Below are 71,397 nucleotides of genomic sequence, written 5' to 3'. Positions count from 1 at the left end.
ATGAAATGCCTGATGTTTGACTTCAGCGCTGGGTTAAAGGCACTCCACCGGTGGACTGAATGCACTGAAGGCATGAGCGTTTTCACAGGAAAATATAAACACCAAGAAAGCCTGAACCAGCTCACCATTGTCATTTTGTTATGTTTTTTTTCTTTTTTTCAGTCCTTAAAATGAAAAACCTGAGGCAGGTGGAATAGTTTGCATCTAAAGGGCTGTTTTTTGGTTTTAGCTGTAGTGGATCACAAATGTATAAATAAGAAAAACCGTTCCGAGAGACACGCGACTGACAAAACCAAAAACATTCATCTTCAGCTGGAGATCACTGACGAGAAGGAAAATAAAAAGCTAAGGAATTATTAAAATATTGCTACAATATATGATTATATTATGATTGCATATTTCGAAATAAAAGAGAGAAAAAAAAGGACAAAAACTAAATCTAGACTAACATTAAAGCGAAGCTGCTAAAACTCACTCAGTTCACATGTTTGGTACTACAGTTACCAACATTAGAAAACACTAACTTAAAGCACTGACAACACCAATAAAATACACAAAAAAAACAGGAATATATCTGTAATACATCTCAACAGTAAACCTTAATTAACTGTAAACCTGCTTTTGTCAATTCAGAGGCTTTGTTTTGTCTTTAGGTGGGAATAAGGCACAAGGATCTTTTTAAGGTCAAAGCAGACATCTCTAATGGATGCCAAAGTGAAATCTGAAAGTCAGAAGGTTGAGCTAAAACTTCCTAAAAATCTGAATTTCTTTATCAGGTGAAAACAAGAATCAGAGATTAAAGTGATCATTCTGAGAAAGTAAGTTTTTAACATTTCAGTCGGAGCCCATGGTCATTTTAAAGGCAGACTTTGATCCCTTGATCATTGGGCTAAAGTCAAAAGGCAAAAGAGGCTGAAAAAATGCCAACTTCCCCCAAAAAAAGGACATTAAATTCTGACTACAACAGGCAGTTCTGACCTTGTATCAAACAGTTCAAACTCAGAATACTGACTTTTCTCTGATTTTAGAGAACCAGTAAAGAACTTTAGAGGAGCTCTGAAGTGTCATATTTATGGACTCTTCCTACCCTTTGCTAAAGGTGAGTAGTCTAAAAGGTTAAAAATAACAAAATAATTTAACATCACAGCAGACTTCACGGTGGTTTCTGCAGATGTGCATTGGAATGATCGGAGTGTAGTGGACACCATCGGACAGGATCCAGCTCGCAGAGACGGAGGCTCAGATGGAGGACTTGGAGAAAGAGACCCGCAGGTGGTGGTTCTCTCCCAGGTCGTGGTTGTGGAATGCAATGAGACAGTCGATGGCTTCTTCCACTGAACCCATCTGGATCAGAGCCATCTTATGGTCCTTCCTGAGTAAGAAAAGAAATGTTTCAATTTATAGCAATGGAACAGGATCCATGATCAGGACTTCCATGACATGGCAGGACCTTGTTAGAATGATTAGATGCACTGAGGGAAATTCAAATATGGTGGACTTATGGGTTGGGGAAAAAAAGAAAAGCTACTCCAGAAAGAGGAGGTGTTAGGTCTAAAGGTGACTGCTAAACAAAACAACAGTACTTCAGGACTATTGTACCAATAATCTCACACCACTCTGGCATAATTGAGACTATTCCCCAAATCATGCTCCTCCTGGTATCAGTCGTTTCTCACATGGGCCTTGAAGTCCTCTTAAAGGGTACTGATCAGCAACCTCGACAGGGATGTTAATGAGACCGAGTCCTCTGTGCATCATGGTCCCTCTCATCCAATTCAATTCAATTCAGTTTATTTATATAGCGCCAATTCACAACACATGTCATCTCAAGGTACTTTACAGAGAAATTTCAACCAGATCATAAAGTCAAATTGATTAAAAGTTTTCCATCTTAGGAAAACCAGCTGATTGCTGTTGATCCACCAGGGAGAACCCTGATATGAGATGACCAAGTTGAACTACAAAGGAATTGGGTCTAAAACTTTGCATTGACAGCAGGACCTTAGGACGAGTCATGGTGAAAAAAAAAAAAAATAATAATAATAAAATGAAAGGAGGACAGTACTGCATCAAAGATGGTTACAAGGCAGGCCAAAGGAAACTTAAAGGTTAAGGACTTCAGCAATGTATTAAGAAAAATAAGGAATAAAGTCTTAAAACAACAAATACATAATAAAGAAGATCAAATCTTCAACAACAAAAAATAAAAATCTAGATAAGTAATTTTTTTCATAAAATAAGTGCATTTGTTCTTGGATTGAGGAGGTAAAAGAGACATTTTGCAAATGGAAAAAGACATTTTACATTTCAAATAAGAAAACACAATTGTATCGTCTTATTTCAAGTGCATTCTATCTAATTATCTTATTTTAAGAGTAAAATACTAATTTCATTGGCAAACCATCTCCCTTACCTTCTCATATTAACGTTAAAAAATACATAATTAATTTGATATTTTTTTACTTATTTCCAGATAGTTTTTCCAGTGTGATAATCAAACCTGAGGGATTTAAATTCCAGACACTCAGCTTTAAGGCAATAACTCACACATCAGTATCTTTTAGGAAGTAGTAGTAAAGTTAAAGTTAGAGGCAGTGACTTACTGGAAGAACTTGAAGGCATTGACAACAGCTCCAGAACTTGAGAACAGCATCTTTAGGTCATCTTCAACCACAGAAGGGCTAAAAACACAGACAAAACAGTTATATAGGAGCAATAAAGTTTTTCGGGTTTTTTTTTATATCATCTTACTTTTCCAGTTGTTTAAAAGTATAGTGGAGGAAGCTCTTTTTACAGGTAGATCATCAAAATAAGTGGTCCTCCTAATTGTCAATCATTCTGGTGATATGATTACGTAAGGCCGTCCTACGTGCTCATCCCCGTTTTCACTTACCGGCTGTGAGTTAGACATAGTAGGAAAAACTACAAATCTTTTGCAAAATAAGCTTGTATGAGTGATTCAAACAGCAGCGTTTAAATATAGCGTACACTAGGAGAATTGGGCTCGTGCATGCTCTCACACATGTTTAATATCTGTTCCCTTTAGGGAAGCGGGTACAGGGGTTGTAAGAGGAGAGGGCGGGTCTTTTCTAAATTTGCAAAAATCCTCCACTATACCTTTAAGGCTACATGAGGTGATTATGTTCATATTCAAGAGACGTACGGGATGTTGGAAAGGTGCAAAGTGGCAGAAGGTGGAAAGATGTTGGAATAGTTTTTAGACCCGGGCTTCTTGAAGCGGTGTAAGGAGGAGTTGCTGTAGTCTTTGGTAAGGCCCTGGTCCTCATGGCCTTCACGAGGAAGCTGGACACTGGTGTGTTTGGAAAGTGTAATCCGAAGAGGACTTCCGTGCAGCCTCTGGCCGTTCAGGTGGCTCATAGCTGCAAAGTAAAGGTTTTAGTCAACTCTTGAATGGATTCATTTCATGTTCTGCCCTTCTTCTTTTTTTATCTTCTTATCCAATAACAATAATAATAATAGCAACATCTACTTGTTGAATATCTGCTTTAGATAGAAAATCCTATTATAAATATTGCTTCAAAATCTCTAACCTTTAAAGATTATCCTGTGTAGTCTTCTCAACCACATTTTTATTATGAAGATCTGGTCAGGGGTGGTTTTACATATAAAGACACCACCGTGGACCACACTGAACATGGACAGAACGTTACCTAGCTGCGCCTGGGTACTGTCGCTCATCTGGACCAGAGCGTTTTCCTTCTTGTTGAAGAGGATCTTCACTCTCATCACATCGCCATAAACACCTTGACACACAGCACAATATAAAAATAATGTCATTAAGTGCTTTAATTTAAGTCCCACTATACAATTTTCTAAACATGGAGCAACACCCATAAACCCTAGAAGAAGTGTGTGTGAAGCAGATCTGCATGAAGCCTGCTAAGCCACTGCCCCTTCATATTACTGGTAGATACAACTTCTGGGAAGATTAAACGGGGGATGGGATTACTTTAACTAGGAAATGACATTAACTAGGAAGGAGGTCAGGAATAGTAGTCATTGCTGACATAATTAAATGGGAACACTTGCATATTGTAGGCAGGTATTCCTGAATGATTATTCACAGGAAATGCAAGTTAAGAAATTAAAGACAAGGGTCAGAGGGGGGAAATAATGGCAGATTACACCATTTAGATGCTGAATTATGGGGTTTGATGAAACAAAACCAAGCGCAGCTGCTTCAGCACTGAGGACATGCAAACTGAAAGAAAAACCCTGCATGCAAACTTAAACAGAGGCTCAGTGAACTGAAATAAAAACACACAATACGTGCAGCTCTTCAGAGTTTGCATAAGATCCAAACAGGTGGTTTGAAAACATGAGTATTTTCTTAATGTCGGATAGCAGCAGAAGCCCTTTCGGAAGGAAATCTAAATTTTTTTTTTTTTTTGGCACCATAAAATTTGCTGATCGGAAAACCAGAGTAGAAAATACATGAAACTATACATTATGTGTAGGTTCTAGTTCAGTAATTTTATTTAAACATTAGGTCACTCACTCACTGACATTTACTATCCAAAAGACTACAATAAAAAGGATGTAGAATAAAAAGACACAGTAAGTTTACGATGATTTCTATATATTCTTACTACTTTAATTATTCATATGTTTTTCCATTACATTTAATTAAATTAGTATTTTAACTACTACATTTTTATTATGATCAGACTTCATTATTTTTTTTTTTTTCTATAATGAGCTAAAATAACTTAAGTTTAGCAGGAGAGCAGACTTACAACTCAGTCATATGGGTGTTAGATTCTTACTAGAAATTTTTAGCTATCCCCCCAAAACCAGAATCAGTCAGTGAGATGGACTTAGAATAAAGTTTACTGATAGTAAACAAACATTTTAAACATCACATTCTTAAAACAGCCTCCAAAAGTAATTAAAATAACACGTTCAAAATAAAGCTCATATAGTTCTCAAAGTAAAAGCATTGCTAAGGTTAAGAGTTTGGGTTTGGTTAATGATGGTAACAGCTTATACATCGTTGGTAGAAATGAAGTTAGAAAGTTACCATATGCTACCGTTTCATTTATATTTAGCACAGCAAATGGTCGGTTTGCTGGCTTTTGATAGCCAACATGATAATATCAGCATCTTAGCTTATCAGGATATTCAATAAGCAAAGCATACAAACTGCTGCTGGAGCAGCAGTGTGTGGTGTTGCACAGCAAGGGAGGAATAAAGAAAAACTGCATAGAGGAATGATAATAATACCTAGCTTTTGTGCAGTAGATAATGTTTTTCCATCTGAAAGTTGGTTGGGTTTTTTTATTTAATGCTTTCATTGTTTCTAATGTTTTTCCAGACTTCTGCTAAACATTAAGGTCCAATGTTGATGGACATTACTGAGAGTTGGAGTTTTTTTGCTGTTTTTTTTTTTTTTTTTATATAAAATGTGCAAACCAAGGGATAAATGAGAACATTTTTATTGGCTATAACCTATTTATGGTAAGAGATATGAGTAAAACATCTCTAAATGAATGAATAAACCAGTGTTAAATGCAAAAAAGAGACAGGAGCACCAAAGTTTAAGTTTAAATTGCAGACAAATTTTTACAAATAATTAAAAATTCTCATCACTTCTCTATTCTGTCCATTTGTTTTTGTCTTTTTAATCAAGATGTTCTACTATGTTTTTGTAGTTTTTTTTAAATTTTGTAATGTTTTGTAAGGAAACATCAAATTTCACACCAAGCTCAAAGTAACAGTTTTGTGAGAATGTGTCATCTTTGAATTTTTTGATTAAGCAAACGTCTGAGACAAAGCTCCACGTATCGTAAATAAACTCAAATCAACACAAAAGATCGAACAAAACAAGCAGACACTCATTTATCACGAATCAAGAAAAAAGTAATAAAATCTCAAAAACAAAGAAAAAAAAATCCAGAACATCCCGGAGGTACTGATAATTCAAAATAAGAAGCTAGTGACAACATACCGAAGAGAATAAAGAGGCAGTGGGGCGTAACTCTCTTTAAAGACAGCAGAGAAGGCAGCGGAGGGACAGGACAGGTAAAGGTGGGAGGGCAGGACAGGTGGAGGGTCCGAGGCGTTTCCATGGCAACAAATTAAAAGGGGAAGAGAAAAAAAAAAAGACAGGTGAGGGGTCAATCAGAAGGATAAATTACCTTTGGAGAGGAGGGGTTAGATAATGTCAAAATAAGATCATTTTAAACATGACTGAACAGGTGTGCATTTTCTGCAGCTGTAGGGGGAAGAGGGGTATGGAGGATGATTTCATGATAGGAAGTCACATGGCGAAACAATAAAAACATCAGAGAGCAAAACCTTAGGGGAAATGGCTGTGTTTGTGTTTTAGCGGCAACAATCTGGGGATGGATCAATTTTAGTTCAGATGGGCTGCAGAATTGCTGCATTGAATAGTTTTTTTTTACCATTTTGGTTATTCTGATGAAATATATGGATTCCATTTGCATGCAATTTTGGGTGTAAAATAACTGTGGTGCTCTTCAGTGAAGGCTTCACACGGAGCAGACGGCTCACCTCAGGGTTCAGGTTGCTGACTAACAGGACCGAGTGTCCTGCAGGGAAGGTGGGGAATCCCAGCCTGGCAGCAGTGGGGAGGGTCAGAGAGGCCAGCCCTCCAGGAAGAGCAGGGACTGTCAGGCCTGGATAGTGGGAGGACACTGAGAGAGGTGGAAGGAATAAAAAAAACAAACTAAAACTGCACAAAAATACCTGATTCAAACACTAAAAATACATAAACTATAGATCAAAATTGTGTGTTTATTCTGTCAGCTTCACTAAAACTAACTAGTTAAATTAAAAATGCTTTTTTTAGGTTAGGGTTAGCATTTGACTCTGCCAAGTTAAACCAGTGAAGCATTCACCCAGACTTAAATACAGATCAGACTGGAATACAACAGCTGTAACAATGGTCTTCCATTGGCCGCAGCTTCCCTTCAGGTGGGACTCACCTGCTGGCTGGATTGTAAAAGTTGGAGTAAAAGCGTGAGTTGCTCCGGGGTACGGTGAAGCCGAGATGATTCCTGGAGCTACCGAGAAGAAAAAGCTTAGTTTTTACCAATAACCACACAGCCTATTAATACAGCATTGCTTTCTGTTGTCATGGAGATAAAGGAAGATGCAGACATCTTCTGAATTATCTTAACATCGTTTTCTTCTATTCTTTTCAGCAATTTTTTTTTTACCCATTTAAACCTTAATTCCTGAAGATGTCTTCAATAAACATGACCTTTCAGGTCAACCTGAAGTTGCTTCTCTAATGCTCGTATGTTATGGGGTGAAGGGGGAGTCCTTACCAAACCCTGCAGCCATGGCAGGATGCTCCAAGCTGTCTCCAGATGGCAGCTCTGGCCTGGTGAAGTCCCGGCTCTTCTCATTATTGTATTTGACGTTAAGGCTAGTGAGTTTGGAGAAACTAATCCTCAGGGTACAGCAACCGTTGTAGATGTTTTGTCCATCAAGAGACTGAAGCACAAGAGCACCAATGTCCCCCATCAGGACTCTGTCCAATGAAAGTAACAGAAACTCTGAGATGTAAAGTTACCAACTGCTGCTCACCAGTTTGGCTGCCTGGGCAGATGATCCGTCTGAATACTGCAGCAGGGCCTGGAACTGATTGTTCTTGGTGAAAATGATGATCCTCAGCACAGTGCCGAACTTTGAGAAGATCTGAACGTCAAACAGGAGCAGATAAAGAGCAGAGTCAGGGGGACAGTGTGAGCGGAAGAGTTAATATCGCTGGACAAATAAAACTGAGCCAAAATTAAGAAAAGATGCTTATTTCCATTGTGCTGCCATTTGTGTTTCAAGTGACCGTGATTCAGCACAGGAGAACCAGTTGTTAACTGGTCCAATACCGTCACACCGTCCTATACATGCACTAATCTTCCTCTACTGCACCACAATAGAGCAACATCTGAATATTTGCATTTGCAAGCCGAACTTTACTGCAAAGTTAGTGAGATTGAAAGAGTTTTACATATAGATCTCTGCTTTGTATCTGTAAATACAAACTGTTTTTACACAGAGAATCAAAGAATGCACACCATGAGGTGATGCTGGTCAGACAATTTGGTTTACAATGTGAAAATTTGCATTTACAGCTTAACATTTAGAGGACAAACATATATGACTGGAATTTTTCTTTAATGCTAGGTCAGTGCAGTCATACTCTATAAACAGAGGCTGCTTGAGCTAAGTGTGCATTCGACTGTAGGAGGCGTGGCTTCCAGCTCAATCAGAAGGTAATCGTGGGGAAATCTCAATCCTCAATTAAGAGAAGTTACAAACTTTTGATTTTGAAAAGCATTCCTGTGCATGGAGACAGTAAGTTTTTTAAATCCAGTTTCACTGCAAGCAGCTGCTTCATTTATTAACTCTCTTTTAAACAGATCACCATCATGATAAACTGATCCGTGATTCACACCAGCAGCACAACAACAAACAGACAGTTTTAGAGAGAGATTTTATAATCCATCTGGTGATAAACAGACCAACAGCAGCACATTCAACTACTTAAGTGCTGTGAAAAAGATTTCAAAATAAACTCAAGGAAGATAAATGTCACAGTTACTCATAAGTTCATTAATGTTGGAATTCTGTTTTTTTTTTTTTACCATTTCTATTCTTTGGTTTTAAAATGAATCTGTCATAAACTAGATTAAACTCTGAATGTAAACATTGTCCCTACAATGTTTAGATGCGCTGATGAGTCTGCTTTTGGCTACTGGTGGTACTGGGTTGGTCTTTCATTGCTGCAAAGTAAGCAATAGTTTACCAATGGAACCACTTTGGTGGAAAATACCAACTAATTTAGTTTTCAGCCAACAATCCTAATAATAAACAGTTTGGAGCCAAGAATTACATTTCCCCTCCATTATATTTTCCCATTAGTATGTTTTAGATATCCATCTTCAGGCACACCAGCTCCACTCATAGTCTGCAAACACAGTTCAGTTTTTTTGTCCCTGTCCTTAGGTGTGTGGATGTATGCTTGGCTGTGCTGTCCCTTAGTTCCCCGTGATTGATTGGTGACCTTTGGTCCCCACCCCTAAAAAAAATCTCTTGCCCGTTCAACTAATTTTGAATAATAATACTTAATGTTATATAAGTATAATAGGATTAATCTATTACACTGCTGCTTCTGTGAATGTCTTCTTACCTGGCAAAGTGCATCCAAAGTCACTGGATACAGCAGGTTCTCCACCACCACCCTCAGCACCGTGCTTGGAGCTACCATGGGCGTCTCCACGTGGGAGGAGCTGAGGGCCCTTAGAGCTGCCTGGGCCCTCTGACAGAGACAGAGCAGTTGAACAGGGGCCGATAGAAGCCAAGATACAAGTATGTGTGGGTCAAAGAGTTACCTCCTGGTTGGGAGAGTTGTCAGTTTTTAACTCCTTGTGGTTGGAGAACTGAACGTAGACTGGTTGGTGTCTGACGACGGGCATCACAGTGGAGTAATAACCCACCATGTTCTGAGCCGCTTCCTCTGAATTCATCTCCAAGAAGGCCTGAGGGGACAGATTGGGACAAACAGTTCAACTTTTCTGCCGAGAAAATATTTAAAGAATGTCATTCTGCTTTAAATTAACTGTTTACATTTTTCATCCAGCTAAAGTATTGATTTACAACTTTACAATCCTAATTTTTGTAGCATCTGTTTTTGACATTGTTGAGATTTAAATTAGAGGTACCCCTAATCTTGTTCAACTCATTTTCATTTGTTTATCAGCTTTCTAATTCCCAGATCCAGCGAGCATTCCAGGCTGTAAATAGCTTATGCGGATAAAAATCTGTTGAATACAACTATTGTCCCTCTTTAATTCATGGGTACAGGTAACATGTAAATCAACTGTGCTTTTAAACTGTATATGATTAAAAAAAAAACTATAATCAATCAAAGGCATCATAAATTTTGAGGAGGTTCTAGTTTTTGCGATTTTTCAACACTTCCCACTTTTGCCATTTTGGTGTAATTTCCCCCGACAACAAAAAAAGCTGTTAGTTTCCATCTACAGCAGGTTGAGACAAAAAAAAGTGAACCTACAGAGCACTGAAGGTCACTAGAGTTTATATGGATAAATATTGTTACACTCCCTCTCTCCCTGCTTGACTCCCTCTGGCCTTGTAGCACACTTCCATTTTGAAGAGCTAGTTGGCAGCTTTTTATATAACTGGTGCTTTTAATAAATTGTCTCTTCCTTTTCTTTCCGTCTGATTTTTGCAATTGCAGCAGTTTGCTTTTCCAGTGCTTTCTGTTGCATTTGTTTTATGTTTGTATTTTATGAATCTTGCATCATTCATGAGTTTGATGCAGACTTTTCATTTGGTCATTTGCTGTGTTCCAGAACTTGAAGGCCACCAATAAACCATTCTCTCAGGACAAATTCATACACAGTTTCATAGAAATAAAGAGATTGAGATTCAAATCTAGCTAAAGTCTGCTGATCCCATGATGTCAACAGCAGAGTTCCCGCATAGCGGGAAAATGCATTGAAAATTATCACTGCTACACTGAAATTAGGACAATAGGTTCATTTCTTTATGGCATCTGGGCTCAATTCAGTGCAACATCTCCCCGTTAACTCAGACACACACTCAGTGTGATGCCAATGCCCTACTGCGGACAGAGAGAGAAACCTTTGAAGGTTTGGATGGGGTGTTCAGGTGAAGAATGATTCAAGCCAAAGCAGCTGATGGTCAGACAGTTTTTTTTATTGTCTAACCAAGAAAATGAGGCATCATTCCTGCACCTGTGCGTAGCTGCTACCACCTCCCCCATGCGCGGCTATTTTAAGGGGAAATGTTATTGTCATTTGCCAATATGAAGAAACCAAAAACATACAAACGAAATAAGATTGATCTTAATTAGGGGATTAAGATTAAGATATGGGATAAGCAGGGGAAAAATAAAAATAAAACCATTAACAGGTAAAAATGATCTCAGGAAATGAGGCAGTCTGCATGGAACTGCTGGCTTTTCAGGAATCCCTCTGCCAGAGCGATCCTGTAGAAACCTCGTCCTGAGGAAACAAAGCACACTGAGGAAGGTTAAAACTTTACCTGGTTTTTGGCTTTCAGCATCAGCAGGTTGGTGACGTCCCCGAAAGGCAGGCCAAGGCTGATCACCTCGGCCTCTGTGATGTCGCCAGGAAGCTTGCGAATGTGGATGACCCGCGATGGCTGAGTGGGACCTCTTATGTCACCTTTGAACTTCTTGCTATCGTTGCCATTTGCTGCAGAAGTAAGACATCAAAATGGTTTAAGACAAAGAAAGAAACTGTTGAGGTCAATTATATCCCCCAACTGCTGCAGAGGCAGCATAAAAAGTCAGGCTTTAAGCTTTCATTTACTGACCTGTGGTGCTCATGATATACGGGCCGTTGGAGACGCTGGAGAATAGCTCGTCAGATCCTCTCTGGGAAAAAAGAAAATGAATTATGTTTAAGGTCAAACACAACATATTATGGCTAGATTATAGTGTGAAATAAAGGAAAGAGAAATAAGATATTTTTGATCAAAAGACTGGGAAAACCATATGTTCAATAAAGAGGGCATTTTCATATCTCTGTTGCAAGTAGGAACCCATGATTACATTATCCTAATTTATTAGAAACAAAATGATCGTTTCTACTTTTGTTACCACAGTATTTGTTGGAAAGGCCCAAATAAACCCAGTTTTGTTTCTCAAATAAATAAATTAACCTTTCTCTGTTTCACTCATTGATTGAAATCAAATTACGTTTTAGAAATCTAAAACCATTGCTGGTTAAAGGAGTGCCGTCTATTCACAGCATGTAGTGATGCAGTCATACCCCACTATCAGCAGACAGCACCCATGAAGCAACATCTCTCACAGGTCTAAACCTTTTTTATATAAATTTAAAAAACTAAGCTGGCACAACACAGACTCCAAACGTGCAACGTCACCCTATCATCACCTGCAGGCTGCAGAACCAGAACCTGTTCTGAAACTCCCTCCTCCAGCAGCAGCCCGGGGGGTAAATTCTTTAGTTGAGGAGCTCAATTAAGAACAGATGTTGACAAACAGGCAACGCCTCCTTTAGTAAACTAACCGAACTCTCCCAATCTCCTGCTGCAACATCTAGACCTGATTTTTGGAGCTAAGCAGAACATTCTTTGCAGTCTAACAATTAAAGTCCAACCATAAAAGTCTGCTTAAGCCTTAGGTGACACAGAAAGGTTTATTTTAAACTGCAAATCCATCCAGTTGCTTTGTTACATGTATGTTCAGCAATTAAATACAACTTTCACACACAATACACAACTGCTTCTATCAACTTTTAAGAATATCAAGAGTTCCCACCTTAAAACTAAGGCTTTTATGGTCTAGAGTGCGGAGCAGACCAAGCATGTACCAACAAAAACAGTCCTTAATATCTACAGTTACAAAGAGAATTAACTTCTGATCTTTGCATTTTTTGAAGATAACTTCAATAACTTTTAACATTTAGGAGGAAAGAAAAGAAAGAAATCTGTTAAGCCTTAGATTTAACTTTATTTACAGTATCCCTTGGGATTACTCCTTCAGAGAAATTTTGATTCCAGTAGCTTATATAGGGTACAAAGAGTTAAAGCAAGATGCCATTAAAGATAAAAAATACCATAGACAATATAAAAAGAGAGTACCTAGTACAAAAAAGCATCAAAAAAGAAAAAAAGTTGTACTGTCCTGAAACATTTCCCTTAGATATAAAAATAACTGCACAGTAGAGCAAAGGGAAGACTACACATTAGCGGACTTTGGTTATTTTACTTGTATTGCTGAGATGTACTGACCATATAAATAAGTAAAAATTATTCAGACTAAACAGTAGTTGACTTGGATTATTGCACTTGTACTGCAGAGATGTACTGACCTTATAAATACAAAAAAGTAAAAATAAAATAAATAAATAATAATAAAAAAAAAATAATAATAATAAGATAAATAAAAATAAGTAAAAAAAAAAAATCACACAGACTACAGTTTATATATTCTACTGTCAGAAACATTCAACCACACCTTTAATCTACCCAGTTCTAACCTATATACCATATATTATATCATTTCCACTGTTTTATACAAAGAGTCTTTGATAACATTTAGTAATAAAAGATGAGAATATTTTCAAATTACACTGTTGCCTTTTAAACCTTAATATCTGTAAAGTATGTGAAGCTGATAGAATTGATTTAAGAAAAATATCAGCAAGCAAAGAAAAAGTACATGTACTCAATGGTCATCCTGGTGAATAAAAAAAGCTGGAGAGGCTCCATTTACACAGCAGAAAACACACACAGAAACCCAAAGGTCCAACACGGTGAAGTAGAAGAACCAGACGCCAAAGGAAAAAGTTTAACAGACATTAATAAAGTCTGAAGAACCATTACTGAACAAGACTTTTTAAAAGATAAAACTAATGTAGTTGCCAAGTAGAAAATAAAAAAGATGAACCATGACTGTTACATTACATTTTTCTACTTTCAAAGTCCAGTTTAGCTGCTGTCATCATTTCAATTTGGAGAAACCTAATTTTTTTTTTTTTTTTTGCACCAAGCTGCTTGGATCTTCTTACCAATCCTCCCATGAATAATAAAGCAGTAGAAACCTGAGCCCTTCCCTCTGCTGACCCCTCGTATCGCCAGCTCATCTGACAGATGCCGAGTCACGGCTGGACCCTGCCCCCAGGCTGCCCTTGGAGACAAAAGAGCCACAGCTCCAAGCAGCAACAAACGGCCCTCCAGGCATGAAATGACTAACAGCAGAGGAACCACAGCCCTAATAAAGGTGATGCTGCAGAGCGCATGCAGCTCGTCTCCGCAGTGAGATGTTTAAGCTGATACGGATATGGACCCAGCAGCATGACAAGGAAACAGCTGACTGTCAGTGCAGAGAAGCTAGAATATTACTGAACTATTTTTGTCTCCGTGTTTGCATATCCAAAGTATCGAAACGGTTCCTTGACCTCAGCGTCAACAAATATCTACAGGCTTAAATCAAATCTAAAGGAGCCCTTTAATTCAGCCCTTTTTATTTCATCACTCAGCAATACAGGTGAGAAACTGGAAGCTCATCAGTATGAAAAGACCGAAACTCCTCATCTAACAGAGCTGATCCCAATCCAGCCGAGCCAATTAAATCTGAAGAAGTGTTTGTAGATCAATATAAAATTGTCCCATTTACGAATACTTCCACATAGAACAACCATTTCTGGGGCTAAGGGATCAAACACCAAAAGAGTCCTTTGCTGAGACATTCAACTTGTTTCTGTTTCTGTGCTCCCCTAGAGTCTTCTACCTTTTAAAAGAGTTAGTTATCAAATGTAAGTTTTTACACGATAAACTGCCCAGTTTACCGAAGGTTACCAATAATTACTGAAGAAATATTTAATTTTCAGAATAGTCTATTTTAGAACAATTTTACTGTAGAAAGTCAGGATTAAGTTAAACAGACAGTAGCAATGAACCTAACTAAGCCATCCCCTGGCCTCCCTGCTGGGGTTCTTCTGCAGCAACGATTAAATGACACATTTGTCCTCTAAGAGATTTCCTTTCCCCACAGCCAATCTAACATTTGAATAAATACTCCATAAAACTTCCGATCTGGTTTAGGACATAAACAATATGTCTTGTGTCAGTTGTTTTATTTAGAACATCTCAATAATTAAATATATTCTTTTCCACCTGAGCTTTCATTCTGCTGGTTAATATCAGGTTGTCGTTGAGACCAGACACTCAACCAAAAGGCATTGCTTTGTTCGTTTCTCAGAGCCCTGAGGTGAAACAAGTTTATGAAAACTCACATTTACTGAATGCCATCATTGAGCAAACATGTGGATAAAAAAGTCGGTATAACACAAGCTGATGCTAGCAGCGACATGTCCAATGAACAGAGGAGATGCCAGGTGTTACTGATTTACAGCAGAGAGAAGAGACGGAGACATGTTGACTTCATGCTGCCGCTAAACAGAGAAGTTGCTGCTGCAGAATAAATGCATGCAGCCTGATGATACCATGGAGGACGTAGTCAGTCCAGTGCACAAAAAGATGGCTGACATCTTGGGGTCAAGAATAAATATAGATCGCAGGATTCATGTTAGAGATTAAAAGTTCTGTTCTGGTTTAGGGTCAGAAAGCAATAGGAACTGAAAACAATTCTACTCAAGTCATTAAAAGAGAATAAATGATCATCGTTAACAGCAGGATACCAAATGATGAAAAGTTTATGATTTTTGTGACAAATTTTCAGTGAAGCAAACAGTTAATAATTTTTTTTCTGGCTGCCATTTTGGATTTTAAAACTAGGTTTGTGAAAAAGCTTTACCAGCTGGCAACCCTATGAGACTCTTCATGTTTGGGATGATTAATGTATCTCTTCTCTGCAGAAATCTGACTGGTTTGATGGTTTCATTAAATTCTGCATGTTAACTAATGTTAAAAAATGTTGAGGCAGCTGTATTGAACAGACTTTAAAGGTGAAAAGTGTGGCCCCTTTAAGGCTGAGGATCTGTCTTAAGAGCATCCAATTTATTCTGCATTCCAGGTTTAAATGTTTTGGATAATTGAGAGAAACCAAAGAAAATCAGTTTTAAATTATCCTTGGCCAGAAAAATAGATAAAAACTTGAAAAGGTTATGTTCAGTATGGAGACAAACTGTTCAGATATTAATTCCTGATAAGGTGCAGACCTATTTAAATGACTTATTTAATTAATACGCAATATTTTCATGGCCAAATCACACACTCTAAACACATGAATTTTATTTTTTTTTGTTTACTGACTTTTTTCTACCCAACATTCGATTTTTGGGAATACGCAACAGAAATGGATCACTCTTCACATTCACTCGCAGTGAGAATCTGGGAAAACTGTTATTCAAACCCGGAGCTTCTCTGTATTTTTCCAAGGATCATCCAAGGCGGTTCCTGAGCCCAAAGTGCCTCTCTAACCTGGTGTAAGTAGTCTGCAAGGCCTCAGATTACTCGCCCAAGGCCGGAGGAGGAAACAGGAGAGCTGCTATCACCAAAGGACACCTCCCCCACTCATCCCATCACTTCCTGCTCTCTGATCCCAGTCACTCCTCTGCATTCATGTGGTTTGGCCTCAGAAATGAGTTTTTATCCTGAAACTTGAAGGTGTTTCTACTGTTCTGCTGCCAGATATTCACTGATTACCGCCAAGGAATGTGAGCAAAGTCTCAGCAGACTTCAGGTGTGAACATTGTTGGTTACGCACCAACAATGCTGTCACTAAAAAAAAAACGCAGCCTATTAAACACAGAAAAATAAAACCAGCTAAAATCTAAAGGATTCAAGAGATTTGTGAACTAAGTAAAACCTTATTTTAAAAAATGTGCAAGAAACATTTCTGATCTTTTATTTTCACTTTGTCAGCTTTGTGTTTTACGTCATGTAAAAAGTAAGTAAAATATGACTGTCACATCTAACCACTGGCTACAAGACAGCTGTGGAGCTTTGAAGTGGTTTCTAAACCTTATGTACACCAACAGAAAACAGAGCAACCCTGCAGCTCAACATATTGCAGAAATGTTCACCATACCGCCATTTTATACAGAAACTATTTATTGTGAAATTTCTGGTTAAAGTGGTACAGCTTCCCAGCAGAGCTGCATACCCAAATATTTAAAACTTTCACACTAAGCACTGCAGGAATTTATCGTAAAGGAGGGCTATGAGACACAGGGCAGGAATAATTACAAATGCAAGTATTTTCTTACTTTAAACAGAGCATTCTATTAAAGTCTCATGTGATCGGATCCATTGGCATTGTCTAAAATAAAACAACGTCATGAAACAACAACTTGTTTTTTAGCAGATCGTCTGCTGTAAATCCCTCAACACATATCTTTCAGTTTAACAATTTATAATTACTGGATTCCTATGACAAAATTCAGATTGCCGTTCACAAACCTTTACCTGCACTCATCAGAAGAAACAAAACATATGAGATTATATAAAGGTGAATGATGTATATTAGGCTGTTCCTAAATCATTCATCAGGAAAGTTGAGTTTCCCGAGTTTCATTGACTTTTATTACAATTAGATTACCTTTAATTGATTTTCAGCTGACCAGATGGAAACTATTAAGAAAAGAAATAGATATATATAAGGGGGGGTCACGGCCCAGTGGTTCGAGCAGTGCGCTTGTGCTTTTAGATGGTTTCAAGTACCCGGTTCGATCCCCACGGCCTCCGCTCTGGCTCCCTGTGCAAAACCCTTAACCCCACACTGCTCCCTGGGCACCGCAGAGTGGCAGCCCACTGCTTCCCAAATGATGAGTTAAATGTAGAGGCAAATTGCTCCAATGTGATATCAATAAAGTTCAATTATTTTATATTTTCCTAATAAGTGAACAAACCACACCCAAGAGGTTCCAGGTTGGACTAAAAAAAACTTTCCATGTGGACACCTACACTGAATAAAACCTAGAAATTAGTTAGTCTAAAATCAAAAACAGCAAGAAGCTGCTGAATAGCAAAAATTATTTTTCATGGAAAACATCTGCTCTTCAATTAAAAACATGAGAACCAAGCTTTCAGTAAATAACACAAAGGCTTAGTCTTCAAGCTTGAGATCGCTGTCTGCCATCAAACAACACATTTTTTTTATTCCAGACTATTAAATAACCAAGTTCTCAAGAACAGGTTTCAGTTGTAGTGAAGCTAGCTGCATCGATCATCAGATTTGGGTTGGGACCACACTGGAGTCACATACCTGACAACTTCTTTATCTGAAATGATTGTCCATTAGAACATGAATTTGAAGCCATGAGGACTTGTAGAAGACTTGAGACATGCCAGTCTTGACCTAAAGGTATAGTGGAGGGTTTTCTTTAATTTTTGAAAAGACCTGCCCACGGTACATGCACAACCCTATAACCACTGCAGAGAGGAAACTCCTATTAAACACGTGCAAGAGCTGCACACCCCATTTCTCTTTGTGCACGCTTTCTTTAAAAGTTGCCATTTGCATCGCTCATAAAAGTTTACTTTCCAAAAGAAGATTTGCAATTTTCCACTATGTCAGAATCACTACCGGTAAGTGAAAATAGGGATGAGCATGTAGGATGGCCTTATGTAAACATATCACCAGAATTATTGGCAATTAGGAGGACCATTTGTTCTGATAAACCACCCGGAAAAAAGAACATCCTCCACTATACATTTAAGACTGAACGGAGAAATACGATACTCATCTCGACATGTAGCAGGCCATGGAAATGCTTTATCCGGCTATCACGCTCGCTAACATGGATCAATTATAATAGTTCTCCTTTTTTATGGTCCATTTTTTAAGCACTTGCCGTCTCTATCTCTAACAGCACAACATTCAAATTAGCCATCTAAACAAAAGCTGATGCCCACGGCAACGGCGACAGCATCCAACAATGCACTGCAAGATCACATGCATCACACTTTGTTTGCAGAGCCGCAAAAATCTGACTAAATTAGAACTGGATCTCTGTTTTGTTTTGTTATCAAAGACCTGAGTTTAATAATCTGACTGAGTGAGAAGGAAGGAGGTGTGATCATCGATTCTGAGGGAGCTTAAATGTTTAAAAGCAACGCTCTGTTTCTTTAGCCATACTAAATAATGAGATTAATCCTCAATCTTTTGCTGGAATGTGATTTTAAAGCCCAGGCAGCTGCCACATTAATTATACTAAGAATCCAGAGTTGTTTCCAGATGGCAGGGTTTCCGTTCGGTCAGAAACCAGTGACGATCACAACAGCAAACAAAGCAACAAACCAGGGCTGAGGAAAGGAAAACGGGAGAAAGAAGCAGAGGTGCCTACCTTAGTACCAACTGTTATATCGTGGTGGACACTGCTGAAAAGAGAAGAAAGCATGTTAGAAGCAGCAGGGAGAAAGAAAAAAAAAATCAACACAAAAAAATCCCCCAAAACAAACAAAAACAGGAAGAAAATTAACAAGGTTATAGAGATGCTGTAAAGGGAGAGGCAGGGAGACAGGAGCCCAGCGGAGCAGGGAGGTTCACACAAAGCAGGGCTGCAGCTGTTAGACCCAAAATCCACGACCTTCTGGGGATCCCATCAACAGGACTCCATGGTGTCCTTTATCAGGACCAATACGTTGTAGAACTGCTGTGGTTTAATTTATCAGAAGCACTCATCAATTTATCGTAAAGACCCCATTATAATGAAACAATACCCCTGCCGCCTGGCTCAGAAGTGATACAACGGCCTCTCCAGAACCATGAGTGCGATTTACCATGTGTTTTAGACTAAACTTATAGATATTGTCTCAGTAGATTGGCTGCATTACATAACAAAAATATCAAAGTATAAGTGCATTGATAAAATCAATCAGATTTCACTGGGATTTATTTAACTCAAACTGAAATAAACCTGTTTTTCTATTTGTTCTGGGCAGAAAACTGTTCATTTTACCAAAATCAGAACTGGATTTATCCAAGCTTTCGGGGAACCAAGCAAAAGATCATCACCTATGTAGATGATACTATCATTTATAGATTCATCCATCCATCCATCCATCCATCCATCTTCCTCCGCTTATCCGGGGTCGGGTCGCGGGGGCAGCAGCTAAAGAAGGGAGGCCCAGACTTCCCTCTCCCCAGCCACTTCTTCTAGCCCCTCAGGAGGAACCCCAAGGCGTTCCCAGGCCAGCCGAGAAACAAAGTCTCTCCAGCGTGTCCTGGGTCTTCCCCGAGGCCTCCCCCCGGTGGGACGTGCCCGGAACACCTCACCAGGGAGGCGTCCAGGAGGCATCCTAAACAGATGCCCAAGCCACCTCAACTGGCTCCTCTCGACGTGGAGGAGCAGCGGCTCTACTCCGAGTCCCTCCCGGATGACCGAGCTTCTCACCCTATCTCTAAGGGAGAGCCCTGCCACACTACGGAGGAAACCCATTTCGGCCGCTTGTATCCGCGATCTCGTTCTTTCGGTCATGACCCAGAGTTCATGACCATAGATGAGGGTAGGAACGTAGAAGCTGCAGAAGCTGGCTCTCATTTAAAGATTCATTTATAGATTCAACCAAACAAAAAGCATTAAATTCTCATGACTTTAAAGGAATAGTACACCCAAAACATGATTAGCCTTCATTTTCTACTCACCCCCATGCTGAACAACACTAAAATAAATGTCACACTGTTGAACAAAAAAATAACATAGAAGGAAAAATAGCAGGCAACGGAAATTACCTTGTCTCTACGCTACCTCTCCTCCATTTACTAAATTGTAAAAAAAGAAAAAAAAAAGAATGACCGGCTGACTTTTGGCAGAGAAATGCTTGTTTACTCTGTCTAGTTTACAAAAAGATGAGAACTAAAATACTTAGGTGGTGTTTAGTTTCCATTTCAAACTGGCATAGCAGGACCAGAGGCTGCAAAAACAACAACGAAGGTCCAGTTCAACTATAGATGTAGCTATAGACACACCAGATGGAAAACGTAGAGAAAAGTCAGTGAGTCTCTCAAACATCAGCTTGTGTAAGTGTTTAAAACTTACCATCAATGTCAGATGTTTCTATTTAACAACCATTTACATAGTTAAAGGAATAGTACACCCAAAACATGATTAGCCTTCATTTTCTACTCACCCCCATGCTGAACAACACTCTGGAGTACTTTTTTGATATCTCAAATGCATCTGGAGATCTGGGAGGCTTCTTGCTGTCTGCTGACATTCAAATAATGGAGGTCTATGGTGACCGAGACAGAAAGGTCCATAAAAGTCCACAAAAAACGTGTCAATATTCCTCCATACTGCTCGTCCAATGTATTCCAAGTGTCCTGAGTGGGTAGCATCCAGAATTTACTAGAAACAAAGTCATTTAGAATGTTTTTAGAGCATAAACAGTAGTGTATAGGATTTCCTGAAAGCGCGCACAAGCGCGCTCACGACGCTACGGAAGCCGGCAGATCAAACCAGATGAAAGTGCGCATTCAGCGTCTGCTCTTCCAATAATGCAAGCGTAGAAGAAGAAATGTGCTGTTTACCTGTGCAAAGAAAGAAACATAGAAAGAAAAATATCTGAGGACTTCAGTGTTGAGGAAGAGCATGAGTTCTTTGCCGAGCTGAATGCGCTGGTTTGGTCTGCCGGCTTCCGTAGCGTCGTGAGCGCGCTTTCAGGAAATCCTATACACTACTGTTTATGCTCTAAAAACATTCTAAATTACTTTGTTTCGAGTAAATTCTGGATGCTACCCACTCAGGACACTTGGAATACATTGGACGAGCAGTATGGAGGAATATTGACACGTTTTTTGTGGACTTTTATGGACCTTTCTGTCTCGGTCACCATAGACCTCCATTATTTGAATGTCAGCAGACAGCAAGAAGCCTCCCAGATCTCCAGATGCATTTGAGATATCAAAAAAGTACTCCAGAGTGTTGTTCAGCATGGGGGTGAGTAGAAAATGAAGGCTAATCATGTTTTGGGTGTACTATTCCTTTAACTATGTAAATGGTTGTTAAATAGAAACATCTGACATTGATGGTAAGTTTTAAACACTTACACAAGCTGATGTTTGAGAGACTCACTGACTTTTCTCTACGTTTTCCATCTGGTGTGTCTATAGCTACATCTATAGTTGAACTGGACCTTCGTTGTTGTTTTTGCAGCCTCTGGTCCTGCTATGCCAGTTTGAAATGGAAACTAAACACCACCTAAGTATTTTAGTTCTCATCTTTTTGTAAACTAGAGAGAGTAAACAAGCATTTCTCTGCCAAAAGTCAGCCGGTCATTCTTTTTTTTTTCTTTTTTTACAATTTAGTAAATGGAGGAGAGGTAGCGTAGAGACAAGGTAATTTCCGTTGCCTGCTATTTTTCCTTCTATGTTATTTTTTTGTTCAACAGTGTGACATGTATTTAACCTGCTGCAAAGAGGGCTTTAAAAGCTAATACTAGTTTAGGAGAATTTAGATCAAATTTTACTACATATACTTAAAATAGGTGGAATTTGCATACAAGTGTAACTGATTAAAAGGCTAATGGATAAAAAAATATTAACTCTGTTATAAAATGAAATCTACGACTCTATATGAAGCAGCTCCAACAGTTTTGTAAAAAAAAATCTTCCTGTCAATAAAGGATTTATACAGTAGGGAATTGTAATATGCAAATAAACAGTTATTTGTGTCACCAGAGATGGTAAATGTGTTTGTCATGGCAGCAGTTTTGTCCCTGTTAACTATCTAAATCAAGCAAAAAGGTTTCTGATGGTAGGTTGAAACTTACCCAGATCTGAAGTGGCTCATATTTGTTCCCATATTTGCTGTTTTTTTTTCACACTGAAACATTTTACTAAAGTATATGGAGCTGTTAGATTATTTGAGTTAATATAATTAGAAAACATATTGTTAAATTTGTTGGTTCAGGTAAGGCTGTCAAAGCCGTTGACTGGGAAAGTCATGCTCCATAAAGATGTTAAAAAGAACACAATAGCTGTGACATCAAGTTACAAGTTAGGTTTTAGAAGATTCCAGTAGGAATATGGCTTCTATTTTACAACTCTATTCCTTAGTCCACACAGCAGACATTTATAAATAGAAAAGAATCAGTATTTAGCCAAAATCCATGCTTCCAGCTTCAGAAACCAGTTGTTGGTCTTTATCCATTTAGTAGAGACCTTTAGAGTGAAACTTTCTGCTAACTGGCTCTTATAACACAGTTGGATGCCATTGTGAAATCTTTGCTTAGTTTTAAATGTTGGATGCAAATGAACAGATGTAAGAGATTCCAATCATAGGCATGATAAGGCTGAATGCCAACAATGAATCAGAAGCAGTTTTAATTATTAGCATAAGGGTGTGCAAACATCCAGGTCACTGCAACTTTACATTTTATGTTGCTTTTGTACAGGAAGAATGTGATATTAATGGCAGTACATTTTTTGAAAATATCCACCATGTTCTTATTTTTCAGCATCCCAAACACAAGTATTTTATCAAAGGTGTGTAAACTTTTAGAGAAATGCTGAGGGAGTTACCCAAGATGAGTAAAAACCGGCTGGTCGAGCTAAAGCTGACACAAAGACGAAGCATAAAACTGGAGGGAGGAAGAGCCTGCAGGGCATGCATGAGTCCTGACGAAGCACAAATATTCACAAGGATCATAGAAGTCGCCTGATTGCACTTTAAGGGATCTTTTTTAGTATTCAACACAGTGGACTGGTCATACAACATGAAAGCTGTTATGATGAGCTAAAACTAATCTCAAACAGGGTTTAAGCAATAGAAAATAACATTCCTTTGAAAATGGCTTTAATTGGAAGAATATAAAGTTTCCGTAGCAAACTGATGCAGGTTCAATTTGTGAATAATAGATCTACAGCAGTGGTGAACTGATCGGACACTACTGGAATTTGTAAATACTGATATGAGCATTACAATTTTATATTTATACAACTTTGACCATATTAGGAAACAGTTATTCCACCCTTAATGCTTATGATATGACTATTGCACACTAAAGATTTACTAAACCTTTCACAAACAGCAAGCATGCCGGTAAGAGAAAGACTAGTTCTCCAAAGGCGAGAAACAATCAGACAGATATTTATGAAGATTCTTGCCATTGGTATAGATGCGTGCCCCTGATGAAGCAAAATATTAGATTTTAGGTTTCTAAAAGAGATCCAACCACCCTGAAACACCTTTGCCTATGCTCAATCAAACCCAACAGACAACTGTTTTTTTTTCAAAATGGTAAATATTTCCAAATTTATTAACAGTTCAATACAAAGGCCAATGTAGTCAAACAAGTGGACCTTGTAATTAGTGAAAAAACAACTTCAGCAAATACAACACTGGTAAAGTTAGAGATGTAAAAAGGCATGATTTGCTCCATTCAAGAAGTATCAGGGAATATGAAGATTAAAGGTAAAATTTTTGCTTACACCAAATGTCTTATTTTATGTCAACAACATGCATAATTCTGCATAGAAATGTCACTAAATGTGTTTACGTGAAAACCCCTCATATGTCAACGTTTGTAATGTACTATTCTAATAAGTATTTAATGAGTAAGCACTCCAATTATACTATAACTCTAGAATTACCTTGGAGGTTTCAAGGGGTTAAAATAATCTTAGATTAAACTTAAGTTTAATCTTAACACATTTACAGAACACTGAAAATATGACTAGTTTCATCACGTATAAATATATTTTTCAGCCAAAATTATCTGATGAAAATGAGACTAGTTCTGAAAATATTTTTAATAGTTTGTCATAATTGAGTCAAAAGGCCTTACAATGCTTAAAACCTCACATTTAATACTAACCGAGTCTGACTTTAATTATTTACACCAACTAGATAGTCAGTATATTCAGTTAATTATTACAGCCCATGGCACATAATCTTGTTGCTTGAATTAAATAATTAACACCAAATAAACCTAACCATTTAGCAAGCAAAAAAAGAAAGAAACGAAGAAAGACGAAACCAACCAAATGGTTGTAGTTTCAAAAACATAAATTGCTTCCGTTTACAAAATGAGCCTCTTCACAAAACTTCATGTTTAAATCGCAATAGTTAAGCTGCTTATTCGTTTTTGAAAGCAAAAAAAGTAACTTACATTAACCGTTTCGCTGGAATAATAAATACTAGAAATAGCTCTCTAATTCGGCTTTGACATAACTCGAGTAAGTTGCTTTTTATTTGACTTTTCACTTCCTCAAAGTGACATAACAGCAGCAGTGGGCGTGAGACACACCGTTACCGTAGAGATGAGCTAGAAGTTACAGACTCTTCCATCCAATTGATTATTTATCAGACATTAAACCGGACGGTTGAATGGACTGTGAAGCTCGTTTCTCCACGGAAATAAAATGACATTTTACGACCAGTTCCTGTTAAGAGACTTCTTCCCACAGATAATGGCCCGTTGTGAGGCTAGCAAAGCGGCTAACGTAGCTTCGTTTCCTGTTTTTAGACTAGCACAAACTTCCCCGACAGCTTATCTTCATTACTCAAGTGCCCGATGCTGTTTAGAAAACTACAAAATATTTTAAGATGTTTGTGTATTTGGTCAAAAACTGAAGTAAAAGACACAGAAAACTACATATGCAGGAGTAGTGAAGTCGATGTGATAACTCACCCGTCCATTGCACAACACGGAACTACGAAGCAACAGGTTCCAGCCAGCGGCCAACAGGATTCCCCCATCCAGAAACAAGTATCGACCGACAAAATGGCAGGAGGCGGACCTGTGATTGGACAGGATTATTAATAATGTGGGAGTTGCTTTTAAGAGACAAGCTATGATTGGCTGAGGCGCAGCAACAAAGAAGATATGTCCAAAACATCAAAGATTGTCTATGCAAAAGATGTACCCCTCTGAACTGGAAAAGTCAATTTACCCTGCTAGACCAGTGGGCGTTGTCCCGAAAAACAAACGCAAACCCACAATTTTAAACCATGGACGCCCCTTATTAGAATTAGAATGGGCTTGAAAAGTATCAAAGGGAAAATGTTTAAAATGAGATAACAAAATCAAGTTTCAAAATAGCTATTCTGAGTGTTTTCCCTTTTTTCAATTATGAGGTAAGGTTTAATTGCGAATATGAAAGAGTTACAATATTGCAATTATGATACAAAAAGCCATGGTTACATTTGTTTTTGTTAGATTTCATCCATAGCTTTAAGGTCTGTACTGAAATTTACAACAAACATTCTCTTAACAATTCTAGTTACGGTTTTAAAAAAAATGAAATCATTAACATTCTATTTTTTTTTCAGAGTGTCAGATTTAATACAGAAGATCTTGCGGACCGTTTGCATTGTATTTTTTGACAAAAAGAGCGCTACTGCAGGTCATTCATTCCTGCTGCCATCAGACTCTACAATGCGACTCTACAAGGCAATAACTTGTGCAATGTATAATGTGCAATTACTATTTTTTATCCTGTGCAATAACGTGTTTCTCTATGTTTAACACCCAGTACAATAACTATATATATATAAATATCCATCTAAGTAAATACTAGGGTTGCGCCAATGCCAATTTTTGGCCCTGATACCGATACTTGGCTGTGCAGTATTGGCTGATACCATACCGATTCCATCTGTTTGAAATTGATGTGTGTGTGTATAGATGAAGAACTGCATGCTACTTGGATGTAAAATAATTGCCATCATGGCTTTGTCAAGCTGCTTCCTACCTTTGTGAAGCAGGAAAAAGACTAATACAAAGTGAATCCAGTAGAACTTTTTATTGCCTACCTGGAATGGGTGACAATAGTTGAATAAACTTTTGGCTCTCAAAATAGTATTGGTGCCCTAGTTGTCGATACTTGCCGATAGCGATATCACCATTTCAGTGCAGTATCGGGGCCCCGTCTGATACTGGTATCGGTGCAACACTAATAAACACCCATGTAAACTCCTTCTTCTCCTTTGACTATTTGAGCTGATGTAACAAGTAAATTTCTCCACTGAGATCACTAAAGGCAATCAATCAATCAAGTTTTAAGGCGTTTTGTGTATTCCCTTCTTTCTCTCTTTGCCTGTTTTCTTTCTGATTACACATAAATAAAGTGTTCCTAGAAAAGTAGAAATATCTAAAAAGATATAAAGTTAGAATTCTACATTTTTACATCAACGGTTTAAAATCAGTGTATTTAAATGCATTCACAATACCATCTTTAAACTAAATTTAGAAGCCAGAAAGCAATAGATTTGAGTAGAAAAGGCTATTACATGTAGAAAAGTTTACATTTGTTAGATCGGATGAAGGAAGACTGAAAAAATTTGGAGATGCTTTCATTTTAAAGGGACATAAGGTTCAATATAAAACTCAAATGACTAGTTTTATGTTTTTATGCTTGTCATCTAAACAAAAAATGTGGGTGAACTTCAAATAAAAAATAATTTTAAAATCATACCAGACTCTTATGACCCTGAATACAAAAATATAAAAATTAGCTAGGTTAACAAGAGGCAGATTCTGGTGATGGGAAATGCATAATTTTTTTTAATATATAATCTTTTTGGCTTCTGACAATAAATCACAAACATGTGACAAAGAATCAAATTGAAAACAACTCAGAAATATTGAAACAATTAAATTTTACATTAATTAAGGGTAATATTCTAAGAAGTTAATAACAGTAAAAAAAATCACAGGTGCTTGGGGAAGATCCCCCTAACATTATACTGCAGGACAAAATAGTAGATTAAAGCTCTGTTACAGAAGAAGTAATATCTGAAATAGATCCTCGGTTCATGTTTTTGAGCTTCCTGTTAGTATACACAAAGCAGTCAGAAAGTCGTGTTTAAGGAACTGAAACGGAAAGAAAAGACTGAAAATGCTCCTCTAAACTTTAATATCAACACTTTAAGTCATTCTGTTCTTGATATCAATGTGCAAAGAAAAGACCACATAAAAAAAAATAAAAATAACGACCAGATACAATATGATCCTTTCAAAAGCATTACAATAGCACTGAGTAGCTGGTTTTCTCTCTCTGCTGGCCTGAAGTCATGTAACACGCTAATAAATAATTAGTCTCTGTCGCTTTTCAGGAAATGGCTCCATGTGACAGTAAATGATCCAGCAGTACACAAATAATTCAGAGGGTGCAAACACAAAGTCCAGTTTTTAAGGCACAGCACCTGTACCTATGGAAATCCATTAAATAAAAAAGTTTTATTCATTGCTTATAGCTGTTTCAAATTCAGAAAATGCAATCATGGATTAGGTTATATTTAGAAAAGTCAACATTACTAATCTGAATGAAAAGGTCACATTAGAAATATTTTAAATTGTTTATCCATCCATCCATCCATCCATCCATCCATCCATCCATCCATCCATCCATCCATCCATCCATCTTCCTCCGCTTATCCGGGGTCGGGTCGCGGGGGCAGCAGCTTAAGAAGGGAGGCCCAGACTTCCCTCTCCCCAGCCACTTCTTCCAGCTCTTTAGGAGGAACCCCAAGGCGTTCCCAGGCCAGCCGAGAAACAAAGTCTCTCCAGCGTGTCCTGGGTCTTCCCCGAGGCCTCCCCCCGGTGGGACGTGCCCGGAACACCTCACCAGGGAGGCGTCCAGGAGGCATCCTAAACAGATGCCTAAGCCATCTCAACTGGCTCCTCTCGACGTGGAGGAGCAGCGGCTCTACTCCGAGTCCCTCCCGGATGACCGAGCTTCTCACCCTATCTCTAAGGGAGAGCCCGGCCACCCTACGGAGGAAACCCATTTCGGCCGCTTGTATCCGCGATCTCGTTCTTTCGGTCATGACCCAGAGTTCATGACCATAGATGAGGGTAGGAACGTAGATCGACCGGTAAATCGAGAGCTTCGCTTTTTGACTCAGCTCTCTCTTCACCACGACGGACCGGTACAGCGCCTGCTTCACGGCAGATGCTGCACCAATCCGCCTGTCGATCTCCCGCTCCCTTCTTCCCTCATTCGTGAACAAGATCCCAAGATACTTAAACTCCTCCACTTGGGGCAGGACACCCCCCCTGACCCGGAGAAGGCACTCTACCCTTTTCCGGCTCAAGACCATGGCCTCGGATTTGAAGGCACTGATCCCCATCCCGGCCGCTTCACACTCGGCTGCGAACCGATTCAGCGAGAGCTGCAGATCACGACCTGATGAAGCCAATAAGACCACATCATCTGCAAAAAGCAGAGACGCAATCCTAAGGCCACCAAAACGGATCCCCTCAAAACCTTGGCTGCGCCTAGAAATTCTGTCCATGAAGGTATTGAACAGAATCGGTGACAAAGGGCAGCCCTGGCGGAGTCCAACTCTCACCGGAAACGAGCCCGACTTACTGCCGGCAATGCGGACCAGACTCTGACACCGGTCATACAGGGACCTGACAGCCCGTATCAAAGGGCCCGGCACCCCGTATTCCCGGAGAACCCCCCACAGGGCCCCCCGAGGGACACGGTCGTACGCCTTCTGCAAGTCCACAAAGCACATGTAGACTGGTTGGGCGAACTCCCATGCACCCTCCAGGACCCTGCTGAGGGTGTAGAGCTGGTCCAGCGTTTTTAAATTGTTTAAAAGACAGTAATATTGATCAGAAGCAGTATATTTAAAGTGGACTTAGAAAGATTTTATTTTGTCGTTTTGTACACACAAGTGTAAACAAAAAGACTTTTTAAGTACAGCTCTCTAGACAATTTCATTTTTTTAAAGTGAAGACTTGATAAGGTATGCAACAGTGATAAAAATATTTGATGAAAAACAGTAAAGTAATCATTGTATTAAAAAAAAAAAAGTTCATAATTAACCCAATGAGGTGAAAATTGTCTGTAATATTAATGCAGATATTGCTGCAATGATCTGTCTCTTCATCACCTGATCCATTCTCCCCCCTCACATAAGCAAAACCACCATATTCTAAAACTCCCCCATTTGAGGGGGATTCTCCTATCTGGAGAATCACATTTCACATAGAAAATTTGAAGGAGCTGATCTTAATTCCTATTGCTCTATAATAAAAATAATGTAACTTGATTTATCTCACTAAATTTTTACAATGTAAGATAAATAAAGTTCAATAATTATTTTTTATATTGGAGAAATTTATCTCTACATTTAACCCATCTCCTTGGGGAGCAATGGGCTTCCACCGTGAGGTGCCAGTGGAGCAATCAGGTGTTAAGGGTCTTGCTCAGAGAGCCAGAGGGTTTTGAACTCACAACCTCAGGATTCCAAGCTCTATGCCCTACACTGGAAAAACGATATAGAAATAAGTAAAAATTTGTTAAATTAAGTGTATTTACCCTTATTTTGAGTAGGTAAATGAGGTAGTTTGCCAATGGAATTAGTATTTTTACTCTTAAAATAAGATAATTAGATAACATGCACTTGAAATAAGACAATTCAATTGTGTTTTCTTATTTTAAATCTACATTGTCTTGATCCATTGGCAAAATTCTCTTTTGGCTTCTTAATTCAAGAACAAATGCTCCTATTTTAAGAAATAATGACTTATCTAGATTTAGACTTTTTCTAGTGTAATCACTAGACCGCCATTCCCCCAATTTACACTTGCTTGTAAACCCCAGCAGATGCTGTGGTTCTTGGCTGGAGGGAGCCAGCAGATGCATGTCAATGGCAAAACACAGAGATGAAATCCACTGGCCCTTGACTGACCTAGAAATTCTGTCCACAAAAGTTATCAGATGGTAGCTCTGCGGGAGGCCAACAGGCACCATAAACAGCTTTGACTTAATACCAACAATGGAAACCAGAAACCTGCTCCTCTTCTACAGACCGGAGCGTTCACAGTAAAGGTCCCTAACTCCGTTCTAAAGTGCATGTGGATGTATTGGGCAAAAGCTAATGTATCCTTGAGCACCCTGCAGAGGGTGTAGAGCCAGTTAAGTGCAGTAGAATAAAAGTAGAATGAAAGCAATAGCACTGTCTTTAAATATCACAATTACTTCAATAATTCAGACACAATAAATAGGCATATATTTGCATAAGCATCTAATATGTCATTTTTATGAGACAAAAAAGACAAAACCATAAAAAATAATAAAACAAATTAAATAAAAAGTTTGCAAACATAGGATTTACTTCAAATCATTTTGCCATTTACCCATGCGTGTCTTTAATAAGGTGAATTTATAAGTATAATAAAAACAGTCACATTAGCTTCACAGTAATAATGATGAAAAATCTAATATTTAATTCTACCCATATGTGCTAAGAGATTAAAGGTCACAGTTCGAACATTTGTTTTTATTTACATTTATATATCTATTCATGGACATTGGTTTGTAAAAGATTACTGCTCTGTATCTGTATCAAGATCAAAATCCGTGGACTGCAACACGTTGTCATGCCAACAGGGATTCGGCAGAAGAAAAAATATTTTCGTTAACCTGTAGGGGGAAGTATCGAGTAACAGTTTTCTGAGTAGCGCTAACAACTGCTGACGCCAGTCAAACTAGAACTGTGATTGGTCAGACTGAATGTGAGAACACTTCCTATAGGTTAGTTCCGCTACCCCGCCAGTAAAATCCAGAATCAGCGCCATAATTAAACGACGCCTAACTTTGGTCGATTGTTTTGTCTTTTGGAATACGTTCCACTAAACAGGGATGCGTTCGGCTTCCGGAGAAATTGACTTACACGTCCAGTAATAATCAAACAAAGAGGAGCTTCGACCGGTTAGTGGAGCTAAAACGGAGCCGATGTTTTTGGAGCAGAAGGTTAGCAGCCCGTGTTAGCTGCGGGGACTTCGGTGTAAGTCTCTCATCTAGGGCTCATAGCTTCACTTTTCTGGGGCCCAGCGAGTATGAGCTACCCGGTGAACCTCCAGGCCCTGCCCGGGGAAGTCATTCAGGAGGTTTTTACTCCAGAAAACATGAGAGGAAGGTGGGTTTGTTGTGTTCAGCTTTTAGTCAGAGTTTAAGCAGCTTTTAGACAAAGCTAACCGATTACTAATTTAGTTGACGAAGGTTTTTAATCTTAAATTTAAAACGTACACATAATGAGCGCTTTGAGTAATCATTTGGTTTAAACTGTTTACTCCAACGAAATATTATTTTAATACAAAATAAACAGGTGATTATATCAATAATAATTCAGTCACATTTACTCTGATTGTTTAGCACTACAGCCTAGTAATGAACTGGGGTAAAAAAGAAAAAGAAAAACAGCGTCAGTGACTGCTGAACAGAGAAAAACAAAGGCAGAAGTTAAACAATTATTTCTCATGATCCCTTAAATGAGGAACAAGAGGACATTATCTGATGATTAGTTTAAAATCCCTTTTCTGAAAGCCTTAATTAAACCAATTAAGTTAGATTGCTTTTGCAGTTGTCAGTGACAGGAGCATGAATATGTGATATGAGAAGTTTAAGTCAAGTTGTAGACAAGGGTCCCTTCAAACCTTTGAGTGATCCAAGGTTTGTGGTGTTTTTTAGGAGATGAGACCATTTAAGAAGCTCCACTGATTATGGAAACTAAAAAAAAATTAGACTGAAATCACAATTTAGAGCTGTTCCATTCTCTCAGAAATAATAAATCAACAGTCATTTGTACATGGACCTTAGTATCCAGAATAAATGGTCAATCAGTCATGTGGACATGACAATTGAAATGTTGTAAACATGTTCACCTCAATCGATATAGCATCATGTTCTGATTGAGAGGTGTAGTTTATGCTGAACTTTAATTTGCTCAGAGTTTTAAGGAATGTTAGTTATCTCGTCTTTTCTGGAAGAAACAGCAGAATTATTTTCTGAGCCTTTAGAAAGCTGCTCTCAGAACCTGCTAGGGGTCCATTCTGGTTCTCAGAACAGTAAGGACCATAATAAGGACTATTTTTTTGTTTGTTTATGGCAGCGTTCAGGAAATCTGAGCACTCTGTACATCTCAGAGTACTTCTACTTTGAATAAAGCCAGGTGCAAGTAAACCAGCATCATGATGTGATTCTAAGATTTTAATCTCATGTGAGAAATATTCAAATTTTTTTATTTATTTAAATCCAGTCTTGTAATTTTGCTCATCGCAACACAGCTGATGATGCATGAAGTCTTTTTTCTCTAATTTAGACTTGTTACCGGCTTATCTTGGAGTTTTTACATCTTCAACTGTATACATGAATGCTGTATTTTAGTTTGGCTGAAACTGAACTAAATGAAACGCCAGCTGAAACAAAACCAGGAGAGAGCCTGTTCACGTTCATCTGTTGTTTCGGGTTGAGGTAAACACTGCTTCCTGTTTCCAACAAGCTTCTCATTGTTTTCTTTCCTTCCTTTCTGCAGAAGGTTCGTAAGCTCCCTAAATCAGCTGACTTTCCCTAAATCCCGCTTAGCTCTGTGGGATGGCAGCCCTGTTGGAGAGACACTCCGCCTCCAGCTCTATTCCCACAGGTAAACATCAAAGACACGGTTCTGTTCCTGTACATCTGCTGAATCTACGGTGGCTTTGATTAAATTGGATGTTTACCTGAAGAGTTGAGGAATAAAATAAAAGGCTGCTAACTTGTTATTAGTAACCAATGATCTGAGTGTCATGTTCAGAAAGCCTGGTCTTCTCTCTTGTTCAGTTAACCTGGTGATAAGTCCAGTGCATGTTTTGGAGCTGAAAATGCAAATAGTTGGAACTATTCTCTGTATGTGCTTTTTACTTTTTTAACTTGCATTTTCCACCAGGATTTATTTATTTATTTATTTTTGTTCCTGCTGGCTTCAACTTAAATGGGAAAAATAATAAATACACGTCTTTTGCTCTTCATTTAAAGTTTCTAGGTTAGGTTTTTAATAAATTCATCTTCCTTTGCAGGAAACCTCAAATAGTTCTCCTGGAGAAAGCTCTTCGGCTAGCGCAGCGCCACGCCCGTCGCAGTCACAAGCTCGGCCTTCAGTGTTTCTTCCTGGGATCAGTCGCTGTGAATGAAGGTCTGATTCTGACTCAATGCTGAAGAATTCACCTGTCTTCTTAATGCTCTAAATCCTGTTGTGTGTCCTCCAGATGAGGAAGGGGTCACTGTGACCTTGGACCGCTTCGATCCAGGTCGGGATCAAGCAGGAGCCACAGACCGGGTGCCGTCCGCTCTTCTTCCCGGAGATGTCCTGGTTCCCTGCCTGTTCTCTGCTCAGTCTGAGACTTCGCCTTATGCTGTCGTCATGTCAGAGGCTGAGCTCCATCACTGCTTTAAGGTTAATTTTTGCTTTTTATTTTTTTTTATTTTTTTTATTACTTCAAGCTTTGGCCAGATGATAAATGTGAATCAAATATTTTTGGTGGTTCAGGCACTGCAGCAGGCGGTCAGCAGCAGACAGACTCTGGATCTGTCTCAGCTGTTGAAGATCAGAGCTCATGTGATTTACTCCCAGACGTCTGATGCTGCAACATTTAACCTCAGCTGGTCGTCCGTCTGTCCCGCCGTTGGGTTAGACGTTCAGCCGGTCCGAGCCGTCCCCATCATCCCTACCGCCCTGCTAAGGTCGCTGACAAGCATCGGCCGCCCGGCGCAGCCTGCTGGCCGACAGAGGGGGTGAGAGACTGTTTACTTTATGCTTTAGATAGATCCTGGTCACTTTGCACTGATCTAGGATACACTAGAGGGTGATACTGCTGTTGCTGGTGAGACGTATTGTGTTGACTTCCTGTTTTGACTGCTGTTCAGGCTATCTCCATCTGAATTAAGTCATTTTTTTCTGTTATATCTCTGTATCTAAGTAACTAACTGTCCAAAACCACTTTAAAACATAGCGCCTTCTGCTTCACTTCTCTTCCGTGCCCTTGTCGCTTTCACACGGTTTTATTTCTGGTAGTAAGGAGTAGCTAGGCTAGCACAAGCTTAGCATAGCTATGGCGTCTCTCTCTCCCTCCCTTGACTCTTTTCCAACTCTTGCTTCTTCCTCTTATCTCTCCTGCTATCTGTGTCAGATGTTGTTGTTCCTCTGCCTCCTTTAGTGATAATGGGATGTGGAGGCGAGGGTGTCAGAGTTAGCATCCAGGCTTCACGCTGTCAAACATCCAGGAGTTAAAGTAGGCTCCCCATGTAGCTGTCCTCCAAAAGTGCCTGAGCAGCTAGACAATTGGGTAACTGTACGTGGAAAGCGTAGTCTTGGATCTCTGCCCATTGGTCACCACCAACCCGTTCACGTTTCTGATTTCCCCCGCTCGGTGACGCACCCACTGAGAAGCCCACTCTTGTAATTATCAGCTCCATAGTCAGAAACGTGGCATTACAGACACCAGGGACCATAGTCAAATGTTTGCCGGGGGCCAAAACGGGCAACATCACATCCTACCTAAAACTGCTGGCTAAGGATAAGGTTAAATACAGTAAGATTGTTATTCAGGCTGGCGGTAATTTTTAGATGATTTTTTAGTTCCTATCTGTTTGGTATTAAATACTGACAGGGTCATCATAGGGGGATTTTAACTTCCATGCTGACATATAAGGTGATCGCTTAAGTTCAGCCGTAAAGCTATCTTAGACGGTATTGCCTTTGTTCAAAATGTGAATAGTCCCAAACATTCTCATATATAAAGCCTTAAATGGCCAAGCCCCATCTTATATCAGAGATATGTTGTTTCTTATGTTCCTAACAGAGCTCTTCGCTCTCAATCTGCAGGTTTACTAGTGGTTCCTAGAATTTCTAAGAGGTAGAATGGGAGGCAGATCGTTTAGTTATCAGGCTCCTCTCCTGTGGAACCAACCATCAGTTTTAGTCTGTGAGGCAGACATCCTGTCTACTTTTAAGGGTAGGCTTAAAACTTTTCTTTTTGATAAAGCTTGTAGTTAGAGTGGCTCAGGTTATCCTGAGCTATCTCTATAGTTATGCTGCTATAGGCTTAGACTTCTGGAGGACATGGGGACCCCCATCTCATCATTTTGCTTCATTCTATCTCTATTCTCACACTCTGCATAATCTGTCAGGAACAGACCAGATAAAAGCTACTATGAGAAAAAGCAGCGAGAGTATAATGGTAGAGATTGAACTGTTCCTGGAGAAAAATATCAGCTGAGCTGCTGCCATTAACACCTTTGTTTATAGATGTTGGAGATCAGCCTGTTTTATAGTGTAGTCCTGTTTCTCTGACTGTGACTGGCTGGATGTGCTTTCTTCATCCTCTGATATGGGAGTTGGCTTAGAGCTAGTCTGCCTGACTGTATGTTTCCTGGACGGGGCCGCCTTTTACAGTTGCTTTTTGTATCTCTACTTCTGTCTCCTTGAACCCCAGTCGGCCTCAGCAGATGGCCGCTCACACTGAGCCTGGTTCTGCTGGAGGTTTCTTCCTATTAAAAGGGAGTTTTTCCTCTCCACTGTCGCTAAAAGCATGCTTGGTGTGAGGGATTGACTTCAAGTCAATGAGTCGATGCAATCAACTGGTTTTCCTTTGATAGAAAACTTTTAATCAATTTGACTGTATGATCTGATGAACTGTAAAGTGCCTTGAGATGACATGTTGTGAATTGGCGCTATATAAATAAGCTGAACTGAATTGATTGTTTTTCTTCCTTGCAGGTTTCTGACTATGGATCAGACCAGGAAACTGGTTCTCCTGCTCGAGTCTGACCCTAAAGCCTCCAGCTTGCCACTTGTTGGCCTGTAGGTTCAGAAATATTTTTATGTGTGGTGTTTATAAAATAAGCACATGTTCATAATCTTAGTGATTAGGTTTTTCTTGTCCTAGTTGGCTCAGTGGAGTCACACACGTCTACAGCCCTCAGGTGTGGGCCTGGAGTCTGAGGTTCATGTTTGGCTCCGCCCTGCAGGACAGGTGAGATTCTGGTTAAAATTAAGACCATCAAACTGTTCTGGGGTTTTAAGTTTTTTTTTTTTTTTTGATGTTCCTGTGTCTGCTGGGTTTCAGGGTTCTGTCTGAGATGGGCTCATTCCTCCTCGTCGTGTTTGGCTCCACCCACAGAGCTCCTCAGTTCTTCCAGTGTCGAGTGTCTCAGCGTGGATCAGGGCCCCAGCTGGACTTCCAGCTGCTGACTTCTTCCCAGTCTGTCACTCTTTATCAGGTATAGCTTGTATTAGGTTTGTGTGTTGGAGATGAAGAGGGTTTTGTAAAAATGCAGCTTTGTCAGCAGGTGGCGCCGGTGGATGGTAGAGCTCTGCGGTGCGAGTTGGATTCAGAAGACCACAGCAGACAGGCGGAAATCTTCAGAGCAGCTCAGAGCTCATTCAACAGGTTTGGAGGTTCATGTGTTAATAATTGAATAAAGATGAACGTTGAGTGACGTTGATGTGTGATTCTGTCCTCAGAACGCCGCCTCCAGCTGCAGGTCTGTCTGTTAGCGATCAGGACTCTGGAGTCGAGGATGAAGACTTTTCTCCCAGACCGTCTCCAAGTCCTCATCCTCCAGCTCCACAGGTCAGAGATCAGCTCCATCGCCTGTCTGGCTCCTGTCCCTGTTTGTCTCCATCTCCAATATCTTTCAGCCTGTTTCCTGTTTGCTTTCTGGAAAAACACAATGAGCCAATCAAAAATCTGTGAAAAAAATAAGAGACGTCATTACTGCAGTGAAATATCAGACAAAGAGCTTAAGATTATGACAATTAACCAAGTTATGCTGAACAATCCTGTCATTCAGGTTTTAAAACAGGCTTTGAGGTATTAAGACTGACCTAAACATCAATGAATTAGGTCACTTCTGATTTCTTGTCTTAGGCTACGTTCACACTGCAGGCCTTAATGCTCAATTCCAAATTTATTTTTTTTAAATCAGATTTTTTTGCTTGGCTGTTCACATTTCCAAATATATGCGACTTGTATGTGATCTCCTGCATGAACTGCAGTCATACAACCTGTCCTGCATGCGCAGTAGAGGATGAAATGACGTCACAAGCAAGCATGCTCTGTGTTTACGGAAGTAAACATGGATGGTAGTGCTGGAGAACATCTAGCAATCTTTCCCAACCTTAAAAACTCAATCTTTCCAAGATGGTTAAACATAAATACTACTCTCTGCATTATCAGCCACATTGTTGTTGTTTTTCTTGCATAGCGAGAAGCAGAAGAGTGACCACTGTCAGTTATTAATGACATTCAGGTCGGATGGATGCGACCTGGCTGTTCAGAAACAGGTCGGATATGAAAAGATCAGATTTGTATCAGATTCAGGACCACATAGCTAAGCGGCCTCGGTAACATTGGAAAAAATCGGAGTGTGTTGTTCAGACTGTCATGAAAAGATCAGATCCAGGTCGCATATGAGCAAAAAAATCGGTTCTGGTCACTTCAGGCTGCGCTGTAAACGTAGCCCATGTCATTCAGTGCAGGTGAGGTCAGATTTAGGCCCCGCCTTTTTCAGCTGAAGCCTTACAGATGTTTATTTGTTTGTTTCAGGTTCGCAGAGTTCAGCCGTCTGTTCCTGAACTCTCCCTGCTGATTGAAAGCAGCTTCTCCTCCAATCATAACGTGAGGACAGATTCTGGCTCCGCCCACAGGCCTCCTCCAGCTAACTGGAAGTCAGCTTCTCCCCCCAGCTCCAGTTCCACCACCTCCTCTGCCCCCAAACCTGCTCCTGTTCCCCCTCCTCCTAATCTCCACAGCACCCCGAATTCCAACCCGCAGCAGACCTGCTCCTGCTGCTCCACCAACAACTGCACCTCCATTTTCCCCTCCCCAGCGCTCCCCACCGCTGCTACTCCCCACTTCCATCAGCAAACCCACTTCAGCCCCCAATCTGCACCTCCTCCTTCGCATTCCCATCAGAAATCAGTGCCTCTTTCCTCACAGAACTATGCAACACAACCATCAACACCTCCTGTCTCCTCTTATCAGCAAACCCCTCCTCCTTTTAGCCGTCACTCTGCTCCTACTCATCCTTCTACCAAACTGCCGTCCACTCCTATACCCTCCGTCTCCCGTCATCAGCAAACTCCTCTTTCTAACCATAAAGCTCCTCCTCCTCCTCCTTCCTCTCATAAACGGACTCCTCCTCTCTCCAGCCGTCACACTGCTCCTTCTCCTCATTGCACCTTTAAAAAGAGTCCTCCTCCTTCAGGTCTTCACTCCATTTCTTCCTCTTCCCACCACCAAACTCCAGCTTCTTCCAGCCCCCATGAGGCTCCTGTTCCTCCCTATAGCCCTCAGGCTTCTCCTGCTCTCCCACAATTTCATCAGTGTGTGTTTCCTCCTTCTCTTCCTTCTTGTTCTCCTCAAACTGTTCTTCAGCCGCCCCCATCTGATCCCCATAACTACCCTCCTCTTGTCCCTAAACGTCACAGCCCCCCTCCTCCCGTCTACCAGCCCACTTATTCCTGCAGCCACACTCCTCCTGCTCCTCCGTGCCATGGAGACTCCTCGTCCCCTCACCCCTCCTCTCCAGCAACAGACCTTGTCTCTCCCTGGCCCATGCGTCCTCAATGTGGGAATCCCTGCTGTGAGAAAATGGGTGGACTCTTAACCACCGACCCCTACCAGCTCCTACTGCATCAGGACCAGCAGCTGCGCCTCCTGCAGGCTCAGGTAGCAACTGCAGGGTGTTCCTGCTGTCTTTTAAATTCTTGTTTTCCTACATTTTTTATTTGAAAACATTTCATAGATCATCCAAGTGGTTCTTTTTCTAATATTCAACGATTATGCAACTATATCAGCTAGAACCTGGTGCACTGGACCCTCATTATTCAAAGCTTGTTCTTGTTGACTGCAGGTCCAGATGCTGCTGGAGGCTCAAGGAAGGCTCCAGCCTTCTGCCCGGCAGGTTGAGACTCAGACGTCAAAGAGCACCGCTAGCATCGCCGTGGAAACGGGTAAGATCTGCAGCTCAGGGAGTCTAACCCTCCACAGGTTTCCTCCTCTAAACCTCTGCTGTTTCAGGTGCCAGTCTGTTCTGGGGACAAGCTTCTGATCAGCCGCTTCTTCAGGAAGAACCGGAACCTCAGCCACCCTTCCTGAAGCCCAAACCCTCCTCCAGATCTCCCCCTTCATCCTCCTGCAGCACCTCCACCTCCTCACATGACCTGTCTATGAACAAACCTGAGGAAGGAGAACACATCCAGCGGCGAGCGTCCTGCTCCTCATCTGATCCTCACAGGTGAGACTCTACCTAAGCTGGATGACCTCACTGATCATATGATGACCCACCGAGCTGCTGGGCTCAGCCTTCAGGGAGAGGAGCTGCCAGCTGTCTGTTAAGATGCTTCTTGGACGCCTCCCCTTCCACCTCCTATCATGCAGACCTCTCCAAAAAGAGGGTCCTGGACAATATTACCTCTAACATGGTTTATATGATTTTTCACCTACATTCCTGTAGGTGAAAAAGTTTTCTGATTTATTTAGCAGGATATATCTTGTATTCCTTGTTGAGATATTCAGTTCAGTGTTCTGTTTGGGTTTGTTCTGTTCAGTGTCAGCGGTCTGCAGAGCCCTGTTCTGGGAGAAAGTGTCAGCATGTACAGACCTCCAGAAGAGCAGCAGAGCTTCTACAAGAACCTGATGGTAACTCCCAGCATATGATCTGTAATTAGATGCAAAGAGAGCTTTAGGGCTGTAATTAGATAATTAGATACAGAGATCAGTAGGCTGTCTTTTTTTTTTTCTTCTAATTTGATCAGAACAGAAAGAAACATGATGGTCAGAGATGCTTTTCTTAGATCTACCCCAGTTATCTGAGATATTGTTGCCCTGCTAGGTATGAAATTAACCAGCTGTTAGGACTCAGAGGAAGAATTATTTGTTTGTTTTTTCATGTACTTTAAATGTTGATCTTTAACTTAGTTTTAACAGTTATGGAGGAGGTATTGGAGCTTATGCAGCGATGTTCGGTCGGTTTCTTCTCAGAAAAAATGTTTTGTTTTGTTTTTTTTTTTTCAATGTCATCAGACTCAACTCAGCACCCGTCTTCAGGATGCAGATGGCCAACAGGAAGCCAAGGAAGACAGAAGATGGAGTTTATCTGTGTCGGAGCTCTCGCAGTCTTCCCAGCGATCCTCATCTCAGAGGAGGCAGGATCAGAAGAAGGAGCAAAGGAAGAGTCCTGAAGGAGATGATGTGATCCGGGCCACCCTGCGGCGGCTGCAGCAGCTCGGAGTGGAGGCAGACGATCTGAAGGAGTCAGATGAAAATGAAATCAAAGCTGTGGAGATGGCCAGGTACTGAGTGCAGCCAGGCAGAGTTTGGTTGGATCGGATCTTTGACACTTTCTGATCTCTGTAATGTTTCCTTTCAGCACCTTGGCCACTATCAACCCAGCAGCGGTTGTCTCCAGGCTGAGTGTTTCTGAGCCGACCGTCAGCGCTCTGTTCCCCGGAGGGAGCGTGGATCTGAGTCTGGAGGCCAACGCCATCGCACTTCGTTACCTCAGCCAATCACAGCTCAGCCGGCTGTCTCTGGGAGGCCACGCCCCACAAACCATCCCTGTCCCTTCCTCCTCCAGTGAATCACTTCTGTCGCCAAGCAACATGTCTTTAGCCACCAGGAGGTACATGAGGAGGTATGGCCTGATCGAGGAGGATGGTGAGGAGGAGGAGGAGGAAGAGAAGGAGAAGGAGAAGACCATAATTCCAGAAGTCCGTCAGCCGCTGACCGAAGCTCTGAATGTGAAGCTCCTCCCACAGAGTCAGCTGATCCGGGACCTGCGGCCAAAAATGCAGCTTTTAGCTGTAACCACCAAACCGGACTCAGAGGACAAGGAGAACTGTTCTGGCAGGAGGGCTCCGATAGACCGAATGAGAAGCCAACAGCCAGAAGGATCAGTGGGGAATATCCTGGACCTGAGCCGCCTGAGGGAGCTGCCCAAACTGTTCTAAACCTCTGCTGAGTCGAAGGACCAGAACTAAATCTAAGCACCAGCAAGGAACCTGGACAACCCCTTACCACACATGAACTTCAATAGTAGGTTGGGATGATGTTGAATTTATTCTGCTCTTTCTGGTGATCTTCGTGTTTTTATTTTATGTGTCATCCCCTGGTTTTTATGTGAAACCTCTTTTGCACTTTTAATATTTATGATTTTCACTAATAAAATTGACTTTAAAGTTTTAAATTGTTGCTTTAATTGAAATTACATTTAGTAATCAAATACATTTGGTTAGTTTATTAAAATATAATGCAAGTTTTCAAATATGTTTGTTTTTTACTTTTAAAATTCAGTTTTATTTTAAGATCAGTTATTTTGAATTCAAATCTTGATTAAAGATCAGAGTAATATTTCACAACATATCAAAAACAAAGTTTAAGGAATACAGTTGTCAGAGGAGAAAATTTGTTTTATAAGTAAATCATGAATATATTGATATGATGCCTGGTGTTTGTATTGCTACAAATCTTTAGAACTATTTCACAGAATGATTGTCTAAAACTGGAATTGTCTTTAAATCTGCTCTTGGGATAAAAAAAATGCCCGGTATGGAAGAAGCTGATATACAGAGATTAATTTAATTTGTAATGAATTAGATGACCAATCCCAATTATATCAGAAATTAAGAGTAGACCTTTAGCTAAAACCAAGCTTCCAATTAAAATGATGTTCTGATGTCTTAATGTGGGACAAAGAAAAACAGCTATTGGCATTTGTGTTAAAATTACATTTTAAAAGTAATCCCCATGTACGGTTTTAAGAGGGGTTTTTTTTGTTGTTGAAAATATTTTACTTGTTTTCTCAGATAAAGAATATAATTTTTTTTCACGTCTTGAGAGGGAAATTCAGACGAAGGGAAAATTTCAGTTTAAGAAAACAAGCAGTAAATAAAAGCATCGGCTACTCATTCAAGTAAAAAAAAAAAAAAAAAAAAAAGCGAAAACAGGGATATTACGGTAACATTAATATTGTTGAAAGCCATGGATGCTACATTAAGTATAAAGCAATGCTGGAAATTAAGACAAAAAATTATATAGTTGATTAAAGTAGCAACAACCTGCTCAATCATTTGCTCATTTTTTCAGTGGCTTTCGGAACAAGCAAAAATCTTAACAGATGCCAGCAGGAAGGATCTGCTGTAACGTCCCTTTAGGGCACTTCGGATCCAGTAAACAGTGTTTATGAGCTCTTATGAATTAATTAATAAAGGTTTTTGCCTTAATGCCAGCACCTGTTGGCCATTAAAGTTACCACTAAGGTTTGTTTTGTGTTAATCAGTGAAATTATAGAAGAAGACTTGCCCTTAGTACTCTGTTAAACTGTATATTAGTTCACAATAAAATGCATTTGGTAATAAATATTCATGAAACAATGAGTGAAGTAAGCCTACTCATGCTTGATACCTTGACCCTCAATAAACTGAGTATTCTGGATAGTATCCATTACCCGATGCATAGTACAGTCACTAGGCAGAGGAGTACATTCAGATGCACACTGCTGTCCTGTTCCACTAAAAGGTTTCAGATTTCTTCTGTTCCTTAGGCCTTCAGACTGTTTAACTCCCATCACTGCAAACAAAAACACTGCTGCACCCTGGACAATCTATCCTTTATCGAAGGATGCTTGTGTAGGAAATTTGCCTGTTTTTGTTTTTGCTGACATAGCGTGCTCTTATTGTATCATACATGCCTATTTCTAGAGATTCTAAAGATCTTGGTGTGTGCATTTTTATGTTATGTGGATACCTTAAATTCAGAGGTGGGTAGTAACTAGTTACATTTACTTGAGTTACTTTTCTGAAAAATAAATACTTTTAGGACATTTACATTTACAGCATTATACTTTTTATTTTACTTGGTAAAAAATATTTTTAAGTATCACTACTCTTACTTGAGTAAGATCTCTGGCAACTCCATCCATTCTGAGTGGAAAAATAACCTTGTTTTGGAACAAATATGCACAATTGAGAGACACACTTTCTTCTTCTTTTTTTTTTACTACCGGTAAGTTAAATATTATTTTTTAACTGCTTAGTATGTCATGTGGTTTGGAGGTAGAGAGAGATAATACAGAACACAGTATACTAGTTTAACATACTCTACATACTCTAACTATTGATTTAGTAAGTTTTGTAGCTCAATAAAATATTAAATCAGTTATGGTCATCGATAGTCAGTAGATCAGTTACTCAGTACTAGCCTTTTTACCAAATGCCTTTTTACTCCCACTTCAGTAGTATCTACTTTTTACTTTTGCTTGAGTAAAAATCTGATGAAGTAGTGTTACTTTTACTTAGTACAATTTCTGGGTTTTTTACCCACAGGAATTGCCACAGAAATATCCCCACCAAGGTTTGCAGAGGACCAAAACGAAATGCCTGCTGCACATTTTCAGTTTTTCAGAATATTGACAACCACAAAATAAGTTGTCAGAGTCCAGTTGACTTTTGTTAAATTTTTCGAAAAACATTTCGACAATACCTATCAGGGAGTTTAGACTAAAAACAAACAAAAAGTTATGTATATATCAAAATTTTATATATCAAATTACACCGTATGTAACTATGACTCATTTGAATGATTTAACAGAAACAATAGATACTATTTTTGAAACTTTTTTTTGCAAATTTGGAAACATTTCAAAACAGAATTATTGCTTCAAACACTAGGGGGAAATACGAGTTTACATAAAAAACAACCTGAAACAAGTTTCTACTGTTTTAACTACTGTACAGACATCATGGGTACCTCTTTCTTCATTTGTTTATTCTCAGATATAAAATATTTTTTTCTTTTCACAAACTCATTAGTAACCTCTGTAGTTAGAAAGCTTTTCTTCATAACTTTAAGTAACTTGACAAATATTCAGTGACTATCTGCAGATGAGACATACAGTGTACAAGTCTACATTCCACCCAAAAGCACAGAAAAAACATGTTGAAAACATTTATTTGTAAAAAATAAGAATAGCAAAGTAGAATCAGTTTCAAATGTCTGAGCAAGGCTCTAAATATGATCCATACAAATGAAATTATGCTTAAATCTATGAACTTTCTAACATGTCGCAGTAAAATATGTTGATTTAAACGCTGGTTGTATTTTTACCGTTTTTATTTATCTGTATCACTATTCTTTATCCAAATTTAAGAATGCTTAAGACATTTTCCTTTTTAGGGTAAAAAAAATCTATTTTGTTATATTAATGCCCATGAAAAACTGAGAATTCTGCACGGAAATTTGTCAGAAATACATGTCAAGCAATCCTTTAAACATTGTCATCCATTTAATTAGATGGATGACAATGATATGTCAAATTCAATATCAAAAAGATTTCTAAAATTAGAAATGAGAAATCTTGTCAAGAAGTGATGCTGAGAAGCTAGTCCATGCATTTGTTACTTCAAGGCCGGACTCTCCTGTGAAACCATCTACCAGTTTTAGTTAATGAGGCAGACACTCTTTGATAAAGATTATAGTTAGAGTGGCTCAGGTTATCCTGAGCTATCTCTATAGTTATGCTGCTATAGGCTTAGACTGCTGGAGAACATAGAAACCCCTTTTCATCATTCTGCTTAATTCTCTCTCTATTCCCCCATTCTGCAGTATTTGTTAACTGATTCTTTAACTTTATGTTCTCTATGCTTTTCCTGTCATAGGTGTTTCATCTGGTCTGATCATATTTTGGCTGTGATTCCATCTTAATGAGAACCATCTGCTGGGCTGCTGCCATCAACACCTTAGATCAGGCATCCCCAACCTCAGTCCTCGAGGCCCGCTATCCTGCAGGTTTTAGAGGTTTCCTTGCTCCAGCACAGCTGATTTTAATTGAAAGCTGATTAACAGGCTTTTGGTCTACTGCAATCATTATAATCAGCTGTGCTAAAGCAGGGAAACCTGCAGGACAGCGGGCCTCGAGGACTGAGGTTGGGGATGCCTGCCTTAGATTATAGATAACAGATTTGGGCCTGTTTCTCTCCTGGACACAGCTAAGGGCTCTGCTTTTACTGCAACTAACTTTATGTGCTCTCTTTCATCCCTTTAACATGAAAACAAGCTCATCTGCTCAACGGTTTCTTACACAGGAGCTAGTTTACTATTACCTTTTCAGATAACGAAAGTATTGACAGATCTGTGTTTCTACGGTACTTCGTTTTGTATATCTGCTTCTGTCTAGCGTACGACCAATGTATGGAGGCCTTAGTCCTCGACGCGGGCGACCTGGGTTTGAATTTGGTCTGTGGGCCTTTGTCTCTTGACTCTCCCCCTCTCTCACACCCCATTTCATGTAGGCCTACTGTCAGAACAACGAGCCACTAGTGCCGTAAAAAAGAAAAAAAGAAAACCTTTTTGTTAAAATTTGAAACTGAAAGCAACTCAAGAGTTTAAGTAAAAATGAAAATAGAAGGATTCTTTTATTTTTTTTCCAGGGATGTTTGTGCTCCAGTGTGGGGGTTTGGAGTCTCTCTGAGCTGTGCAGGTATTGATCAGCTGTAGAGGCCAGCTAGTCATCTTGTTGACAGCAGCAGACGTTCCTCTCAGTTGTTGACAAGAAGCGGGTCGATGTTTCAAAGGTTGTTTTGGATTTTTTGCTCTGTAGGACGCTGACCTGAAATCAGTACAGACTGAGGACATCTCCATGCCTAAACCCTCACAGCTCTACCTTCCCAGGTAAATTCCACTGTTTAATTTCCATTTTTCTTATTCTGTCATAAAAATACATGGCTGGGTATTAAGTAGAGGTGTTTGATGCAGAAACATGTTGCAATCTGATAACTTGAACTTCAGCCTTGTTGTTCTGAGAGGTTTATCCACGTTCAATCAATATCCACAATCATTCTATTTAGCTTGAGTATTTGGATCAATAATCAGAGAAAAGTGTTTTTCTCCTCTGATGGTTTGGTGCTGAAAACTGTTTCATAATAAATTGAAAAGTGAAATTTTTAGATATAGATATCTAAAACATGTAAATTATTTAAAGACGGAAACATAAATGTATCAATGCATCAAGCTAATATTTGTTGTTATGCTTAAAAGAAAACCAGACTTAAGACAAAACATCAGTTTTATGTAGGGAATTTTCTTTCTGCATTGATTCTTGGCAAAATTGTTCTAATTGAGTCACAATTGTGTGTTTTTTTTTTTTTTTTTTTTTTTTAACATCAAGGGGTCAGACCTAAACCAGGGCACTTCAAACCTTCATGTTTTTCTGGTTATTTTGGATTGGTGTTTTGGATCATGGGAGCTTGAGCTTAAAGTCATGAAATGACAAAGTCATTATCCTTTCGCATTTTTGTTGGATAAAATATTTCACTGTGGCATTAATTGTGGTAAGTTTCCCAGGTCCTGAAGAGACGGAGAAGGTGATCATGTTTTAAGTATGTGATTGTCTTCTGAATTTCTAGTGTCAGAATCTTACAGAAGGTTAAACTTTAGTCTCATCGGTCGAAGGCATGTTTTACCAAAATTGTGGAAAATATGAATGTGTTAAATGTTAAATGGGTCCTATTATTCTATGGGTTAGAAGTAGTTCTGCCATTGGAGCTGTCCATATCTCTTTCTTATTGTTGAACTTAGACAGTAACTGAAAGACATGAGGCCTGCAGAGCTATAGAACAAAAACAGCAGAGCATGATAGGACATAATAGAAATACCCTTTATCCTCCATTAGGGGGCAAATTCAGTGTACTTAAAGGCAAACAGAAGCATGGAGGTTCACATGAGGGTAAAAAATTAAACACATAAATAACAATACAAGGTTGTACAGTGAGAGAAAATTTACAGCATAGGAAAAGTTACACCGTAATATTAAGAACAATCCTGTACTTATGTAGATTTTTTTGAAAAAGCACAATATGTGCATGTTTTAGACTTTCTGTATATTTGCACAAAAACAACAATAAACAACTTCCTAGTTATTAATAAAAAAACTATGCTATTATAGCTTAACAGCTACTGGGAGGGAGAATCTGTGATATCGTTCCGTAGGGCAACGAGGATGCATCCGTGCGTCACTGAAGAAGACTTCTGTTTTAGATGCTTTGTCACCTCTGGATGATTCAAACACCTGGAAGGTTCAATTCTTTCTCCATGTGTCGATGATGGTTCTCACTGACTGTGGTTCAAAAGCATCAAAAACCCAGACTTTATTTAATTGATTTAGTTTCTTATCTTTTTCATTTTAGACTGGGAGAGGATTTCTTGTTTCTGATTTTCATCTTTAAGCCTACTTCATGCTGGCAGACAGTTTCTAAGTGTTTTATTTTTATTCACAGGTTATTCAGTTATTGGGCTTCTGTATTGCTTGTGAAAGTAAAACCAAGAATGTTGATAACTGCAGTTAATTTGTTATTTATTGGGTAGAAAATTTCTATTTATTTAATAATGCTTACCAATATTTTATCTCATTTTCTGTTGATATTAAATATCTAATATTTGAGGTACACATGCGGACTTGTTGGAATCGTTGATACCTCTCGTTTAATGTACAAAAAAACCTACATTGGTCACAAATATGAGAAAAGTAATACTAAATAAGAATTCTATGAAATTGAGCAAATGAATGCCAGACATTGCTTCTCAACCATGCATCAATATAAATATATTTTTTTAAATAAACTAATGAAACAAGCCCGAAAAAAATGGTACCTCTAGAAAAGACGGAAAATAATGTGACCATATTAAATCAAGGGGTGTCAACTGACTCTCATTCCTTTGGTTTAATCTTGTAATCAGTCAGTGGGCCAATATGTACAGTGAGGAAAAAGTATTTGAACACCCTGCTATTTTGCAAGTCATCCCACTTAGAAATCATGGAGGGGTCTGAAATTGTCATCATTGACACCTATGATGACAATTTCTTTTAAAAAATCCAGAAATCACAATGTATGATTTTTTAAAAACTATTTGTATGATACAACTGCAAATAAATATTTGAACGCCTGAGAAAATCCATGTTAATATTTGGTAGAGTAGCCTTTCCTGTCTTTCCCAAAAGGTCTGCACACACTGCAGGAGGGATTTTGGCCCATTCCTCCAAACAGATCCTCTCTAGATCAGTCAGGTTTCGGGTTGTTTTCTTCTTCTCCAAACACAGTTAGTGGAATTATGACCAAAAAGGTCTATTTTGGCCTCATCTGTACACATGACTTTCTCCCATGACTCCTCTGGATCATCCAAATGGTCATTGGCAGATTTAAGACGGGCCTTGACATGCACTGGTTTAAGCGGGGGAATCTTTCAAACCATGCATGATTTTATGAAAGGGAGTGTTGGTCTAGTGGTTATAGCAGTAAGCTTGTACTCCGACAATGTTGTAACTACCCAGTTCGTTCCCCGCAGCCTCCACTCTGGGTTTCTGAGCAAGATCCTTAACCATCCTTAATTGCAGCCCACTGCTCCCAAAGAGAATGGGTTAAATGCAGAGAGTGAATTTCCCCATCGTGGGACAATAAACAGATTTACATTTACAAACTATTACGTATTAGTGTATTTGCAACAGTAACCTTGGAAATGGAGGTCCCACCTCTTTTCAGTACATTGACCAGTTCCTCGGGTGTATTTCTGGGCTGATTTCTCATCTTTCTTAGGATCGTTGAGACCCCACGGGGTGAGATCTTGGATGGAGCCCCAGTCCGAAGGAGACTGACAGTCATGTTTAGCTTCTTCCATTTTCTAATGAATGCTCCAACAGTGGACCTTTTTAAATGAGCTTCTTGGCAATTTCCCAATAGCCCTTTCCAGCCTAGTGGAGTTGTACAATTTATTCTCCAGTGTCTTTGGATTCTCACTGATTGTATGGGGTGGACAGGTCTCTTTATGCGGCTAACAACCTCAAAGAGGTGCATCTAATTTAGGATAATAAATGGGGGGAGATGGACATTTCATATACTGTAATTTCTGGATTTTTTTTAGATTATGTCTTTTACAGTGAACATGCACCTGCAATGACTATATCAGACCCCCCCCATGATTGGTTCTAAATGGAAGAATTTGCAAGTAACAGGGTGTTCAAATACTTATTTTGGTAGGTTGTCACTGTGCTGTTCGGTGACATGGTCTATATCACATTCAACATGGACCAGAGAAAGCAAAGGAAAGAGTTTCTCAGGAGATTAGAAAGAAAATTAAATACAAGAATGATAAAGGCAAAGGCTGTATGACCATCCAAGCAGCTTGATGTTCTTGTTACTAAAGCTGCACATATTATAACGTAATTTAAGACCCAGGGGAAGGAAGCCAAACTCTCTTGACATGGCCACAAAAGGAAAATTGATGACAGAGAAGGATAATATGAATGGTAACAAAAAACCAAAAAACTTCTTAATAAATTGAAAGTGAACTTCAAGCTCCAGAACATCAGTGTCAGATCGCACCATCTGTCATTGTTGGAGCCAAAGTTGACTTAATGGGAGACATTCAGGTAGGACACCATTGTTGGAAACAAATAATAAAAAGCAAGACAGGACTTCGACAAACTGCATGTTGACAGACCAAAAAGCTTCTGGGAGAATGTCCTATGGATATGTGAGAGGAGAAAATTAACTTTTTGCCAAGGCCCATCAGCTCTATGTTCACAGACAGAAAATTGAAGCATATCTAAGAGAGATCACTGTTCCTTACTGTGAAACATGGAGGAGGCTGTTCTGTTCTGGGGCTGCTTGGCTTAATCTGGAACAGGGTATTGAATCTAAAAAAAAAAATCTAGAGAGAGAATGTGATGTCCAGTGTCACAAAGCTTGGTCTAAGATGTAGCTCATGGGTTTTCAACAGGATGATGAACCAAAACACACAGCTGGAAACAACCCAAGAATGGCTAAGAGGAAAGATTGACTATTCTGAAGTGGTCTTCTAAGAGCCCTGGCCTATTTCCTATAGAGCTCTTTGAAAAGAGCTAAAACGTGCTGTCTAGAAAAGGCAACCTTCAAAGCTGAGAAAACTGGAGCAGTTTACCTGCTGAGGGGAGCAGAATCTCATTGACAGTTACAGAAATCATTTAATTGCTGTAATTGGCAAAAGTTTGTACGACAAAATATTAAGCTAAGGGAACCATCATTTTTGTCTAGGCCTGTTTCATGAATTTTTGTTTAGATCATTCTGTTGAAGCCTAGTTGAAATGCAATATATGAATTTCATTTGTTTATTTTCATAGACTTGTTAGATTTCCTTTCATTAAACGAGGGGTACCAACAATTTTGTTTATATATATTTAAGCCAAAATGCCTTCACTGATTGTTAAATGTTCTATTTTTATAAAGCAATTAAAATCTGATACCTTCTCCTCCATCCAGGATGAGGACTTCTGACTGCTTGTTGATTTTGGCATTCCTGCCTTTACTGTCCACTGCTCAGAACCTGGACATCTGTAACTCCCGACCCAAAGACCTCCTCTTGGAGCCACGCTGCGTCTACCGCAGTCCTGACCCAGAAGAGTCCGACGAACCAACCCCAGAACCACGGCCAGTCAACCCCAGAGTATGGGAGCTGTCTAAGGCCAACAGCCGCTTTGCGCTGTCCCTCTATAAACAAATGGCGCTCAGCAGGACCCCTGAAAACAACATCTTCATGTCTCCCCTCAGCATCTCCACTGCATTCGCCATGACCAAACTGGGTGCCTGCAACCGGACACTGGAGCAGATAATGAAGGTTGGAAATCTCTTAAAACCTGGCTTGGAAAAAAATTGGGCTTGAAAAAAGTTATATTCTATTCAGTGCTGTGTAAAGCTGTTTACACGCTTTGCATTGTTTGACAGGCCTTGTGTTTTTCACTATAGATTAACAAAGAGTCACTTATAACTGTGAAGTGGAAGCAAAATAATACATATTCTTAAGCTGTGTCCAAATGTCCACCCTACTCACTATATAGAGCACTATATACGGTTTACACAATTTGTGCAAATGTCTAGTGAATAAAAAAGTAGTTGGAATTTGTTTTGGTGGCGAGAAAGAGAACAGATGGTGCAGGCTGGAGTCACCAACTGGGAGCAATGGAACAAAGTGGCAGCAGCATCAAGATGTGGGGAAGACCTCCAGTAGTAATAGGGAAACTAGTCATTATTAAAGGGAGAATGGATGGGGCAAAATAAAAGAGAATCCTAGAAGAACCCCTTTGAGGCTGCAGAATACTTGAGACTTTGCAGCAGGTTAACCACCCTAAATAACCAACCAACCAACCATATTCTTGTGTTAAAATGGCCTAGTCAAAGTCTGTCTTATAATCTGAGGCCAAACCCTGGAATTCATAATCACAGACATTCTCCATCCAGCCTGTCAGAACTTGATTTGTAGACAGATTTGTTAGAGACATGCCGAAAAAGGACAGTCCAGTAAAATGATAGCAGGGTAAAATGGCAAATATCAATAAACAGAGTACTATACTGACTTAAGGGTCTAAATGCCAATACATAAATCCCTTTTATCATTTTTATTTGCTTATAATTTGAAAACTACATTTCCCTTCCCGTTTACAAAAAATCACAGCTTTCTGTTGGTCTAAAATTCCTATTAAATACAATAAAGTTTGTGGTTTTAATGTGTTATTATATGTAAAGATTTAAGAGTATCAGAACTTTTAAGAGCTGTTGTTGAAGGAAAAAATTAACGGCAACAACAATTTCTGCTCAAAGAGGAAGTGAAGTGACTGACATGACATTTTTTATTAATTGGAAAAATAAAATAAGATGCATTTTTTGTTTTTAGATGAAGACTAAATGCCTTCTACGGTAATTCCAATCCAGTTCCAGTTCAGAAAACCTGAATAAAACAAAAGGAAACCTCAGCCAGTAAAAAGTTATGTACCACAGATCTGTGGAAGTGGGTTTATGTGAGAGATCATGTTTGTACATTCAAATAATTGAACTTAAATTTGGTTTTGTGGGGCCAGCATTGGTTTAAGGAAGGGGTCCAAAGTGGATTTAATAATGGGACACATCTACCTAAAAGAAAAGGCAGGTTTTTCAGGCCAATCTTTGCTCTGCAGCCAAAAGTAAAAAGTAAAAATTGTTAGTAAGTGACTTTTTCTTTCTGTTTGTTTTTCTTTTATAGGTATTTGAGTTTGATACCATCAAGGAGAAGACGTCAGATATGATCCATTTCTTCTTTGCCAAACTAAACTGCCGTCTGTACAGAAAGAAAGACAAGACCACGCTGCTGGTCTCTGCAAACCGCCTGTTTGGGGACAAATCCCTCTATTTTAACGAGACTTACCAGAACATTAGCGAGACTGTGTATGGGGCCAAACTGATGCCTCTCAACTTCAAGGTAATGATGTATATTAAACATTTTCCATTTAAACTAAATTTCAAAATATCTAGCTTAAAAATAACTTGTGGAAATAACCTTAAACATGATGAAGCAGATTAAAAACTCAAGTTGGATTTTCAAACAAATTTGAGTTTGTATTCAATGAAAGCATATAAAAAAGAAATTCTGAATGGTACTTTTGGAGCTGGTGCTTTAAATTTGGATTAAGTAATAAAAAAGCAGAATATGATGAAGTATGCTCCACTCTGTGGGAGCATGTTGTATAGCAGCATAACTACAGAGATGATTCAGAAAAAATCAGAATGAATGGTGGGAATGGTAAGAAAAGTGCTTCAGTACTTATGAATTGGCATCTTCATTAATTGAATAATGTCTAAAACTTTAAACTATAAAACGCTGATAATTAATTGAAAGATTTTATATTGAGTCAGCGACATTATAGTACAGGTGCTGGTCATAAAATTAGAATATCATGAAAAAGTAGATTGATTTCAGTAATTCCATTTAAAAAGTGAAACTTGTATATTATATTCATACATTACATACAAACTCATATATTTCAGATGTTTATTTTGTTTAATTTTGATGATTACAAATGACAACAAATGAAAATCTCAAATTCATCATATCAGAAAATTAGAATATTGTGAAAAGGTTCAAAATTGATGGCCCCTGGTGCCACACTCTAATCAGCTAATTAACTCAAACCACCTGCAAAAGCCTTTAAATGGTCTTTCAGTCTAGTTCTATAGGCTACACAATCATGGGGAAGACTGCTGACTTGACAGTTGTCCAAAAGACGACCATCGACACCTTGCACAAGGAGGGCAAGACACAAAAGGTCATCGCTAAAGAGGCTGGCTGTTCACAGAGCTCAGTGTCCAAGCACATTAATAGAGAGGCGAAGGGAAGGAAAAGATGTGGTCGAAAAAACTGTACAAGCAAGAGAGATAACCACACCCTGGAGAGGATTGTGAAACAAAGCCCATTCAAAAATGTGGGGGAGATTCACAAAGAGTGGACTGCAGCTGGAGTGAGTGCTTCAAGAACCACCACACACAGACGTATGAAAGACATGGGTTTCTGCTGTCGCATTCCTTGTGTCAAGCCACTCTTGAACCACAGACAGCGTCAGAAGCGTCTTGCCTGGGCTAAAGAGAAACAGGACTGGAATGCTGGTGAGTGGTCCAAAGTCATGTTCTCTGATGAAAGTAAATTTTGCATTTCCTTTGGAAATCAAGGTCCCAGAGTCTGGAGGAAAAGAAGAGAGGCACTTCATCCATGTTGCTTGAAGTCCAGTATAAAGTTTCCACAGTCAGTGATGGTTTGGGGTGCGATGTCATCTGCTGGTGTTGGTCCATTGTGTTTTCTGAGGTCCAGGGTCAACGCAGCCACATACCAGGAAGTTTTAGAGCACTTCATGCTTCCTGCAGCTGACCAACTTTTTGGAGATGCAGATTTCATTTTCCAACAGGACTTGGCACCTGCACACAGTGCCAAAGCTACCAGTACCTGGTTGAAGGACCATGGTATCCCTGTTCTTAATTGGCCAGCAAACTCTCCTGACCTTAACCCCATAGAAAATCTATGGGGTATTGTGAAGAAGAAGATGCAATACACCAGACCCAACAATTCAGAAGAGCTAAAAGCCACTATTAGAGCAACCTGGGCTATCATAACACCTGAGCAGTGCCACAGACTGATCGACTCCATGCCACGCCGCATTGCTGCAGTAATACAGGCCAAAGGAGGCCCAACTAAATACTGAGTGCTGTACATGCTCATACTTTTCATGTTCATACTTTTCAGTTGGCCAACATTTCTATAAATCCTTTGTTTTTATTGGTCTTCAGTAATATTCTAATTTTCTGATATGATGAATTTGAGATTTTCATTTGTTGTCATTTGTAATCATCAAAATTAAACAAAATAAACATCTGAAATATATGAGTTTGTATGTAATGTATGAATATAATATACAAGTTTCACTTTTTAAATGGAATTACTGAAATCAATCTACTTTTTCATGATATTCTAATTTTATGACCAGCACCTGTATATTATGCTTCCTTTTATTTCTATTTGTATTAACCTGTAATGTCAAACAATCAGACTTATAGCTCTCAGGTTGGGCCTGGAGCTCAATTCTAGCTGAGAGACAGCCATATTGATTGCTCAAAATATCATTTGGTCAACTTGGAGTTGAGCTAAAAAAAAAAAAAAAAAAAAAAAAAGCTGTATTTGTGGCACATGCTGTTAACTCTTAAAAAAAATTACTCAGCCATTATTTTGTGTGGAACTTTCTTTTAGTCAGGGCTACATCAGAGAATTTCAGACCTTTGCAGCGACCTGGAGGGATCAAGGTCTATTGTAGGACTCCCTATAAACTCGGCCCCTCTCTACAGGTGTACAGAAATCACAAATACAGTCACCAATATTTGGCATTCCCAGACATATAGCTTTGATGTGAGACATTTTAGATTTTAAACTGACTTAAGACAAGTTCAGGTGTTCAAAACTGACCCAATATTGAGAGGGGAGTTTTATTAAAGGTTTCCCTGCTCTTCTGGTTCTGACTTTTCGACTTTTCTAGTCCTGTATAACCATGCATAACCAACTGTTGACCAGAATGTTAGTATATATGACACGCAGTGTTAGAGCATTGCTTTTTCTTTCTTAACATAGAAAATAAAAACCAACCTTAAACAGGGGGGGTGGACGCAGATTTCAGCTTTAAAAAATCTACAATGCAACAAATTAGTTGATTCCTTCCCACTATCATCACAACCCCCACCCCCTTAAAAGGGAACAGAAGACTCTGCCTATTCAGCCAGGCCAACAATTCCCTTTAACGACCCCCCCCTTTCAGAGACATAGACAGGTATGGGGTATTGCAGGCTAACCTAGAAGCCAAACGACCCCCATTCCAGCGGGGTGGACCCCTTCATCCGTTTCAATTTGCATGTTTTCTAAGCTAAACAAGGCTTTGTTGGGCTACTGCATATAGCCTTGAACGCTATTTCTGACATTTTGAATTGGAAAAAGCTTCCTGGATGGGAAGCGAAACATCTTCAAACTTGGAAACAAAGTCCACTGGATTGTTTTTTAACTTTTTTGGGAACTGGAGCCATACCTTTAACGGTTCCTCTCATTGGTAGTCAAACCCAGAGGCTGCGCGGATCACCATCAACGATTGGATCTCCAACAAGACAGAGAACAGGATAAGGGACACGTTGCCATCAGGGGCTTTAGACTCCAACACAGCTTTGGTCCTTGTCAACACCATCTACTTCAAGGTTGGTGAAAAATAAAATAAAAATCAAGACATCATTAACACACAACGATGATCTAATGCATTAAAAGTAGAAATTTAGTTTTTTTTTTTTTTTATATGTATTCAAGAAAGTTCCGTAACATTTCATTTCTGCTTCTCAGGGTCAGTGGAAAAACAAGTTTCCCAAAGAAAACTTGGTTGCCTCAAATTTCTACATAGACGAGAGTCGCACCTGCCAGGCCAACATGATGTACCAGGAGATCAAGTTCAACTACAAGAATCTGCCCGATGAGAAGGTGCAGCTGCTGGAGATGCCATACAGAGGGGAAGACATCACCATGGTGCTCATCTTGCCGAGCAGAGGCCATCCACTCCGTCAGGTAGTCCTGCTCACTGCCTCCATGCCTTTCTTTTCCAATACCTTCTCCTCTTCTTGTTTCCAAAAAGTAAATCATTTGGTAGCATTCTTCAGATGTACAGGTGGTGGTATACCATTTAAAAAAGGTCTGATATAAGGCAATGTGGGAGAAACCTTGTATGTTTGCAAGCCAAAGGTTACATAAATTATAAGTAGAAAAAGTTGGAGTGTTGGCCAAGTGGGTTAGAGCAGAGCGCTTGTGCTCCGAGAAGGTTCCATGTATCCGATTCGATCCCACCAGCCTGCCCCAGGGGCGTTGCTAGGCACAAAGCTTTACTGGGGCACTGGCCCCCTAGTGCATATGCCCCTCCTTCCATACATAAATACAGACAAGCACACTGCCCCACCCTGATACATTCCTACCAAAATTACCAGTTGAGATATTAATGAGTATAAGAGCATATTTGTTTTAACAAACATGAACATTGTCAAAGTTGTTGATGTCTTATTTTTTATAGCTGCAATGTTGAAAAATAAAAAGTTTCCTTATACACATTCTGAAGTAATCATTAATTCCTAGGTTACAGAGTTTTAGTTCGGGGGAAATTTTAACTCATCCTGAGCTAAGTTTTCCTTTTATTTTTTGAGCATTAAAGTGTACCTCCTATTTATCATTTTTGCAAAGTGGTCAATCACTTGTGACTCAGCTCAGAAAGTTCTTCCTTTTCAACTGATAAAATAGCAAGATGATGGAGCCTGTCTTGTCCCATTGTGCACCTCGGCCAAGTGTGGAGCCTTCTCAACACACTGAATGACCTTTCACAACTCCAGCTGTAGACTGGGATTGTGAGGGAGATCTGGATGACCTGCGTTAGTGTTGGGAACATGATGTTATCAAGCAAGTTGTAAACACACTGCATATCCTTGATGACAAGGCTTTCTTTTTTAACCAGGAAAAGCTCAAACCATTTTGAATTAAATTAACGTTTTTTTATTCCAAATTTGTGCTGGGGATAGTGGGACAACTTCACTTGTCTAGGACCATCATGCTTTCCCCCTAAGTCACTAATGTCCCCTTCTTGTTTGTAGATGCTGGTTGTTGCTCCCTCATCACCTTCATGGTCCTGTCTCTCCTGTCCTTCACCTGTCTCTTGCCTGTCAGTCTCGCCTCCTCCTCCCTTTCCTACTCCAGCACCTTCATTCTCATTCTCTACAGCAAACATTAAAAAACGTAAATTTATAATTATGTCAATATCTATCATATTTCTTATAACGTCCCTAATGTAACTGCTTAGCTTAAATCACTAATTCATCACAGGACCTTACCTCCCTCTCTCATCTTGTTTTACTGCTTCCCTGTCTCTGCTTCGTGTGAGGAATTTCCTGATATCCATCTACAAACCAATGCAGTAATTTTCAGTTAGTAGCCTATAAATCATGTGGATTCACTGGGAAAATAATAAAATTGACAGGTAAGAAACGTTACCAGAACTAAAAATGCGTCGCGGCCGCACAGTGTCCCATCCAACTCAGTTGAGAGCAGCGCGTTAGTTTACCTGCAGTTCATGCAGTGACATGCGCTGATGTGGGGGCGCTAATACATCCAGAATTTACTCGAAACAAAGTCATTTAGAATGTTTTTAGAGCATAAACAGTAGTGTATAGGATTTCCTGAAAGCGCGCACATGCGCGCTCACGACGCTACGGAAGCCGGCAGACCAAACCAGCGCATTCAGCTCGGCAAAGAACTCATGCTCTTCCTCAACACTGAAGTCCTCAGACATTTTTCTTTCGTTGTTTCTTTCTTTGCACAGGTAAACAGCACATTTCTTCTTCTACGCCTGCTTTATTGGCAGAGCAGACGCTGAATGCGCACTTTCATCTGGTTTGGTCTGCCGGCTTCCGTAGCGTCGTGAGCGCGCATGTGCGCGCTTTCAGGAAATCCTATACACTACTGTTTATGCTCTAAAAACATTCTAAATGACTTCGTTTCGAGTAAATTCTGGATGCTACCCACTCAGGACACTTGGAATACATTGGACGAGCAGTATGGAGGAATATTGACACGTTTTTTGTGGACTTTTATGGACCTTTCTGTCTCGGTCACCATAAACCTCCATTATTTGAATGTCAGCAGACAGCAAGAAGCCTCCCAGATCTCCAGATGCATTTGAGATATCAAAAAAGTACTCCAGAGTGTTGTTCAGCATGGGGGTGAGTAGAAAATGAAGGCTAATCATGTTTTGGGTGTACTATTCCTTTAACAACACACTTGCTGCGCATTTGAGTAGAAATATACGTCTCCTTCCGTTGGAATTATCTAAATTGATGCATTAAAAAAATTTAATACTGTTGCAAATATTCATGAGATTTATACTGGGGCACAGCTCATTTATACTGGGGCACGTGCCCCAGTAAATGGGGTCTGGCGACGCCGATGGCCTGCCCTCTGGGTCCCTGAGGAAGACCCTTAACCCCACAATGCTCCCTGGGCGCCACACAATGGCAGCCCACTGCTCCCCACTGCTGGGCTGCAAAGGTAAATCACAGTCATTAGCTGATTTCATCCTCAATTGCCAAAAAAATTATAATATGAGAGAGAGGTTGGAAGTCAAGCTTTAAAATAATTGATCCATTAATTGATTAATATTAATATAAATTAATATGCTTAAATGTTCAAGTTGCAACTATTACTGTATGTAATTTAGATCTTAATAGAATATATTGAGGTTTTTATTTGAAATTAATAAGTGTCATTGAAAAGGATATATTTCACATATCTCAGAATTACGTTTCTATAGTTGCATTTTTAATTTAGTGCCTTTATAAAATCCGTATTGGGAAATTAGCCCTTAGCACTAGTTAGCACTTTGATTTAAGTGGCAACAGGATGGAGTTTACCCTGCAACCAGAGGGTTATCATGCACAACCCGCATTGCCTATTTCACTTCACTTGCATTGCCTACTGATGGTGGTCAGAAGGCCCAGTGGCGCTTGTGTATGGTAGCCTTGCTTCTATCATTGACCCCCAGGATAATGTAGCCTGCCACAGTGAGTGTGCGCATGAATGGGCGAATGACTGAATGTAGTGTAAAACACTTTGGTTCAGTCTCCTGACTTGAAAAAGTGCTATATAAGTACAGGCCATTTATCATTTAAATTCCCCTTGCATTTACCCAGCTTCAAGAACATATACAGTAAGACTAGGACACTCGGGTTGAGTTGCTTGAACAGCCCCGCCCTCCCCATCCTCCCTCCATCTGCAGGATGATGTATAAAGGATCCTCACTAGTTCAATGGCCCCAGCGCCCACGAAGGCGCCAATGGTGCCCAGAGTAGGCCAGAGATCACCCCAGTAGGGACTACACCAGGGCAGCTCTCATCAGCAACATAGGCCGTATTATGTTCTTAATCGGAACGGCAGGCCATGGTAGCGCTGCATTCTGATTAAGACATGGAACTGAGCTGGTTACCTAGCAAAGTGTGAATGGTACAAACACAAAGATTCATGCTACTGAGTCTGACAGGGTGATCTGCCCCGCATATGACTGAATCAAGTAAGGTTTTTTTATTGTATTCACTGATTCTTTTCAAATAACTCAGAAATCAAGTATTTTCAGTCTCCAGTAAAGTATCCCAGAAAAGGGCTGATCAGCCAATTAAGAAGCGGGTTAAGGGTAATATGAGATTTGTATCAGGACAGCCAATATGGACAACTTTAATTTTTTGTATTTTTCGTAGTGAATTCATTATTTCATGACTGAAGATGTTTTTACATTCAAAGTTTCAAACTAATTCTACTGAATAACACACAGGCTCCTTCACAGGGTTTACCATATCTCAATGTAATCAAAATCAGTTGTATTTGAAGGTTTCTAAATTACAAAAATAAGATCCTTTTTCTTTTAGAAATTTTGATTTTTATGAAACCAATTCTGAAAAAAAAAAAACATCTTTAAGACCTTAAAATATATTTTGTAGATTCTAAGATGTCACCTTAAGAGGAATTATTTTTGGCTAAACCTAAAATTCTGAGCAAATGTGTTGGTGTAACACAGTAGAAAGCAGATATTATCAGAGATGATCTGTGCACCAAATAGGTCTCCCTAAGGATTATTAAAATACCCTGAGAACACTACAGAAAATCTCTGCTCTGTGTGGTTCAACCAACAGGTTGAGGCACAGCTGGACCAGAACAAGCTCAACAGCTGGTTGGACCAGATGAGAGAAACCAGCGTCTCCGTCTCCATGCCTCGCTTCAGGGTGGAGGACAGCTTCAGTCTTAAGGAGAAGCTGCAGCAGATGGGCCTGACTGACCTGTTCAACGCAGACAAGGCCAGCCTGCCAGGTGCTTAGAACCAGAATCAGCTGCTTGATTCTTTAAACCAAATAGACATTAAAACACACACACTCGGAAAAGCTTTGTTCTCATGACATATGGGGACATTTCATTGACATGCATTCATTTTATCATTCATTCATGTGTGTGTGTGTATATATATATATATATATATATATATATATATATATATATATATATATATATATATATATATATATATATATATATTTCTTTTTTTTTTTTTTACAGTTGCTTCCCAGATTAGACATTAAACTCTACTTTCAAGTGAAAGGCAGCTGTCAGTCGCTCAAGTGTTAACATTTGGAATGAAGTCCCATGATTGCTCCTTAAGTGCATTATTGCTGGTGTGTTTCAGGAATCCTGGAGGACGGCAGCGAATCCCTCTTTATCTCTGACGCCTACCACAAAGCCTTCCTGGAGGTCAGTCACACAGGGTTCACGTTTTTTTATTTGTTCTCACTGAAACAACATGTTGGTAACACAGTCTGCCGACAACCCCCCTTTACATGGTGGGTGTTCAAACATATCTGGCTGAATTCCTGATTGGTTAGTTTCGTTTTGTCAGATAAGAGTTCAACTTCTGACAGCAGATTACTTTAAAAGCTGGGGTTGGAAGTAGGGAAGACACCCACTATTATTTCATAAAATTGGTTTAGTTCGGAAGCCAGGCTTGGTTGGCAGACTAAGTCTTTATGTTGTTTTTGCTATTTGGATTTTATAAGCGCTGGCTTGCTTTGAGTTGCGATATCAATTGACCCAGTGAACGTTGGTCAGGATCAGGTTTCAAGCCCACTAAGACTCTTTCCGGAAAAACTCAAACTGTAGCTCCTACCTCCTGTTCCTACCTCCTATCCCATCATCTTTTGTGGTGTCAAAAGTAAGAATCCTATCCAGGGTGGGAAAGGAGCTTCGGACTGCTGTGCTGAATCCAGCTTACAGTCTTAGAGCCGTCATTGCCTGACAGACATAAACAATGCTTGTCAAAATAGGACTACAGCCTTCTAGAAAATAATTGCCAAAAAAGAACATCACACAATCTTTTTCACTTTATAAAACCCAAAACATATGAAGATGAGTACATTTGCATGTATCACACAAGTACACATACATGTAAAGTAAGTGGGCAAGCATAGAGCCCCTAGCCACTGTTAGGAGATATACAGTATATGGCATATTAACTGCTAACTGCAATGGATATAGGAAGAATACACCTTCTTACTCCTAGCTCCTTCCTAACTTCCAGCACTCTTTGGACAGCTCTTATTAAGGCGGCTGCTGACGCACCTTCACCTAGCCCAAGTCTCCTTATAGACATGAGATATTCTGATGGGACTAAATTCAAACTCCCAGCTGCATTCAGACTTCATATTCTCTGCTGCTCAGTCAATAGCTGTTGACATCATGTTAATGGTTTACACTTTCTTCCCAGGTTCTAAGATAGCTTGCACACACCTTAGCTACATAAGGATGCTATTGCACTATCATGGATACTGTATATTGTTGCATAAATAAGCTGGAGTCCATTATATTGTAAAATAAATTCCACTGTGCATACTTTTTTATCATTTGCTCTTTTAGATTAGACTAGTTTTTTTTTTCTTTGTTATCTTTTTCATTGCTAATAATTGTAACTGTCTGTATGTATGCAGCTTTAATGAATCCAGCACTAGTCCATACATGACAGAAAGGGTCACTTATTGATCCCCCCTATTATTTGGTCTAAATGCATGATGCATTAAAAAAAATAGCATTGAGTCATGAGCTGTATTTAATAAAAAGAATTTCATGCAATAAAATAGATTTTTTTTTTTTACTTAAGCAAATCTATACACAAATATGGAAATATCAGAATGTTTTGTTTTATCGTCTTATGAAAAATACTTTGCCCTATAAAAGACATATCTCAATGCTGGTTTTACTGAAAGAAAAAAGAATTAATTTCATCGTCCAACATTCAAGACCAACCAAGATTCTTGCAGACTAAGATCTGACTAAATGAAAATCTGTTCAGGACACAGGGAATAAAATCGTTAAGAACAATTTGACTAAATTCTACATTCTACAATCAATTACATTTTCATCAAAATAATTAGGCAAACACTTATTCAAAACATTATCAAAATCAACACTGGTTAAATATTAAATTAATATGGAGATGTGAATGGAAAAAATGTCTTCTTAAAAAGATGACAAGGTTTCAAAAAATGTTTTATCTCCTACCTGGTTTTATTGGACCATCAATAAATGGGAAATATGGAAGCCATGGTATCTGTATTTCCCTTTTTTAAATTAAAAATGTGAACTCCCAATAGCTTTCTACTTGTGAAATGAGTGTCCCGAACATGTTTAGCCATGGTTTAGTAGTGAACTTTGTGAATGATTGTATGGTTTGCATATGTGCACGGAAACACTGACTAGTTCAATGGGTCTTGCATTTGGGAGTTCAAGATTGGCTTTTTAGAACGGGTTTTACAAAAAAATACCTCTGGAAGCCGGAATAGCAACATAAGACTTGTGTGTGTGTGTGTGTGTGGGTGTGTGTGTGTGTACAGGTAAACGAGGAGGGAAGTGAAGCTGCTGCCTCCACAGCTGTCGTTGCTGTCGGACGCTCCTTGAACCTAAACCGCGAGTTTTTTGAAGCTGACCATCCATTCCTGGTGATCATCAGAGAGTCAACTCTCAACACGCTGCTGTTCATTGGCCGTGTGTCCAACCCCTGTGAACAATAAAACTGTTATCTAACAATGTTGTCAACATCTCTGCTGCTTTATGTAATGTTTCATTGGTGTATATCACATATAACATCTTTGTTCAAAGATTTACAGGCATATATTTATACTGTTAAGAAGAGACTGGTCAGAACTAACCTGGCAAACCAGAGAAATAATGTACCACTTATGTTCTACACATTATTGATACAGTACTGCTTCAATTAAATCTTTTTCAGGGGAAAGAGGGACATTTAACATAATGTCAAAGCTGATTGACCAACTAATGCCTGCAAACCAAAGTTTGGTTGTAGTCATCCATTTATTAAACATCTTGCAGGTGAACCATTGCCTCCGTCTCAGGTATACCATTCCTCTGCAGAAACCATGAGGCATTCCAAGGCCAGCCAAGAGACATAGTCCTTCCAGCATGTCCTGGTCCCTCCCTTGGTTTTAGGATGTAACTGACACACCTCCCGAAGGATGCATCCAAGGTGCATCCAGAACAGATGTCCGATCCACCTCAGCTGTCTCCTCTCAATGTGAAGTAGAAGCCGTTCTGAGACCCTCCCGGATGGCCAAGCTCTTCACCTTATCTCCAAGGGTGTGCCTGGCCACCCTACAAAGAAAGCTAATTTGTCATGAATCAGCTGGATGGCTAAGTTGCTAGAGTCGGACTACCATGCAGGAGACCTGGGATTGAATCCTGCATGGAGCATATATATCGCAGAATAAAAACAGGCTTAAAACAATTCCATGGGCAAAACCCATGATGGCTAAATGCCTCATAATATGAGAGGGAATAGGGAACAAACAAACATTTGATCCATAAATTGTTTCTATGTCAGAAAAGGTAAACGTAAACTACCTCACCATGGGGCTCTGTATAGGAAACAGTTAAGCAGATGAACTCTGAGCCAGTTTTAATCTAAAAGGGATAAACGCGAGCACATACAGTTAGTGACGGTAAAAAGCTGAGGCCATAGCTATGTCTAGGAGAGAAATAAGACAAAAAAGAGAAAAGGCCCACATCTTCTATTTCAATCTGAAAAACTCACATGAAAAGACAATAAGGAGAAATTTATTGATACAATACTTTATCTTTGGCGCTCAGACCTCGGCAGGAAACATAGCTCTTAATTTTGATAGATATGCATGAACAGGAGAAAAGAATAGGGCTGTTTCCCCCCAGGCCTGAAACTGGTGGTGGAGTGGAGATAGATGAAGTTGGTCAGTCTATAGACTGCTAGTTAGCGAGACGGTATGCTGAGCTTTATGGGGGGATTCAGTGGACTGCATGAGCTGATACTAGAGCTTTACTTGCGGACCTGGAAGATGGAAGTCCAGTTAGATAACACAGGTTGAGAGAACCTGTCCATGATGACCAAGCATGAAGCGACAGTGGAGAGGAAAAACTCCCCATTGGGAAGAAACCTCTGGCAGAACCAGGCTCAACATGGCGGTCTTATGCCGGACTGGTTGAATGAGACAGGGAACGCAATAAGAGTCCAGGAGGAATGACACTGATGAAGCTTTAGCTACGATGGTGGAAGAGGAGCTGGAGATGGGTTGAATTGGTGTCATCTAAATAAAGTCACACAGCGCATCCGCCGCCTGCACACAGGAGCAGACAGTGTGGATCGGAGACCTTTTAAGATTAACTTTGGATGCCGATTGGCTTTTTTGGAGGTGTGGTTCAAAGCTGATTGGATGTGTCACAGGTGGATATAGGAGAGCAATTAGTTTCTTCAGTTGAACTTCCGCCTAGGCTCCATTTATACTCAAAGCTGTTAATGGCAGCAGCCCCGCTGATAATACAGAGGGATTGCTGTAGAGGCAAAGACCAGCAATCAGCTGCTTTTCCTTATTTAAAACGTGTTACAAATCTGACTGTGTTGTCTCTGTGAAGTGCCTTGAGATGACATTTGTTGGGAATTGACACTATAAAAATAAACAGAGAACCATACTGGACCACACTAACCTTCAACAAAGTCCAGTTAACGTCACAACTGCAGACATTCAACAAAGACGTTGTAGATGACCGTGTTGACGGGGGATTTTTCCACTTGGTTTTCTGAAATCCAAACTAATTGCAGAAACTTTGCTCTGCAATTCAAGGAAAGTGGATTCTGTTCCACTCACTGTTAAAGTCTCTAGAACCCTGATTTCAAATTATGTTTTGACTATTCTGCAAACAGGACTTTAGACCTCTGATCATTTATCTCCTTCATCCTCACCATGGCCCCATGAAGAAATACTTTAGGATGACCTACTGTGGCTAACCCTACTTTTGGAGTTCTTCAATGACTGCCAAGTCAGCAGTCTTCCCCATGAATGTTTAATTTGAGAAATTATACAAATTAAAAAATTTCATGCAGTGAATTTTTTTTAAACTAACTAAATCTTAAGTCATGGGTTATTAGAGTTGTATTACATGTAAGCCAATCATCAGGAAACTGCAAAAAAAAATGTAATGGTTTAAAATTTTCAGTCTCTGTGTAATAGATCTATAAAATGATTTTCACTTCCTGAAATCAAGGATAATAAGAAGCAGTGTCCTGATTAAACTTCATTTGTGAAAACACACATATTATAGCTTTGAGAATCAGCCGATACCGATATCGACCTGAAACGAAATTAGCATGAATCAATTTATACTGTAGAATATTAGAAAGGGTTTTATCAAGTAATATTACTGAAACGGGGAGCAAAAGGAATGAAAACAACTCAAGAATGAGTTAGAGAAACTTAAAACAAAAGCAATGATTTGCAGAATAAAAATATTGGAGCTGAGGGATGCCAACCAATAAAATCCAATACCACTTTTTTTGGCCAACATTGTACGGATATTAACATGGGCTCGGCACCTCCCGGATACTAAATACTGAACTTTTTAACAATATTGATTGTTTTTTGATGCCATTTACTATAAATGGTAAATGGCATGTACTTATATAGCGCCTTTATTCAAGTTAGAAGACTTGACCAAAGCGCTTTACACTACATTCATTCACCCATTCACGCATACTGATGGTGGCAAGCTACATTGTAGCCACAGCTGCCCTGGGGCTCACTGCCGTACACTGGCGCCACCGGGCCCTCTGACCACCATCATTAGACAATGCCGGTGAAGTGTCTTGCGCAAGGACACAACGACACTGAAAGTCAGAGTCGGGGCTTAAACCGTCAACCCTTCGATTTCAGGGCAAACTCCTACATCCAACGCCACTGTCGCCCCTATAGTTTGTGACATAAAGAAAGGAAAAGGAGAGTTGCTGCAGTTTTACACTTAAAGTGCTTTATTTCATCAGGAGAAACAAACTGTGAGTGATCTAGTGGTCATAGTGAAAAAAGTTTCTTCACATTTTCATCTTTGAACTAATCGACCTTTGGCCTTCACACACAACCTCCCCCCCCACCCCTTTTCCAACATGATTTAGCAACAGACACATGCAAAATAAAAACATCTTCACATAAAACCTTCCAGGTTCATCAATTAAAGAGCTCGTCAGGTACCTCCATTAAAAATGTACAATATTAAAAGATCATTCACTAAATTTCATTTTCTGCTTCAATATATTAGGATATACTTTGAGGAATCGACAGTAAAGAGTAATCTCATTAAGTGATTATGTTTAAATGATTTGATTCATAATTAGGCATATTGTGGTCAGTTACTGTATATTCTTTATACTAAACATTAAATTCACAAAGTAAAAAAAAACAACAACAGTGAAAAGCAAGTAGTTTCAGACTTTAAGCTAAAAACCAAAGTTTGGCATTTTGCAGAGAAGCAGACAGTGTTACCAAGAACAAACAATAGTACAATGTAAAAACCTATATGATGATGATAATGGTGAGGTTTGGCTGTTTTTCACAGTTTAAACATGAACATATTTAAAAAGTAAAAAAAAAAAAAAAAGAAGGACTAAGTCAGAGGCAAAAGTCAGATTTTGTGCAGGAAACCGCTTTAGTTTTGTCATAATTTTCTTAAAAAAAGATGTTTCCCCATTGTTCAGAGGGAAAACAATCTTAAACTTTAGCAGTCACTGGTTTAGGGCATCTTTATTTTGATGCCTTGATGATTAGGAGTAAAAATAATCATGAAAGAGGTTGGATCTGACCAGCGCCCCTGAGTCCTTCATTAAGAACCAGAGATAATCTAACTTGTAAAAAGCTTGTTTTTGACTGTAACTGGCTTGAAATGATTTGTTGCTAAAAGAATATATCCCTCACTGCCGAGACAAACGCCAAAGACAAAAACATTTAAAAGGCAAATGAATAAAGGCTGAACCTGAAATCTGTTGAACTGCAACTTAAAAACAAATTATATCCATCTGTTGAGGAGGACAAACTGGGTTAATGTCTTTGTGTGGCGAGCTGGGCAACATGTCCTAATTAGTATGTATGGTACTTTGAAAATATATTTCAAAACACAAGATGTCTGAGCCACAGTCAATACAACTTAATGTTATAGAAAGCATAAAAATGAAATATAGCTTTTAAGAAATGTTGCAAAATCCTCTAAATTTAAATCACACAAATTCCATTAACGAGCTCACACAAAGCTAATGAGCTAATGGGTTAGCATAGCAGACTACAAGATAAGTGAGGTATTCTGTTGCAGGAATATTATTTTAACTTCTACGAATGTCTTTTCTTAACTAACAGGTTACGAAACTACAAAAAGGTCAGAAATCTATTTTAATTTTTAAAAATATTTTTATAATTCTTAATTTTTGCATGTGTAAGTAGTATTTAATAGATATCTGCCTAATTATGCAGTTTCAATTTTTACATAGGTACCCTATTAGTGGGAAGTAAAAATTCAAGGCCAGGCAATTTTGACAAACTAATTTTCTCGTCTATGCTTGTAACCAGTTTAGAATGGTTACGAAATGGATTCGGTGCATTTAATAGCATCTGAAGCTATAATTTGTTTAATTTATTTTATAAAACCAGATAACTGAGAGGAAATTCTAAAGCAATTGTACATAAATGACATAAATCTAATTTTAGTTGACTCAAAAATAGCCCTAACATGGCAAAGAGCATGTTTGTTTTTAAGATTAATATCAAGGCAGATTTTAACATTTATCACAAATTCAGAAAGGATATTTTTTACGTTTTTTTTCTAGATTCAAGGGACGAGATGATGCTAAAAAAAACATTTCAACCATGTTTGACTAAAAAGTGAGACGAAAATGGTTAAGACTTGTTCGGGATGGGCTTGAAATGTTTTTTTTTTTTTTTACAAATGCAATCCAAAAATTTGTAATTGATTTAGATATTTACATAATTGGAAACATAGGTAGGTAAAATAGGTAGCATTATGGACGGCTGGTTAAGAGAATTCTCCTTAAATAATATTTAATATTATTGTATTATTAATAGAATTAATATACTTAAATTCTAAAGTCACAAATTTCAAAACAATTACATAAATATCCCCAAAAAAAACAACATTACACATTTTTCCAATCTTTTCTTGATGGGTGAAAATCAATTTCAAGGTTTCAATTTTAGGACTATTTAAATATCAGCCTTATTATGGTACAGTTGGAAAGTGTTAACTAATAAACACAACAGTCTGAAAATTATTAGTGCTCCTTTTCAGCTACCTCTCATTAGGCAAAACAAGTCGGAAATAACTGGTTTCCAGTTTCCAGTTAAGTTTGTAAAGGTAACAAAACACAATTTTTAGGAAAACTAAATTCAGCTCATGTATTATTCTGGAAAATTATACTTCATTTAATTTGCTTTATTATGGAAATCTGACTTGATGTGATGATGAGAAATTGTTTCCAAAATTATAAGAAAAAATACAAGCCACTTTTGATGTCATTGCCTCAATTGCTACTTTATAAGAAAAGATTTTAAATAAAAAAAAGACCAGCTAAGAATTAGCACTCTCACCACCTTTAAAAGATGTTACTAGATTATTATGATTCTGATTTTTTTAATGTAAAATTTAAAGTTTTGATGCAGTTATACATGAAAAGACAAATACTTAAACCCTGCTTTGAGATGCATTTGGTAGCCAAACACCTGCTTGTAAATTTGAACAAATTAAATAACTATAAGCTCACTTTTTGCTGCACATAAGCTGCTGAGGTCCTTTTTTTCCAATGAGAATAAACTACTGTTGTTTAAATGTGAAAGATAAACATAAACAATTTAACCTGTGCCCTGAAATATCAGATCACTTTAAAAACACCATACCTACGCCAAACTAGTGGGGTAAAAAAGAAAACACGTGAGCAAAGTTAAACAAATGATTAAAAGTATTACAAATGTTTTTAGTTATGATATATATAAACTCAAGGCAGCAATCAAGAGCAACGTTTGTCAAATCCTTTACAGACTTTAAACTGCAACCTGTTTTAAACGTGGCTAGAGAAGACGTACGAGGTCTTATGGTTTAGTATATTTTGCTTCATATTGCCCAGCATCGTTTTTGTTTTTCTTGTAATCCAGTTGTCACTCAAAGAAATATGTGTTTTTTACCTGCTGCTAGTGTGTTTATTTACATTAAGGCTCTGTTTACACGACAATGATCATTTGTAACAGGATTGTTTTCCCAGTTTATGTTAACACATCTACATGACGTTTTAATTGCGATCTTTGTGCAAACTACGGTAATAGAAACTTTAAAAATCATGTAATGTCACTGCCACGCCACCAGTAGGGGCTGTTCTTTGCAACAGGTCTCTGGTTGCTAATGCTTCTCTTAAAGAGATGCCATTTTTCATGTGTACACAACAGAGACCACGCTGCGTTGAAAACATTGCACTTTGAACATGTTTTCACGTCCAGAAAAATGCAACAATTGTAATAGAAACAAGCAGCAGGGGAACAACAAAACCTTTCAATTTTCGCAAAGCAATGTCGTGTAAACAGAGCCTGAATTTTTATTCCTGCAGTGTGCAAACTGCACTGAGGTTAAACCGTTACCACTCTGCTACAAAGGGGGGAAAAAACAAAACAAAAACACTTCCACTTAAGACAGGATAAAAAAAGAAGGTCTTTATACCTGATAGATCCTGGTTAGGCCTGAAGTGTGAGCGTGGCGGCGGCTCTTGTTGTGGGATCCGAGAACAAATCTCGAGTCTCTCAGTGTGAGGATGGAGCCACTGGCTTCACTTGCATAAAAAACATTTACTGTCCACTGAGATTTAGATTCACAGTCCTGTAGAAAACAGTAACAGCGGATCCATGTGCTACCTCCCAACTCGCCATAAGTCTGTTTTTACACTCCTAATTCATTAACATATATATGAAAAAAAAATCTTAGAAAACATCTTAGTAGTTTAAATACATCTGATAATATTTGTGGATTAGTTATTGTTCAGTTTTTTTTTCTACCATGACTCTTCTGCTGTTAAGTGCGAAGTTTGGGCTCTTTGGAGGACCAAAATGGCCGCGCCGTTGTCCTTTGGTTGCCAGTTGCTCTGACGTACACCATATTGAGGATTATAAGTCCGCACCAATGGCAAGGTAATTACATCCAGGTTTGAACTCCTTTTTCTTATTCATTTAAATCCAGATCATCTGTCATCAATGATGCACTACTTCTACTGCACTCCGCTGTTCATTTTTATCGGCCTCTACTTAAACCCGTTTATTTCTGTAAAACTGAATATAATAAACTTTACCTCAGACTGAATTTGAATCCACCAAAATCATATCTCTGAATCTGAAACCTACTTGGAACTGGTAAAAGTTTCTTTAATCTGGGTTTATACTATTTTGTTTAGTTTCCAATGTATTAAATTTTTCAATGATAAATGAAATACAAATAATGTAAAGACAAAATAACTTTTTTGTGTAGAAGTGGAGGTTTACTACGCTGCGAAAAAGTGAGTGGCAAATAATGTTCAAAATTACAGGAGTAATTTCTAAAACAGTGTAAATTATATATCCAAAAGTAAAACTAAGAATTTGAGGCCTATAACGGTTCAACATTACTCTAAAAGCTACTTGTATTTCAGGAGTGCAGAAGATATAATGCATCAATGACTGCAACAAATGTTCCTGAACGGCTCCTGATTATTTCCTCCTATTAAACAATAAGATTCGCTGTCAAAAGCACAGAGGTGTACAGAAATGATAAACAAAAGAAAAAAATAAAGACATGCTTGTTTATAAAAAAAGAAATATC

At 39.0% G+C, this 71,397-nt stretch overlaps 3 protein-coding genes across 7 annotated transcripts in view; 2 read left to right on the top strand and 1 right to left on the bottom strand.

Moving 5' to 3' along the window:
- Positions 1-25,223, bottom strand: part of ptbp1b (polypyrimidine tract binding protein 1b) — a 27,646-nt gene extending 2,423 nt beyond the window's left edge. Inside the window, exons 1-15 of one of the 4 annotated variants that reach the window (XM_038286809.1) lie at positions 25,126-25,223; positions 18,837-18,870; positions 11,374-11,434; positions 11,080-11,252; positions 9,381-9,527; positions 9,179-9,307; positions 7,576-7,686; positions 7,314-7,482; positions 6,969-7,046; positions 6,535-6,677; positions 5,969-6,002; positions 3,672-3,764; positions 3,164-3,380; positions 2,604-2,681; positions 1-1,372 (exon numbers count right to left, since the gene is read on the bottom strand). The exon at positions 1-1,372 is cut by the window's left edge and continues 2,423 nt beyond it. In XM_038286809.1, the coding sequence (XP_038142737.1) occupies positions 1,240-1,372; positions 2,604-2,681; positions 3,164-3,380; positions 3,672-3,764; positions 5,969-6,002; positions 6,535-6,677; positions 6,969-7,046; positions 7,314-7,482; positions 7,576-7,686; positions 9,179-9,307; positions 9,381-9,527; positions 11,080-11,252; positions 11,374-11,434; positions 18,837-18,870; positions 25,126-25,193 (1,668 nt within the window). In that variant the 5' untranslated portion in view covers positions 25,194-25,223 and the 3' untranslated portion in view covers positions 1-1,239. The remainder of the gene's footprint in view (positions 1,373-2,603; positions 2,682-3,163; positions 3,381-3,671; positions 3,765-5,968; positions 6,003-6,534; positions 6,678-6,968; positions 7,047-7,313; positions 7,483-7,575; positions 7,687-9,178; positions 9,308-9,380; positions 9,528-11,079; positions 11,253-11,373; positions 11,435-18,836; positions 18,871-25,125) is intronic. The other 3 variants (XM_038286826.1, XM_038286816.1, XM_038286834.1) reach the window with 3 other exon arrangements.
- Positions 25,224-30,995: 5,772 nt separating this feature from the next.
- Positions 30,996-41,461, top strand: stil (STIL centriolar assembly protein). 2 transcript variants are annotated; one of them, XM_038286791.1, is made up of 16 exons: positions 30,996-31,373; positions 32,769-32,876; positions 33,289-33,404; positions 33,478-33,665; positions 33,759-34,003; positions 35,988-36,071; positions 36,157-36,243; positions 36,337-36,490; positions 36,557-36,660; positions 36,735-36,843; positions 37,819-38,943; positions 39,128-39,227; positions 39,295-39,511; positions 39,825-39,915; positions 40,300-40,568; positions 40,646-41,461. In XM_038286791.1, exons 1-16 carry the CDS (start codon positions 31,294-31,296, stop codon positions 41,223-41,225), a joined length of 3,657 nt encoding a protein of 1,218 aa, XP_038142719.1. In that variant the 5' UTR covers positions 30,996-31,293; the 3' UTR covers positions 41,226-41,461. The 2 variants fall into 2 exon arrangements, with proteins under 2 accessions (XP_038142719.1, XP_038142725.1); XM_038286797.1 differs by having other exon boundaries at positions 30,997-31,373; positions 36,560-36,660.
- Positions 41,462-45,784: 4,323 nt separating this feature from the next.
- On the top strand, positions 45,785-63,275 carry serpinc1 (serpin peptidase inhibitor, clade C (antithrombin), member 1). The gene is made up of 8 exons (XM_038286778.1): positions 45,785-45,942; positions 50,562-50,916; positions 52,315-52,530; positions 55,692-55,829; positions 55,969-56,187; positions 60,339-60,513; positions 60,884-60,948; positions 63,081-63,275. Exons 1-8 carry the CDS (start codon positions 45,911-45,913, stop codon positions 63,255-63,257), a joined length of 1,377 nt encoding a protein of 458 aa, XP_038142706.1. The 5' UTR covers positions 45,785-45,910; the 3' UTR covers positions 63,258-63,275.
- Positions 63,276-71,397: the final 8,122 nt, after the last annotated feature.

The sequence above is a fragment of the Cyprinodon tularosa genome, unplaced genomic scaffold (genome assembly GCF_016077235.1).
Source record: "Cyprinodon tularosa strain WSP-4 unplaced genomic scaffold, ASM1607723v1 ctg106, whole genome shotgun sequence".
Lineage (NCBI taxonomy): Eukaryota > Metazoa > Chordata > Actinopteri > Cyprinodontiformes > Cyprinodontidae > Cyprinodon > Cyprinodon tularosa.
Note: the sequence above shows the minus strand (reverse complement) of the source record. Positions and strands in the feature narration are given on the sequence as shown.

What these genes read in the sequence shown, in the direction of transcription:
- stil (XM_038286791.1), top strand. Translation starts at nt 31,294, where the DNA reads ATGAGCTACCCGGTGAACCTCCAGGCCCTGCCCGGGGAAGTCATTCAG. An exon ending in AGTCTGTCACTCTTTATCAG is followed by an intron (nt 36,491 to 36,556) that starts GTATAGCTTGTA and finishes CAGCTTTGTCAG; the next exon opens with CAGGTGGCGCCGGTGGATGG. An exon ending in TAGCATCGCCGTGGAAACGG is followed by an intron (nt 39,228 to 39,294) that starts GTAAGATCTGCA and finishes CTGCTGTTTCAG; the next exon opens with GTGCCAGTCTGTTCTGGGGA.
- serpinc1 (XM_038286778.1), top strand. Translation starts at nt 45,911, where the DNA reads ATGCCTAAACCCTCACAGCTCTACCTTCCCAG. An exon ending in TGATGCCTCTCAACTTCAAG is followed by an intron (nt 52,531 to 55,691) that starts GTAATGATGTAT and finishes TCTCATTGGTAG; the next exon opens with TCAAACCCAGAGGCTGCGCG. An exon ending in TCAACACCATCTACTTCAAG is followed by an intron (nt 55,830 to 55,968) that starts GTTGGTGAAAAA and finishes TCTGCTTCTCAG; the next exon opens with GGTCAGTGGAAAAACAAGTT.